Source organism: Condylura cristata, unplaced genomic scaffold, assembly GCF_000260355.1.
Source record: "Condylura cristata isolate star-nosed mole 26May11 unplaced genomic scaffold, ConCri1.0 scaffold00025, whole genome shotgun sequence".
In the NCBI taxonomy this organism is placed as follows: domain Eukaryota; kingdom Metazoa; phylum Chordata; class Mammalia; order Eulipotyphla; family Talpidae; genus Condylura; species Condylura cristata.
In genome coordinates this window covers 4,930,877-4,990,467 of record NW_004567126.1, presented here as the reverse complement: position 1 = coordinate 4,990,467, position 59,591 = coordinate 4,930,877, and the positions used below count along the sequence as shown (strand labels likewise).

Here is a 59,591-nt window from a genome sequence, read left to right as displayed (position 1 = left end):
TGCTTCTTCTTGGTACTGATGGGATTTGGAGTTCCAGCATCGAGTGGGGGCGGAGTCCGTGAAACCTGTATCTGTTACAATATTAGTCTTAAACTTTGTGCACCTATGTACCTGTTTTTTAACCTATGTACCTGTTTTTTAACCTTGCTTGATTTTAGAATGTTATAATCTCAAGTAAAGGTCAAAACGACCCCAGACTAGTCTTAGAAAAAAGGTGATTGTGATCTCAACCCCTTTCATATGCTAATGTCATCTCCCTGCCTGCTTGAAATGTATAAAATAAACCTCTACTGAAGGCAGAGCAGGAAGATTTGCACCCAACTCTGACTCCCAACTCCCGTGTCTTCCTCACACCCTTTCCTCTCCCCCTCTTGGAATCTCCGCACACAGACACCTTCTCCTCTTAGGGTCCTGCCTGTGTTGCCTCCAGACACCTCAAAAGTTGGAGCTGGTCTCCGACATGCTGTGCTTTAACCCTCTGTGCCACCAGGGAGGACCTGCATATGGTTTTTATAGTAACACCAACTATACTTACTACATGTATTTATGTAGATGTCTATCACCCACTAAGAGATTGATAATCAGCTCTTTGAGGACAAGGACTATTGTATTCATCTTTATACACTTAGTAAGTACAACTTTAGTAAGTACAGCTTTGCATACATAAAACCATAAATGGAAATGAATATATAAACCAGTGAAAACTTTGCTTCTTCACTAAAATTCAAAATCAAAGAAAAGATGACTGGGCAATTTAGCTATACTTGTCCATTATCTTTAAAAATTCTATTTTAATGGGTTTAAAATACTTAGATATTAGACCTGAAATCACAAAACACAGAAGAAAACAGTTGAAATATTTGATAACACAAGCTTCTGTGATATCTGCAGCTGTGTGTCCCCAAAACAACAAAGAAAATAACTGCGAGTATTAAACAACTGGTACTACATCAAACTAAAAAGCTTCTGAACAATAAAAGAAACTATAAAGTGAAAAGACATCCTACCGAATGGGAGACCATATCCATGCACCATACATCTGATAAAGGATTGAAACATATAACTCAATAAAAAGAAAATAAATAACCCAATCAAAAAAATGGGCAGAAGAACTAAACAGGCACTTATTCAAAAAGACATATAGAGGGCCAAATAGGCACATGAAAGTTGTTCATCATCACTGTCATCAGGGAAATATAAATCAAGACCACAATGAGATACCACCTCGTACCTGTGAGGATAGCTAGAAACAAGATGAGAAACAAGTGTTGAGGATGTGGAAAAAAGGAAACACTCTTACACTGCAAGTAAGAATACAGATTAGGTCAGCCCTTATGGATAGCAGTGTGGAGGTTCCTTGAAGATTAAAAATAGATCAACCAAATGACCCAAAAATTAAAAAAAAAAATTGAAAGGAGATTTGCACTCCCATGTTAATTGCAGCACTATTTACAATAGCCAATTTATGGAAACAACCAAAATAGACAAGTGAATAAAGAACATATATACACAATGGAATATTATATACACAATGGAACATATGTACACAATGGAGCATTAGGGTCATGTCATTTGTAACAAAATGGAAGGAGCTGGAAGGGAAAATGCTAAGTGAAAGAAGCCAGAAGGAGAAAGATAAAGACTGAATTGTGTCACTTATACGTGGAATATAGAGAAATCAAATTCAAAAGCCAACCCTTGAAGGCTGACTATGGAGTCAATGGGGATGGGGGTGGGTGGGAATGAGCTAGGGAAAGTGTAAGAACAAAGAAGGAGGAAGCACAATGGACTATGTTGGAGGACTATGGGTGATTTGTGGTAGGTGCACAACAGATGTGATATCTAATGGAAGCTCCTAAAAAAAAAATGATTTTTTTCAATGAGATAGAACTTTAAAACCCAAGTGCTCTTGACCTACATCAAAAATTCAAAAAAGCATGTGCTGATGAGGGTTCAACAAAATGGAATACAAACATGAATGAGGATTTACTTAGCTCATGGAAATATAAATTCATGCAATCTCTCAGGAAAACATTTTAGACGAGTCTTAAAAATCTAAAAATAGAAATACCATATGACCTAGCAATACCTCTCCTAGGTATTTACTCACAGAATAGGAAAATACTAATTTAAAAGATTAATGACACCATATGTCCATAGCAACATTATTCATGATAGCCAAGATATGGAATCAACCTAATGTTTATTGATGAACTGGTAAAATGTGGCAGAAAAACACAATGGAATACTATTTAGGTGCGACAAACCACAAAATGAAAAGCAAGATGAAATCTTATCTTTTGTGACAACATGGATGAAACTTGAAGCAATTATGCTAGAGAAATAAGTCAGAAGGAGGAAAACAAATACCAGATGGTTTCTTTCATATGTGGAATATAAATAACCAAAGCAAATGAACTAACAAATCACAACAAAAATAACTCTTCTGTGAAAAAATGGTGGTTACAGAGGAGATTGGGAAGGGGGTCTGTGGGGAGAGTAGGAGACATCAACCTGACGAGGGGAATAGCACTGGAACTCTGGTGATAAGTGAGGCAAGTATTATGCACACACAGAGATGAAGATGAATTACTGTAATACAAATTTGCATTTGTACTAATTGCAAATTAATTGTGAATCAAGTAATTTTATTTTTAAAAAAAAAAGTACAAATTGAAAACTAGGCTTTCATTCTTTTAGGTATGAATGGTCTGAAACATTTCCCAAGGTCATTATGCTACACACTGAATGCCCTTGAAGTCTGAAGTGATGAGCATTGAATGCTCTTAGGAAAACTATTCCTAAGGGTTAGTTTTAATCTCTTAGGAAAACTAACTTTTTTCACAAACAACTGGTATGTCTTACAAGGAATAGTCCCTTATTCTAAGGGAATTTTCTATGAAAAATTTAGATTCCCAAACCAAGCCCTATGAGATTTGAAGCTCCAGGGTGAGAATCAGCAGTTGCAACTTTCCCAAGCTTCCCAGATGTTTCAAGTTTGACAGTCACTTTTCTATAGTTGGTGGATAATGATAGACAATGTTTCATCCTAGGAGTCCCAGATACTAGTACAGGCTGGGGTTACATTTCCCTTTCTTGACAAATCTAGGAACTTGATCTTTTTTCTCTGATGCAAATCTAACAGCCCAATTATTCATGACTTTCTGAACCCCCATTTTGTTACTGCAAAGCAAATTTTTGAGGTTTGCTTTGAAAGTCATTTATATTTGCTTGCTTATCTGATTAGACCCTAAACCCTGTCGATTATATCACACATGTACTCTACCTCAACCACTTCTGAAACCATTGATAGTTTCAGTGCATGTGTATATCATTAGGGAGTAATTAATATCAGTAAGTGAATCAATACAGATTTTGTGAATCAATATAGATTTTTTTCTTCGTACCTATAAGAAATATGTCAAAGTGATATTATTCTGGCATTTTCAGTAAGTTTATACCAACGTAGAAGGATATAATGGTCCTCACATATTTCCGATTCACCGAGAGAGTATTTTATTCTTTAGCAATGGAGCCCTAAAGCCCTTCAGATCAGAGAAAACATTATGTTACAATTTTGTTGTTGGTCTCTTGGAACTCTTCCGACTTTCTATGAAGTTTTCCTTTTTAGAATTAGATCCATTTAAACGATAGGAGGCATGTGGGTTTCTATTTATATCTGTCATGAGGCAAATGATGAAGCAACAGCTTTTTTAGGATTACTGCTACAATTTCGAGATAATCCATCTCCAATGGAGTCTGACAGAGAGGTTTCTTCAGAGTCTTTTCTTGTTACAGAAATGAGCTGTGCTTTAAAGACTGGGTTTTTTTGTCTACTTATTCATTAATTTCATTGGAGAACTGATATATAGTTTAATCCCACTTATAAATCCATCTACCTGTAGAACATGCGTCAGAAGGGACTTTAAAAGTCAAGCTTTTTTCCAAGGTCAGTGGTACTAAACAAGGACTTTAACCAGGTATACTTTTTTTAATAATGATGCTTTCTACTGTTCCATAAATTTAATTCAATTGATTGAAGAAGGCTTTATTAGATACCTACTTTATATGAAGAAAAATATTTTAAACAAAATGTGTTTAAGGAATGATTCTGAATTGTCTGCCAGAAATCCCTCCTTGAACATATTATTTCTCAATAAAGTTTTGTTAAAACAACATGTATCTAAAAGCAACAGTATAATCAAAAGAAGAAAAATTACTCTCTGTCCGTCATTATCCCATTCAATTATTGAACTCCATTTTGTCAGACACAACTAATACAAAGGATTTGTGGATCAGTAAGAAATGGTTCCTACTCCTGAAGAATTTTACCATCTAGAAAGGAGATGTAGTTACCAACCAATAAATAACAATATACACATTTATGACCAGGCAAGGAAATGCTGAAACAATGGCACAAAATTTAACCTGACGAAAGTCAATAAAATAATGTTCATGATGGATTTTGAAGTAGACCTGGTCACCTTAGTAAGGTTTGAGAGAAATTAATGGGTCCCTGTCAGTGTTATGCTTGCGGTTCCCTGGTGCTATGTTAGAGAAGTTTCTGGCGTTATGTTAGAGATGTCAAGGCACTGAAAAATCAATGGTCTGTCATTTTCTCCCCTATGCAAACTCAAGGCATATAGCTACAGTCCTCTTGCAAGTCAGAATAGCAAGTCAATTCAGATTGCAGAATGCCTGTCACCTGCAAGGGTGGCTTGCTCCAGCTGGGAGATAAAACTTTGAAGGAATCATATCAAGAACTGAAGAGAGAACTCGAGGATACTCTTTAGAAGAAACTCCGCAAAGATGTTTTAAGGGGGTGTGCTCAGCAGAAATGACTTCCTGCTATAATGTGCCCACAGTTTATGAGGCTTTTGTGAGTCTGGGTTTTGATTCACCTTATCGGTGTCTTCCCAGAGAAGAAGTGGTTGGGCCAGGACCAATTCTGGTTCATTGTGTCATGGAAGTGGAAACACTCTCCTTGTTCCTTGCCATGACTAAAAAAAAAAGGCTATTTCTGATCCAGTTTCTCAGGACAGCAATAAAAATAATAATAAAAATCATCCCTTCTCCATCACCCTACTCTACCAGAATATCAAATCACAGCACAGTTCCTTCTCCCCAAAATGCCAACCTTTGCCTCTGATACACAGCAGCAAGGGACACTATAACTGACCAAGAACACTGCCCAAATAGTTTACTGGTTACCGTCTGAGTTCTTCCCACATAATTGCAAAGCTACTCAGATTCAGAGAGCAACAATAAAGGATTTTATTTATCAAATCAGGGAAAACACAGTAACTGCAGCCAAAAAATGGCTGTTTACCTCACCCAAAGCAGAGCCCAGTGCTGTAAAGTCCTAAACACAAACACGCCCAAGGTGGCGTCTTCCTGCCACTGAGGATCTGGAGCATGTGGCAGCAGACTGTAGGCCAGGATCCAATTTATGAAGAAAGGGGGTGTGCCAGGCTCTAACAGTAGCAAAACTGGGAACAGTTTGTCACTCAGCTATTTACACGCCTCCAAAATTTTCCTCTCTGAGGTTGGCTGGGGGAAGCCTCCATATTGTTCATAGATTCACAGCAGTCTTCTGGAAGATCAATATGGTGGGGGAAGAAATCCCTGGTCTCCCTAATTGCTGAAGATCTGAAAACACTAAAATTCTGAAAGCTTAATTCTGAGCACTGAATCCTGGTTGCTGCTTCTGCAGAAATCAGAAATCTCCACCCTCACTAATACTTTGTTGGCATTTTGCTGGGCTATCCATCCTCACCAGCACCCCAACCAGGGGTGTCACCTATCACAGTCTTTGGCTTCAGCCACTGGTTAGACTTCCTGCAGTTTACTCAATCGTTTCCATGAACACTCAACCCCCAATACTGTAAGTATCTGCATGGAGTTAAACACTGCTGATTGGTCCAATAAAATGAATGTTGAGAGTCTGCCACAGATTGAGGTCTTTGGTGACCTTGTAGGGTGGAACACTCTGATCTGAGTGAGTTCCAGAGATAGTGAATAAAGGAAAATGAAGATAATGCATATCTCAAGTTTTTGCAGAAAAAAATGAGGAGAAAAATGGGACAGACTGAGGGAGAGGGATGGGATCAAGAGGTTTTCTTTTAAAGATTTATTTATTCGTACAGAATTGGGGTTCAGGCCAGCGATGCGGAGGGTGAGAGGATTCACCAGAGACAGAGTGGGGTGTAGAACAGGCAGAGCGATGAAGTACACTGTTGAGGGGAGCAGCGGGCGGGTCAGGAGAGGTCTGCCTCGCCATATGGATCTCCTTGGGGGCGGGGATCGAGCTCATGCAGAAGTGGCTTAAGCTTCTTTGTGCTGTGCTTTAACCTGCTGCGCCACCAGGGAGGGCCCTCAAGAGGATTTTTAATTGGAAAAGCAATAACATATTTATATATTTTAAAATAATACCATCAAGATGGGAAAATTGACATTAACATGCTAAATCATAGGAGAATATTTTCTGTTAAGCTTGAGGTAGGGCAAGAGTAAACATGTTTCAGAGCACATGGGCCATATTTATAAAGTAACCAGAAAATCTGACTTACTCCATATAACTTAAGTGTTAAATAAAAGGGTTGCCCTAAAAAAAAAAAAAAAAAGTTTTTTGAAATAACTGAACCCATCACAAACCCCACTAAACTCTTTTCTGGGTACTTTAAAAATATGGACTGTGTGCTCTGAAATATGTTTGTTCTTGCCCTACCTCAAGCTTAACAGAAAATATTCTCCTATGATTTGACTCCTTAAAGAGAAAAAGAAGAGAAAAAAATCATTTGCTATAAATCAACTATGTCTTATGATGGAAAATCTTTATGATTATATTTTGGACATAATGCACTACATTTGTTTCTGACTGACTAAATTAAGCTTTGAAATGTTCAAGTACTTTCAATTTTCATTCACATACTAAAAACAGTATAAAACATAAGTGATTGAGATATACCATAAATTAATTAAGAACATAAAAGTTTTATTTTCCTGTAAAATGTGAGATAACTGCTTGGAAGCATTTTCTATTAGATAGACTGACAACAAATTTCTTTCAACTTGTAATTTAGCCAACTGTTTTTGAAAAGTACTATTTTTAATGTTAATTCTAAACACAAATGTAATTAAAGTTAGAGAGATTTGACATTTCTTCTCTTTAGTAAATCAATCATGTCCAAATTTGAAAAAAAAAATGGCATTTGCAAAAAGCCAACTAAGAAATAACATATTTTATATTTGAACTATGTTTTTTGTAAAAGCAAACACAGTGAGGCTATTATTTCCTTGACCAAAAAAAAAATCACAAGGCATTTTATTTGGAATCAGAAACCCTTTTGCACATGATAATTATCATTTAAGAATAGTTCTGCTAGGCTCTCCCTGGTGGCAAAACAGGTTAAAGCACCGCATTATGAAGCTCTCTGAAGCCACTGCAGTACAGTTTGAACCCCCACCAGGGAGCTGACCCACATGGCATGACAGACCTCTCCTGACCCGCCCATTGCTCCCCTCAGGTTTCTTTTTGAGGAGATGTTTTCTTTTTTTTTAAGGTTTATTTATTTATAACTGGGGTAAGGCCAGAGATGCAGGGGTGGTGAGAGGATTCATCAGAGACAGAGCGGGTAGCAGACCAGGCCGACTGACTAAGTACACTGTTGAGGGGAGCAGCAGGCGAGTCAGGAGAGGTCTGCTGCGCGCCATGTGGATCATTTCCGGGGCTGGGGATCGAACTCATGCGAAAGTGGCTTAAGCTTTTTAGTGCAGTGCTTTAACCCATTGTGCCAGCAGGGAGGGTTCAGATTTTGCTTTTTTCAGAAATATGCCCATGGTGGTTTGCTTGGTCTGTCACAGATTTGCCTGCAAGCAGATAAATGTACTACCAACAATCCTCTCTATTAAGGAGCTTGTTAATGCCTACAAGAGTTTCTGGCCAACCTTTCATTGTGAATTTTATTTGGGGTTGTTTTTCTTCTCCTTGTCTTTTGCCTCTTCTTCAACTGTTCTTATTCCAACAACTCTGCACACTAGTCAATATCTCAGGATCCACCTCTAAGAACTCTTTGCTTAACAAAAACTGTTGTCTGTCAATTGGAAGTGGCTAGTGTCAGACCTCACCTGGGGAACTCCAGGCATTTTCAGGGTTGTACCTAGAGGGAAACAGGGAGGCAGTGACAGCGTTCTCGTGCTCCAGCATAGGAGCCATCTTTGCATCCCACCTCCGCATACAATGTACGGCAATTATTCAACGGCCACTTGATCAACTTCAATAATCTCGGAATAGTGGTTTGGATAAGGCAAATGAAACGTAGACTTCAAGAGCTGTAATCTACAGTATTTCCAACTACAAATCAGAATGAAAAGCATTGACAATTGTTCACCCCTCAATGTAATGACCACATAAACCATAGCCAGTAGAATTAAAATTTTCAATGCAAACATGAAATACATTTTAAAACAAAACTCATTGTACAACATAAAACCTATGGAGAAGAATTTTGATTTCTACTTTAAAGGCACCCTCCCCCCTGCAAAGAGAACAATAGTCCCCTAACTATAAATAACTGGCTTTCAAATCTTACTATGGTTTTTCACCAACAGAACTCCGGCTTGTCATCAAGAACATATGTTAACTTCTTTTAACAAAAGCAGTGACCTTTTTCTCTGTGTTTTAGAATAAAATTACAACCACTGCCTTGATATTATGAATTCATTGCATTATTCTGACACCTTAATAAGGAAACAAACTTTCTTAATATTCTCAATTGCTAAATTTTGCAAAGGGGAAAATAACTTGGATGACGATCAAGGACAAAGGAAATCACAGCAGAAAATATATACAAAGATATAAGATTTAAATTCAACCTGTGATATTAATTATTCAGATTCTGAACTTACCACCATTTCAGAAATGTAACACACCTGCGTCAAAGTACGCAGGAAGTGGCAGAAGCCCTCATCGGAATTAAATTAAAATCTGCATGGTACCGCTTACTAGTATTGTGATCACAGAAAAAAATCATCTAAGTCTTTCCAAGTTTGTACATTCTTGAAGTGAGCGTAATCATAATTCCTTTGTAGGAAATTATGGTGTCCAAATGTGTAACTGAGGTGTGAATGCAATGCCTGGAACTTGAGTGTAGAAGCAGAGGGGAGAGGCAGAAAAATACTAAGACACAGTCTTAAATTGCAATGAAGGAAAGATACTAGCTCTGTTTGAATAAATATTAGGAAGGACAGAAGAAGTGAGGGGGGAGGTAATAGAGATGGGAAGCTGTTATGGGATGAACTGTGCCCCCAAATTCACAGTCGAAGTCCTACCTCCCCATGTGACAGTAATTTGATACCTGGTCTTTAAAGAGGTCACGAAGTTAAACCAGCTCATTAGGGTGAGCCCCTGCTATAACCTGTGTCCTTAGTAGAGGAGACTAGAACAGAGACATGGGCAGGGGGAAGACCTTGCAACACACAGGGACGGTCCAGGAGAGAAACCTCGGGAGAAATCCAGCCTGACGACACATTGATTTTGGACCTCCAGCTGACAGAATTGTGAGAAAATAAGTTTTTGTTGTTTCAGCCACTGAGACTGTGGAAGTTTGTAATAGCACCCTTAATCAAATAATCCAAATTTCAGTTTTTATTCATTCGCCAAGTGGTTTTGAGACTTTGCATGAGGTAGGCTCTGTTCTGAGACTCTGAGGGGACTTGTGCCCCAGGGAGTTTACTGACTGACTCAGGGAACAAAAGCAGGTGGCAGGCTAGATGACAGCAAGCTCAGGAGAATAAAGTGGAGAAGGGAGACTGGAAAAGCTGGGGAGGAAGGGCAGGTTTCAGGTTCAGATGCAGTGGCCAGGAAAGCTATGCACAGGAGGGAACATCTGAGTCAAGTGTCCCGTTGGCTAGGATTGTCCAATAATCACTCTTTGGTTTTTAAGACCATTTTTTAGGGGAAAATGGTGAAGAAGCCAACATGAGGCTCTTCTTGGATGATGGGAGTGGGTGTGTGGAAGTGGGGAGAAGAAACTCCGAAAGGCCTAGTGAAGTGTGCCTGACAGGTCAGGCAGCATTAAGGGACCCAGTGTGGCTGCTGCAGAAGGAACAAGAAAGTATGGTAGAAGTCAGGGAGGGGACGTGGTCACACTATTAGGCCCACTGGTCATTACATGGGCTCTGGTGGCCTCGGTAAAATGGCTGATAAGTTGGGGAATAAACTGAAAGGGAGTGAGGGGAGAAACAGGGAGTCCAGCTAGTGGCCCATGTGGTCATCATCCAGGTGAAAGACTGTAGACCTTGGGAGTGTGCAATGGGTGTGCTGACAGGAAGTCATCTCTGCTGTGGCTCTAAGGCAGAGATGTAGATTTTCATGACTAATGTGTGTGAAGTTTGTGTAATAAAGAAGTATCTGTGGGGTGTGAGTATGAGGACATCATTCCAAGGACCCAAGGTCTGTAGTGGGCAGGAGAGATACACACACTGAGGCAAAGGAAGACACAGCAGAGAGATGAACAGTCCCAGAAGCAGGGAGATTTGGGAGAACCAGTGGATTGCAAATTTAGACCTCAGCTCCAGATCTATGATGCGTGAGTTGCTAGTACATATCAAAGTACACGTGCTTAATAGGCAACTAGAATTATCAGACTGGAAAGAGAACTGGATGGAAGATGAAAATTTGTGGGGTCACTAGTATATTGGTGTACTTGAAACCTCAGTCTTGATGAGATCACCACAGGACTAAGATCAATACAAGAGATGTGGTACAAGAAACAAGATTCAGGAAGCTGGACAGTCTGGTAAGGCCAGAGGAGAACCAAGCACTTTTCCCTGCCCTAGAAGCCAGGTGAAAAAAGAATTTAACCGAGTGGTGCAACGGGTTAGGACACAGCACTGCAAGCTGGTGGCAGCGGCTTCAGTGCGAGTTCAATCTCCCACCCTGAAGTGACCCACATGGTGTGGCAGACCTCCGCAGTGTACTTCGTCAGTCGGCCTGTTCTGCTCCCCTCTCTGACTCTGGTGAATCCTCTCACCACCCCTGCTCCTCCTCTGACCTTACTCCTGTTCTGTATGCATAAATAAAATCTTAAAAAAAATTTACAGGAACAACAGCGGTCTGTAAAGTGGTGCCAGCGAACAATACGAGGTTTGAGACCTGACTACTAGCTCATTCATAAATCAGACACGAACCATTTCTACAGGCCCCAGGAAGACAAAGACCTATTCAGAGTTAGATTTGGGAGAGAGAGGGGGGTTGTGACTCAAGAGATTACACTACCATAATGTAGAAGAGAAATCAGGGGGTAGCAGGTGGAGATTCATTTATTGACAAGGTAAGAAACAACTGCAAGTTGACAGGTGAAGCAAAAGCTCCTCTTCAGCAAAGGGGAGGACTGCTAGTGCCAGTTATTTGATTACTGAGGGGATGAAGGTGGTTCCCAAGGGTCAGAGCTGGGAACAGGGGTCACCCTGGGAATAGGAGGGAAGATCCACTGTATGATGTTGCCAAGTCTAGGAAGTTTTCTGAGAGCTTTCATTTTTTTAATGAAATAGAATTCCGAGCATGTCTAGTGGGAGCATCCGGGCTTTCAGAGGATAGTTCTGAGCTAGACATTTGAGAGTAGAAGGCTGTGACTTGGTGTGGTGCAGGGCAGTGCAATCATCATCCACCTCAAGTGAGAGCAAGCCACCTTTCCCTTTGGCCTGCCTCAGTCACTGCTTTGCTTGTCTTACCTGGAAGCCAAATGTGGCTCTGAAACCTTTATGAAGCTTAAGTGTCACAAGGTGAAGAAGCAATGACGGTTAACTTACATGAAAAAAATTGTTTCCGACAATTTTTTAGTAAGCTACTAGAGCATACCAGACACACATGGAACCTCAAGGCCTCTTTCTACACCGACAAGTAGGAAAAGGAGAGAACACACCTGTACACACAGCGTCTGGGGAAGGTCTTGGAGGGGCATCTGGACACGCGGGGAGCACAGCCTTTGGTGCAACCTTTGTAGAAAAGCTGTTCACGCAAGCCCAGGCAGAGACCACCCGAGGACACCACACCACCACCGCTGGCAACGCCACGCCCACCCAGGCTGTTTGTGCCTCTCAGCTTTCGTCTAAAAGGGAAAATCCTCAACCAGTTAGTGGAAACAGGTGCTCATGTAAAAACGAAAGCGAAGTATCTTTTGTAAAAGCTAAGATGCACGTGAGCTTTCCAAAAGTGGGGCACACGAGCACTTCTGTTTGGGGGAGGCTGGCTACTGACCTATTCTTTCCCAGTCAGTTAAGAGTTGGATGATGTGGGTCTGAGGGTTACTGGCACTTGCCCCCTTCCCCCACTTAGGAGCAAATGGGTCAGAGGATGGTGCTGGAAGCATTTTCCCTGGGCAGATGGAGTTAAGACTGTTTCCCTCCAAGGGGGGGCTACTGCTACTGTGCCTCAAATTTTCTGACATTTCACCCCTGCTTTCAATGTCTTTTTCTGTGTGTACACCCTGGAAACTCAGACAACTCACCATCACAGCAGCAATAGCCACTTGATCCTTTCTCCTGCTCCAGTCACTGACAGAAAATGTGAAATCACCACTACCCACCTGTTCCCCCAACAAAGAAGTTATCTGTATATCCACCAGTGTGGGCAGTCCAATCCCAGGTTATCATTAGCTTACTGGGGCAACATGTGATACAAATCACGGTATTACTCAGGACTGCATTCAGGAGCAGAGGATCTGCCTAAAGGCAGAGGGCAGACTGTGGGGGTGAGGCAGAATGCAATATCCAAAAGGGGAAGCAGTGGGCAAGATCAGAGATGTTTCTAGGTGGTAAGAAGTGGCTTCTGAACATGAGATCCACATCTGGATGAGTGGTGTCACACACATCTTGTGTGGCACACGGGTTGACAGCTTTCCAAACCGCTCAACAATCAGGTGAAAGTGAATACCACATCTCTCCGTTTCCACCAGGTCTTCTCCCAAAGGTTTTTCCCATTAGCAAAACCTGACAAAGGAGCATGGATTCTGGTAAATTCACTACATGGAAGTCAGTTTTCCTGGAGTCATGAGCAGGTGAAAGGGCAGAGTGATCTGGAAGAAATGACTAGCTGGCTTGCAATGCTGGCAAGTACTATAGGGGTGCTAGCAAGAAGTCACCCAGGACACTGCCTTATGCTCTCCAACTCTGCCTGGGTACTCAGTAAATGATACTTTCCTTCCTCATATTGGCTCCTTTCCCATTTCCCCCTAAAAAATGGTTCTAAAACTAAAGAGCCCTTACTGTACACTTCTGGGCAGGGAACATTTCCCTGAACTTTCTGAACTTCTATCTTAAAACATGGAAAAAAGTTTGTATTCTACTTTCTATGTCTGGCTTGCTTTGCTGGGTTACAAGATTCTTTCCCATAATGTAGATTAAAAGGGCTGCCTCTAGCCAGCCAAAATATTTGGGTACACAGTACTAAACTAGCAAAAACAAGCTAAGTTAAAAGTGTTTCTTCACTTTTAATGGAGTGGAGTGGGGAATGGGATCAAAAAACAGTGGGGGGAGGGAAATGCATCGGACTATGGTGATGGCACATGGATGATTTGGTGATGGGAAGCCCACGGAGCTTACAATTGAGATGGGAAAAGGCACAAAATGATGTAAAAATAAACTTTTTTTTTTAAAGTGTTTTTTCAGGGCCCTTCCTGGTGGCGCAGCAGGTTAAAGCACAGCATTGAGTAGCTAAAGCCACTTCAGCATGAGGTCGATTCCTCCCCAGGAGGAGACCCACGTGGTCACATGGTGCAGCAGACCTCTCCTGACCCACCACTGCTCCCCTCAGCTGTGTACTTTGTTGATCTGCCTGTTCTGCTCCCCACTCTGTCTCTCATGAAGTCTCTTACCAACCCTGCACCTCTGACCTGTACCCCACTTCTGTATGAATAAATAAATTTTAAAAAAAAGTGTTTATTCAGAGATAAGGAATAGGAAGAGGTCAAGGCAGTGGCACAGTTCACTTAGAAAAAAATATGTAGGTCTGGTGGACTCAAACTATGCATAAGTGTAACATTAAAAAAAATAAACAGGGCCCTCCCTGGTGGCACAGCGGGTTAAAGCACAGCACTGAGAATCTAAAGCCGCTTCCACATGAGTTCGATTCCCACCTGCCCCAGAGGTGACCACATGGCGCAGCAAACCTCTCCTGACCGGCCTGCTACTCCCCTCAGCAGTGTACTTCGTCCATCTGCCTGTTCTGTTCCCCGCTCTGTCTCTGGTGAAGCCTCTCACCACCCCTGAACCTCTGGCCTGTACCCCAGTTCTGTATGCACAGATAAATAAATCTTAAAAAAATAAAAAAATAAATAACCACATTCTATTACAATGCTTGGCCCATCAAAATTCTGTAATGTTAATCATTTTTTTATTATAATGACAAGACAAATGACTTTTTTAATCACCATTACATTCATGCTAGAGATAACAATGCTTTCTCTACCATATCCTCTACTTAATTTTAAAAACAGGTTATTTACTATGCTTGGAATATTTGGGCATGCTGAATAAAATTAAAAAATTATAAAACATTCCAATTTTTAACTAAGCAAGGTTTCTAATTTTATACAATTTACACACAACTGCAACTTTTTAGTAATAGAAACAATGAGATTATTTCACTTCTTGGTATTTAACAATAACAAGACAAACTTCCCAGGACATGCACTACAACCATGATAGAGATTCTGTCATCAATATGATGGTCTTGGCATCTTATATATTATGTTCCCACTTTAAATTAAGTTCTATTTACTAAAATAGAAACAGGCAGACAATGAAAAGGTTATAAACAATGTACACAGACAGCCAATTAACAACACTGACAGACTGATCTCAGGTGTAATGAAAAGAATTCCAAATTTAAAAAAGAAAATCATTTTTTACTTATCCTGGCAAAGATTAAATAAACAAAAACATCCACGGTTGTTCAGGAAGTATGCATTTTGGGAGAGTGATTTGGCAATACTCAACCAAGTTCTGTTTAAGCTCTCTGAGGCCAGTCAGTCCACTTCTACAGACTTGCCAACAGACTAATTATTCATGTACCTAAGATATTTACCATACTGCTGCTTCTAGTAAAAACTGCAGACATTGAAAGTGGCTATTGCAGGGAAATAATGAGAAAATGGTGGCCCAAGGCAGGCCTGGGCTTTGCAGCCTCATCTCAGCTTCCTCTTTATCAGGAGCCTGTCAGGGACCAGCTCTCTCAGCAGGTTCTAGCTAAGTTCCTAATTCTTTACTACAAGGCTTCTTGCTGAATAACAAACTGCCTAAAAGGCACTTGTGCTATAAAAATAGGAAAACCCATGAAAAATAAGAAGGAAATTAATTTGAAGGACATAATGAAACACAACCTTTTTGGTAAAGTTTCTTCCTTCAGTGTGTCAATGAGCTTTCTGTTCGCCTTGTGAACACCTTCTACACTGCGGTATGACAGATAGGGAGGCTGTTAACAGAAATTGTATTCACCCTTCTATGTAACTTATGTCTCTGGCTGCATTTAACTGAACTACGTTTAAATGGTCCATCACATGCCCATGTGCCAAATACCAAATTCTGTCTATACCATGTTCTTCACTATCAAGTAACAAAAAAAAGGTTACCATTTTTAAAAAACCTAAAACTCATCAGGAATCACACAGCCAAACCTTTCCAGGGGGAAACAGAGACTAATAAATTCGTCTGCCTCCAACTTCTAATACACATTTGGTAAAGATGGCGCTAGAGAACAAGCTTTATCTAAGTTCACTAAAGAAATGATCACCACTGCTCTTAAAGACTGTTGTCAGTTTCTAGTCACCTCTTGGTACTTGCCACAAGTGGGCAAATTTTTGGTTTTGACAGCAGGAGGAATCATAGTGCTTACTGCACTATTTGCAAATTGATCTAATCTAATCCATTATTTTAAAACCTTCCCGTCTACTCATCATTGTGCATACCAAACTTGCAACCCAACTGTCAGTTATCTTGAACAGCAAAAACTGCTCCACAGCCCATTAGCCATGCAGTGGAAATATGTGACAAAGACCTGAACGGTAAAATCTACCGGACATGTTCTCAGTGACCTGGTCTAGGGATGTCTACCCAAAGGCTCTTGGGGAAAATCTTCCTCGCTGATCAAACTGAGATACATGGGAAAATGGCCCTTTCTGCCTTTCAGATTCAAGGTTGTAAAGATGTAAGGTGAAGTTACAGTAGCAGCTCTTATGAACACAAGGAAGACAATAAGGCAAGACAAACTGAGGCAAAAGTGTGCTTATGTTGTTATGTGAGATATTAAGTGTCCTTGAATACTTAAGTCCTTTACATGAGGACACTGCTACGTCTGGTCAAAGCATCCTAACTGTACTAATTCATACACACAGAACATTTTAGTCACTAAAAGTTTTAACACAGAAATATATGTAAGAACAGTAGATGTGCAGTTAGAAGAAAAAAATTACAAAACAGTTATGTTCTCATAAAAAAAAAAGCTTATTAATATGGATTCACTTATAAGAAAATGTCTGTTTTTAGGAATAATTATTTCTGAAAGATAGAAATGTATTTTCTTTTTTGTATTTGCATTGCCAATGTTTTCCTACAATAAGCGGTTATCACTTTAGTGCTCTGTTGTCCTTTCTATTGCTTCTGTTAATCCAACATGATTGGGGAGGAGAAAGGTAAATATGCATTCCATTAAGTTACCTTGAATTGGGAGTTTGTTTTTTAGTAGGAAAAGTTTTTGTTTGAACTGTTTCGTGAAATAAAATTTGATACTACTAGGAATTTGGTTTTTAATGACTATGGAAAATTATAAACATTTTTCATTTCCCTTTCTTACTTAGGGAATCCTATCATGACTTTGTACCATTTCGTATTGGAATTTCTTCTGTGAAACAAAAACAGTCCCAAAATGAAGGATCTTCAGGGGTCATAGGAACAGCAGATGATATTAAATCATTGAAGGTGAGAACAGTAAACTGCCTCTGTGCTGGTTTAGAATCATCATGAGATGGTACCTGGAAGGGAAAAGAACAGGTGAGCTCTCTGTGTTCAGCTCGGTAATCTTATCTATTTTGTAAGTAGGAAAGTAAAACTGCGCTATATCTTAGTAATGTTTAGTTACAACACAGGATTTCTAGATTACTACTGTCTATATTCCTCATAGTCATACTCCTCCTCACCAATATTACAAATATAAAAAAAGGAATTTATATATGATTCTCAACATTTTGTACACTGAAGTAACTTAGAATACATTTTAAAATATGGATTTACTGAGCTATTATCTAAAATTCGAATTCTGTAGATGAGTTAAAAGGGACCCATAACTTGAATGAACAGGTGGGTTATTCTGATGGGTGGGGGAAGGGTGCCATTGGGCAAATTCCCACAGACACAGAAATGTGTAACTTCTTTAGAAACAGCTCTTTATACTAAATTTAAACTGCATCTTGAATGTACTCTGAATAGTGTACTTGTCTGCAAGTCAACCCAGCAGAAATCTTAACATTCTACTTGTGTAGTTAAGACAATCACTGGTATTCTGTAGTGCAAGACCATGGGTCGGTACCATTATTACATGACATATGCCTTGAAACTATGTTCATAGTTATCTCAATTTTACAGATGGGAAACTGAGGCACAGGAGGGCTGACCAATTTGTGCAAGTTCTCAGCATAGGTTAAATGGCAGAACCGAGCCTGGAATCCAGGTCTTCTGCATACTACTCTCATCCTTCTCTCACTACACCAGAGCTGCCCAAACATGCATTCTCTCCAATGTGCTAAAAAGGAAGTACCACATGAACAAATGTTAAAAAAAAAATTAATAAAGTTCTAAGGAAACACAGGTACCAGCAGAGAATAAGTCTCTAATTGAGACTTGGGAACACAAAGACAGAACACTGGGTCAGGACATCTTCAGGTAACTGGAGCTAAGAAATATGCCAGCCTTTTTTAAGTTAAGATAACCTATGAAGCATTTTCATCCTTGGCTACTCTACCAAAGGCATGGTCGGGACCTGAGCAATTTTTCTAGAATAATGCGAATATATCGATTACACTTCATTCTCTCACTTGAATTCCCTACGAGGGATATGCGTATTGCTTTGGCAATTACCATGTTTCCCTTATATATTTTTGCAGAATTACAATTATATGTAGACTGAGAGTCCTTTACTCTAAGGTTTAAAAAAAAATTCTCCACTAACAACTATAGAAGAGAGAACAGATTGTGATTGGAAGAACTGAGGCTGATATTATGCCACAATCAAAGAAAGGTCTGTCACATATTTGAAGCCACAACTCAGGGAATAATTTAGGCAGGTACTTTCCATGAAAGAGACAACAGGCCCAATCTTGAAGATAATTCCATTACTAACCACACTTCAACTTGTGCCTTTATATTCAACATACCCCCCGATACGTAATTGGGATATAAACCACTGTAAAGACTAAGATAGTAATTAACTCAAAATTTCTGCTGAAGATGGTAAAATGCTATCCAAGTTTTTTTTTTCTTTGTACTTGTCTTTGCATTTCTTTTTTTATATTTCAGTGTTTCTGAATGTGAAGAAAGTGATGTGCTCTTTAAAATTTGTGATTCCAGTTGATTGTAAGGATTTGATAAACAATCACTTCAAACCTGTCACCTTAAAACAAGCATCAAAAAATCCTCTAGTTTGGCATAAATCAAATGATTGCTTCTATCAATAATGAACAACTCAACACCGATTCATAGTTTTTAGGAAAAAAGCCAAAGAAATCTTAGAACTCTTACATCCTCATGGGTAGATCCATCTGGTTTCCTAAGAGCTACTGCAACAAAATGATGCTCATCTATTTTACTTTCCTGAAAAATAAAAGGTAAATAAATTTTAAGGTAAATATAGAATAGATAAATAAAAACATGCAAAGCATCTTGGTTTACGATTTTTTAATCAATTTATACATGTGCGCACACACACATTTACAGTCTCGTATCTCCCCCAAACCATTTAAGAAGTCACAGACGGTTGGACCTTTATTTCTGAAATATTTCAGTGTATTTCTTAACAGGAATATCTCTCATCGTTCTTAGTAACTTTGGTAAACCTAAGATGGAAATAATACTTATTTTCTTGGGTACCAGCAGCCCTTCTAGTCCACAGCCGGAATTAAAGTCTTTCTATACGGCCTGCACCCTGTTTCTGGAGTTCCATGGGATTTTTCTTAATCCTGCTAGCAGGAATAAGCCACCCCTACCCCTTTCTTCCTCTTCAGTTTAGCACTCAGTTCTCACACTATGAAGTTTTTGAAAATATTCCTGAGTATGAGTTGTTCATTTGCTCACTGGTCACATCATAATTAATAAAAGCAATAGGCTCTAACATGTCTGCTCTACCAGAGACTGTCCAGGCCCCAACCTAGGCAACAGTGTTTACGTAAGAAAAAGCCTGGCCACGGGGTCAAGCTGTACAGCTGTGACTCTGCTGTTCCAGGAGGCAGCATCAACAACTAGTAAGGGGAAGAAGAGGGGCAGACCTTGAGCTGTACCAGAAGGTCTTTCAGCTGAAGTTAGCAGTAGAAAGGAAGCAGGAGAGGTCTGACCCTTCTTCTTACCTTGTCTTCAGTTACTAAAAGAGCTAAACCCCATGTGAGAAAATAAATGGCAACCAATTCTCGCTGTTTCCTTTTTTTTTTCTTTTTTAAAAGATTTATTTATTTATTCATATAGAACTGGAGTACAGGCCAGAGATGCGGAGGGTGAGAGGATTCACCAGAGACAGAGCTGGGAGCAGAACAGGCAGATCAACGACACTGCTGAGGGGAGCAGCGGGCGGGTCAGGAGAGGTCTGCCGCTATATGTGGATCTCCTCCGGGGCATGCGGGAATCAACTCATGCGGAAGTGGCTTAAGCTTCTTAGTGCTGTGCTTTAACCCGGGAGGGCCCTCTCCCTGTTTCCCTTTAAACAAATTTGACGACTCATTTTTTTCCCTCTTGATTTTAATTAACTAGACTCGACTTTGAAGAGGAATGAATAATGAAGATCAGGCACAGTTATTTCCCTAGCATCTGATTCTTTTGATCATTGTATATATATAAGCACCTAACCACAACTATACCACCCTGAACGTACTTGACTGCATCAAAAAGCACCAGAAAAAAATAGGATACAAGAGTGGAGGAAAATATAGGTCCCACAGAGGACAATCATACTATCTTCTCTATGTTCCTCTACCCAAATGTTGTTCATGCCATGGCATCTGCCACTGTTCTTCTTCTTTGCTGGGTTAAGTTCTCTTTATATGTCACTTTTTTCCAAGTAATCCAATAGTCTGTACACCTTTTTTCCCCTCAACCTCTCACTGCTATTGGCTGCATCTCTTTTATTAAGTTTATCACATACTCTCTCTTTTAACAACGTTTTAGGGACATATCCATGCCTTCTGATAGGTTGTCTCTGGGACTAGAGACCCCAAATGGAAAATATTTCCTCAAATGGAAAATATTTTGTTCATTTCTTGATACCTCACTTTATTTCCATGGAGTAGATCTTGAACACATCTCATGAACGACACTTATGGTGACTCTCAAATGTCTATTTTCCTCTGAACCCAAATGCTGTGTCCTGTTTGGTCCAAATAAATGTTTACTGATAGAGTTGCTTCCCCCTTCCTACCCAAGTTCAAACCTGACTCAGGGTCGCTAGCCCACTAGGAAAAGGGACTGACGCCATCTCCCGCCAGACGCTGTGATGCCTCAAATTCCAGCACAGGTGAACTTGGTGTGTGACAGACTGGAGAGGAGTGAAGGAAAGGCAGTGGAGAGTCCTCCTGATGGCCCTGGTTGTACCCTGAATTCACTGTGCCACTTCAGCCCCTCCTCAGTGGCAGGCCTAACAGCGGCTTCCTTACATGGGAGGTGGTACCAGGAGAGGCCTGACAGAAACCTCCAAGCCATGGTTACTGACCACAGTGGGGTACCGCTGTCTTGACATGTGTCACTCTCACCTCAGTCTATTAAGATATCCACACTTAAACATATGTTAAGTTCTTTCTCATTTCTGCAACTAATAACTTGTGCAACATACAGCAGGATGAGCAAAGCATTCAGCAAAGAATTTAATTCTTCCATAGATGCCTCTAATATGCTGAAGGAGCTCCTTTACAGCTCTTGGACATGCTCTCGGGCAAACCCCACAGCTCTGCTATCACTTTCAGCTGAAAAAAAAAAACCCTATTTCAATCTAGAACAAATGCATATTCTTCTTCTTTCTGCCCCCTCCCCCCACTCCCGCTTCCTTTCTAGTCTGGCCTCTTTAAAGCAGGCAGTGCAGGAAGGGGATTGGGGAAAAAGGAAAAAGCAATGACCAGTGGTGTGACAATTCCTGAGTCATATAGCAAGTGTCCAAATGGTGGTTCACCTCATAGGAGAGAGATTCTGCAGAATTTTCAGGGCACCACTCCCTTCTGTCCTGCACTGTTCTCTGAAGCTGAGCAGTACATTTCACGACTTGGCTAATATCTGTTCTCCAATGAATACACCATAGAAAGCCCACTACGTCTGTTTTCTGGAGTACCTTTCCAGTACACCAAGCCCAGTGCTGCCATAATGCCATAGCATCTACGTGGGCCATAGGAACCCAGACATCTTTACCAGCCAAAAAGATGAAGAACAGCAAGCACAGCTGCAGACTACCCCCACCAACCCTGCATGCCAGGCCATGGTTCTGCCTTCCAACCCTCGTTCAGAAGCAGGTGCCTGTATGACCATCTCTAGACTGCTGGAACTATGAAGCAGGCGGTCCTAGCCCTCAGTGCTCTCTATTCCACTTGGGCAGCCACAGACACAGCCTCCACGTGGGTCATCTCGGCAAGCCGCTGGCCTGCCTGCTCCTAACTGCGCTTGGCCAACTTAACTTACTAAGCACTGCATAGCTTCACAAAGGCCTTTATGTCAAAGGGAGAAATTCTACTTAACACCCCGTATGTTGACTTTGGGAGTAACAAAAAGATCTTTTAGAAATATTAGTGTAAATGGTTGTGTACGCAGTGGCTACTGGGGTCCTTCCTTACAGAGATCAAATACTATGAAATAAAACCTGGCCCCTTTCACTTTGTGCTTTTGTGAACTGACATCTTTCAAGTATGAGCTGCCAATACCTAATTGCTCAGAGCACCTGACTTCACTCACAGAGCACCAGGATCACAGATTCCATTATGGCCACTTTCAAAGACTACCTTCCCCTATTAACTTCACATACATGCACAAAAAAAGGAAATTCTTAGGTACAATTTTGATAAATTTCCTACCTCAAATGCCCATTCCTTTTCTTCTTCTCCATCCAAGAACAAACGTGTTTCTTTATAAACTTGCCCTATGTCCAGGTTTAATGGAGATATATCAAATTCGAGACGCTGTAACTCAAACCCAAGCCCAACGCCAACAGCTTTTATGAAGCTTTCTTTCAGTGCCTAAGACAGAGAGACAATGTCTTTTAGAGCATCTAATAGATAAAGTTTCTCTGAAAGTCTGTACGGTCAATACATCTCGATTTTTAGCTTGATACTGTATTATAAGTAATAGACAAACCAGCTCTGTGATCTTACAGGAAATAATTTAAGCTCTGGGCCCCCCATTTCCTCATGAAAGCCTTAAAGCAGTGTCTACTAGCATATAATCAAACTCTGTGGTTGCTCATTAAGGCCTCTTTAGATGCATTCTTTAAGATAGTAAGATTATTTATAGTGATATATAAAATGTTTCATTTTAGCTTAAAGAGCATATTTTTAACTTTTTAAAACAAATGTGTTTACTATAATAAATGCATAAAGTCATTAAGTTTCCAAGCACTTACTAAGCACTGTAACAAGGACTTTTACACCAATTTTTAGCAAAGATAACCATAGGCTTTTATTCACAAAATTAGAAAGAAATCATACCCAATTCCTATAGAACATATCCAGCTGAGTCCATTCATCCTTAAAGCTTCTGATTGTTTCCCATTCTTTATTGGTAAATTTTCTTTTCATAATATGAAAGAATTCAGAAATTGAACCACGACCTGTCAAGTGAGAAAATAATAGAATTAAAAATAGTTGTTCTATTACCAAATTTGTTATAGGTAGGATTAAGAAGAAAACCATAGGCCAGCCTACTTTTGAATACAGTCATAGTAAACCTAACCAAAATTCAGCAAGTCAAGTTGGTAATTAAAAGAATTACACACGATGACAGGTAAGGGTTGGCCTAGAAAATGAAGGTTACTATAGTAGGACTCAGTGAATCCCACTAATAATTAGGGAGGAAAACCTCATGGCTAAATTAATAGACACCCCTCCACCAAAATCTGACAAAAGTTAGCAACTACACTTACTTTAAAATTTCAAATATTTGGATGGGGGGGGGGGAGCTTCCTACATATGATATAATCTCAAAAGATCAATAGTAAACACTCTTAAGCAGAGCCACACTCCTGGAGTTGAAGTTTTTACTCTATTATACAACAGAGGGAAAAGGAAATGATTTCTTCTAAGTTTGTGGGAGTTGGTAGGAAACTGAGGGCTGTTCTTATAAGTTATTACCATGATTGAAAATGTACACTTATTCCTTTCAAAATAAATGTTTTCGGTTATGTTTTCAAGTAACTTCTCCAAATAAAAACAGATTTTAATTTCTAGCCTTGTAGTGATAATGCCATTGAAATAAACTCATTTTTTAAAAGTCTGAAACACTATATATCTAGATCCACTGCTCCTAATAGAACCAAAAATAGTACACAGGATTCTAATAAAGATAAATAAAAGATAGAACTCAAAGGATTTGATTTCTCAGAATTAAGGATTAAAATACTAATTAAAATATACAACATATCTTTCATATTGTATTTTTCCAAAATATTATGTATTTCTCTTTACTATTATGGCAGTAACTTTCTATCAGCATTCATGTACTTACTGCACAATTATGTAGAATATGAAAAAAATATTCCACAAATGTGTTCAATGATCAAAAAAAAAAAAAGCCCAAATCCCAACTCCAAAATCTAACACACCAACTAGCTGATGGTAATTCTCAAGTGACAGCTCCCTCTACATTCTCTATGGGCTTTGCTTATAGGGAGAAGATCTGGAAAGAAATGTCGAGCCCAGCTCCTTAATGCTTTATTGTCATTTAATCACTAACTCACTCTATGAGGATAACAATCAGAAATCCTATTATGATTCCTTGAGAAATACCCTAAAGCCAGAAAGTCTGGGATATCATGAGAGCAAAACAGACATGGTCCTTGTTTCTCTTCAGAGTTCAGTTTCCCTATAGTAATCAAGTACCTGTCCCATAGTATCACAAAGATAGAAAATTCTAAGGCTGTTCTCTCAGAATGAGCTTTATGATTCTCCCTACATCCCTATTTCACAACAGTCAAGATACCTCCTTCATTCAACCAGAAAATATTTCTGATAACCCTACAATGTCTGGGCCTTCAGATAAAAACAAAGTTCCTCATCCACTTTCAAGTTTATCAGACTTAATTTACTTCACCTATATACTCTTTTGTCCTGAACTCTCCAAATACTTAATTTCAATCCAATTTATGAAATGAATGGTTGTCAAATGCTTGTATCTAACCTTATTAATATTATAAAGCTATTATTTCCAAAAAGTAGTCTGGTGACTAATGAAGTAATTTCACATAACTGCACTAACATATTAATATTCAAGTGTGATCTTACGAGACCCAGGACAGGGGATTCTTACCTTTCTGCCCCTTTCACAGTCTGGCATTTACTTCCCAAAACCTTTCTGAAGTACCCTAATAAAACTACCTCTATAAATTCCAAGCATCACTAGCACATACCAATTTAACAAATAACATCCTATGGACACCTTAAGAAAGTAAAGAAAGTAAAGAAAGCAAGCTTGCAAGAGTGAGGAAAGCTCAACTGAAGATTCTGGGAAGCACAAAGTCTACACCATCATGAACTGTTTCCTCTTTCAACAGATACTGGCACAAGCAGTGCACAGACAGAGGACATTTGTAACAAAGGAGATATGGAAGACAGCTTTATATATTTTGAGTGGAAATGTAGATTTAGTGAATATGCACAACAACCACAATTTTTTTTAATGCCTATATGCATCTATACAATTTTGTTTGTTGGTTTCTTTAAGTTTTAATTTCATAACCTTCAAAAAGCCCTCTAATTCTTTTTTAAAGATTTTTGCATACAGAACTGGGGTACAGGGCAGAGGTATGGGGGGGCATTGAGAGGATCCACCAGTGGGGAGCAGAACAGGTAGAACTGATGAAGTTCACTGCTGAAGGGAGCAGTGGGCAGACCAGGAGAGGTCTGCAGCCAAGTGGATCACCTCCGGGCGGAGATAGAACTCATGCTAAAGTGGCTTTAGCTTCTTAGTGCTGTGTTTAACCCACTGCACCACCAGGGAGAGCCCAAGCCCTCTGATTTTTAACTAGACATGATGCAGTCAAGAAAATAAATTAACTATACCTGTTAATAAAAACTGATTAAAATAAAAATCAATCTAGCAAACACTGATGATCACGTAAGTCATTATGTACAGCTAAGACTTATCTGATATGAGTGCTTTCATACACTTTCCAGAGCATCTTATCTAGTCCACAAAATTAAAGCTATGACAGCAACAAAAGACGATTTTGAAAGTCTACCAAGGAACAACAGCACCACACTGTGGCACTGTGGTGGAACTATGCAGTGTGTAAAGAATTTAATCTTGGACATAGGAAAAAAAGAAAAATCAGTAGGAAATACCAGTACAGTAAACTCAAACTCTGAACACACACAGATTAGACATTTAAGTCAGAAAATCATCCTTACAATATTATCATATTTACGTCTTTTACAAGCTTCAATTTAATCATCCTGTTGCACAGGTAATAATTTGTATGTATCTATAAATAAGAAAATGATCCACAAACATAGAATTACTAACTAACTAGTTTAGAAAAACCAGAACCCTCATCTTTCATCAGAGAAAGCAGTGTTAAATATTAACTAGGTGTCCTGTAAACTCAAATACTCATCAAATACAAAGTTGATTAAAAGGTAATCTACCACCAAAAGGTAGTCAATACCCTTAGCTGACACTCCCACCAGTACAGGATCTTAAAGTGCACCTATGTCAATCTCTAAAGCCAGGTCAGCAATGCAGACCTGCAAGAATATCCTTAGAGAAAATGGACCAGTTATGTGAGGGGGTAGCTAAGCAATTATGATCTGTGTGCCTCAAGTAACTTAGCTTTGGGTAGTAAGACAGTAGAAATAACCAAGTTTCATTTTCTAAGTAGTAGGTTACATATAGTATTGCTCCCAGGGGAAGTGACAGTATTCTAAAATTTGAGTCATTAGTATGTACATAAAAATGCTTGTTTATAAGTTCACTTGCTTGAAAATGTATCCAGACACAAACTCATAAAACAAAAATATCTGACCTAATAACAGGTTTCACAAAAAACATGCACATGTTCAGTATTGTTCCTGACAAGGATTTCTTGAAGTCATCATCAAAAGGAATAGAACAGAAAAAAACAGGTAACTGAAAACTGACAACCTGGGCTTGGAAGCCTCTACCTAGGCAGTACTGAATTTCAGTAGATGTTGATCTAGTTATGTAAATGTGCAGGTTATTAATACACACACATATATTTTCATGGAAGGCCTACACGCCAAGTGTTAACTGGCTACTGGTGCTCCATGAAAAGGTAAAGATCCCAAGGCCAGCATAGAGGTGGAGGGCAGAAGGTGAGGGTCCTGGGGGTAAGGCAAAGCTAGATCTTGAGAGAAATGTAATCTGCTCTGCTGGACTTTTGACTTTGCTTGGGACCCATAACTCCTTTGTCTCCCCTCCCGCTTCTCCCTTTTGAAGCCTAATGTGTTCCACCATTGTATTTTAGAAGTGGGTGTCTATTTTTGAGTTTCACAAGTTCATCCATAGAAGAAGAACTTTGTCTCAGGATGGAAAATACCCATATCTGACTTAGATGATTCGTATTATGAGATCTGGAACTTTATGAGTTGTTGATATTTAGAAGATTCTGGATTAACCTACAGTGAAAAGCCAGAAAAGATTAAAGCTTGGATGCTAGGATGGGGTGAATTTATTTTGTATGTGGGAATATTTAAATTTTAGAGGGTCTTAAGATGTATTACACTGGATTGAGTAGTGTTTCCCAAAATGTATGTACAGCCATAAACTCAATGTAATTTTTTTATAATAATATAGTAGTTTCTTCCTACATCATTTTGTGTCACAATGTAATCTTGTCTGAAATAGATATAATCAAGGTAAGAGTGGTCATACTGAACTAGGGTGAGTCCTTATGCAGAGACATAGGTTCTTTAGAGAACACTGGACACACTTGAGAGGATTCTGGAAAAAAGGTCATGTGAAGATAAAGGCAGAAACACTAAGCCTTGGATTTCCAAGAATCCAGGAAGAGGTAAAGATTCTTCCTAGAGCCTCAAGAGGGGTATGGCTTTGGCAACACCTTGACTAGCCCTCAGAACCGTACTTTTCATAAGCTGAGTTTGGTGACTGAAGCATACAATCAAACACATCCCTTTAGAAATTACACAGTTTGCAGTACATATCCACCTGGAGTCAAATGTTAACATCCTGGTTCCAATAATTTTCCACCATGCTATTTATTTAACACTTCTCTGGCACTTTTTTAAGGTGCAAAATAGGGACAAAGTTGGGTAGATCCTCTGTGACAGTTTCTTAAGGTATAACACAGGGACAGAATTGGGTAGATTATGTAATAGATATGTAGTGTCTGGAATGATTACATATCTAAAGTGCTGTTCTACATCGTCTTCAGTGAATTGTTTTATCAAAGCCTTTGTCCATACATCAAATCTTAAAGTGGTTTTCCTATCAATACTTACAAACATTTCACATATTGACCCTTGTCATATTTGTTAAATATATCCCCTGGTCTGTGAGAGAGATTTATGAAATTGATTACATCCGTTGACTTTGTGGTTTCTTCTTTCTCTTCTATGCTTCAAAAAACAGACGTCTAAAGTCTGACCAAATACACAATTGTACTGTATTAGTATTTGTTCTCAGAACTTAAAACTAATGAATTTTGTTGCACAGTGTGAAAAATGATCTAATGCCTTTCTGATTTCACTGAGGAAAGAAAATGGTTGTGTCAGTCTTTCTCCTTGTTAACTGCGTGAATGACATACAATATAGCGTCTCCCAAATAGATTATGCTTAACAATCACCTGAGGAAATTTAATACAGCACCTCTGGTTGTACTCTCAGGAAATCAGTTCAATAGGCCTGGAATGGTTTCATGAAATGTATTAAAATTTTTAATAAGCACTTTGGCTGATTTTAAAATTTTAACCACCATACACAACCACCACCACATCAGCGCTAACAGCGCTAACATTTATTCAGCGCTAAAATTATATTATAATTGATATAATTTTAGAACAAAATTTAGGAGATACTATAATCTGTGGAGTTGGAACAAATATTTTACCAACTCATTTTCTTCAAACATGAAGAATTCATAATTTATCACAGAAAAGACATTTAAGTAACAAAATTCCTGTGGCAGAAAATATGTAATCAAATTCAAAGAATAAATAATAGAATGGGAAACAAAATTTTAACATTTGGCCTATAAAACGTGGATATCCATAATATATGTTTAGCTTTAATATATTAAAAATAATAAACAGTTTATAGAACATATTAGCCATAAGTTATTACCCTAGGGATTAGAGCCATGCACCCTTTAATAAGTAAGCTAATCTTTACCCAGACGTCTAGAATATTATGTATTAACACTGGGGTCTCTCTCTTAAGCTCTCCTAGTTGTCTTCTTTGTTGCTATCAACATACTCTTATTTATAATGTCGAACATATATTTTAAAAATTGCAAGCAAAGTTCCCATACTGTATTTTTAAAAGCTCTTCTTTGACATCAGTTCCTTCTTTAAATGCACACGATCCAGTTCCACAGAATTTTTCATAGAATTTGGACTTGCAAATGCTTAAATAGAAAATCAATAAATGGGAGGCCATGTATAGTGGAGAGTGGTACCTAAATAGAGGGCTTGGGAGTGTGAGTTTCAATCTGTGATCATCTACTTTTTGCTAAGTCACCTTGCACAGATGCCTTTATTCTATAAATTATTATCACAGCTTTAGTGGATGAAGGTAACACATTTACAACATGTACAGGACACCACAGTAAATGTTGCTCAATAAGGACAAGTTCTACATAGTGACCCAGGCCAAGTCCTCTCGACTGGAAAAGACCATTCTGTAACTGAAATGGGAAAAACTTTTGTCAATAAAGACCTAATTTTCAAAATTCAGAGTATGAGGTAAAGATTGCTTTTTTTTTTTAAGCTATTTGCAGGATTGAATTATCTAAGCTGTAACAACACACAAAAGTGCTGGACCTAAGCACATTCTGCAAAATTCTGTTCAGATGAATCTACATTGGCCCAAACAGAAATGAAAGTACAATCACCTACGGCAGCAACTAAGCTGAAAGCTGAACCTGGAGGATGGACATGAAGGAGGAAAGCAGCACAGGGGAGAAATGGAGGGATGAGGAAGAAGAACTATTTCTTTTCACAACTTAGTGATAAAAACAGTTTATATGCCAACTGGAATCTGATATGAATACTGTTACAGCATGATGGTGTTCCCACTTTTTGATTTTTCAACAAATTTAAGGAATATTATAAGTGAACCTGAGAACTCTTATTTGTACACTCAGTATTTACATGTGTGGGATGCTGTACTAAGTACTAGGTAACTGTGGAAAAAAACAAGGGCAGTTCTTGAATTCCTCTAATGAGAACAATAATCAAATAACAAAATTATAGCTGCAAATGAGAAAGTGGTCAGGGAGCCTTTCCTGAGGAAGTAAGTATGGGTTATTTGTCAACCTTCAGGTCTTCAGTACTTATAGGCAGAGGGATCAACTTTTCTGCAGTTACTGTTGGGGTATCTGCTACATTGAAGAAATTCAAGATGAGTGAAAAGAAAATAGCAAAGAGAGCATCTAGAAATCCAAATGGAGAGGTCATGTGAAGGAGATTGTATTGTCTTATGAACCAACCTTGGAGATGCGAGGGAAAGTTTTGTACATTGGTGGAATGCTATACAGAGACACCTCAAAAAATTAAAAGCAAAAATACTGTATGATATACTTATTCATATCTGGGCGTGAAAAATGTAGAACCATTTACAACAGCCAAGACTTAGAAACAACCTAAGTGACCATTAACAGATGATTGGATAAGGAAGATGGATATAATGAAATACCATTCAGTTATTTAAAAAAAAAAAAGATGAAATCCTGCTAGAGAGATTTATGCTTATTGACATAAGGCAAACACCATATGACCTCACTCATGTGGCACACAGAGAAACTAATCAAATGGATGAACTAAAAAGAAGAAGAAACTTTAAGCCTTTAAGATCAATTAGTGGTATGAGAACGAAAAGAGTCAAGGCCTGGGTGAATTTGTTAAAAGAGGTCCAATGGCCCTCCCTGGTGGCGCAGCGGGTTAAAGCACTGCACTGAGAAGCTAAAGCCACTTCCACATGAGTTCGATCCCCGCCTGCCCCGGAGGTGACCACATGGCGCGGCAGACCTCTCCTGACCCGCCCACTACTCCCCTCAGCAGTGTACTTCGTCGATCTGCCTGTTCTGCTCCCCACTCTGTCTTTGGTGAATCCTCTCACCGCCCTGCATCTCTGGCCTGTACCAGTTCTGTATGCACAAATAAATAAATCTTAAAAAAAAAAAAAAAAAGAGGTCCAATGTATGGAAGGATAGAATTGGATTTTAGTGGTGAACTAAATGAAGTATATATACAAGCTGATCATTAATGAGGCACTCTTAAAACTTGTTATAATAATGCAAATACAAATCAATAGTAAAAAAAAAAAATTAAGTGTTAAGGAAACTTATGTCTGTTTTTCAAGACCACTCCACTGTGCACAGAGAATGTGCTCAGTGGATAGACAAAAGTGCAAAGGGCGACTCCATGAGGCAGCTAATAGAGTAAATGACAGAGCTGCTGTACACTCCTTTATGTTTACTATGCAAATGCTCTAGAGAACAGTTTATCGATACAGTGATTAAATCTCAAAATTTTTTGCCTTGGCAATTACTATCCAGCAACATTTATAATAAAAATGCACACCTAAACATTTGAAACCATGGGAAAAAATACTTTGGTCTTTTCCCAAGTGTTAAGTATTTCTTTATTATCTAACCTTATCACACCTTGTTTTGTAAATATGAGAATCAAACAAAGCATTTCATAATACCCTCCATTTTACACTATAATGGCAAAGAAAACTTAATGGTAGATAAAATCGAATCAGAAACTGAAGACGTCAACAGAACTTCCCAGCCGGACACAGAAAGTTACAATAAAGACCTGGAAGCACTGCTCCCCCCAGGGCAGGTGAGTGACTGCTGCAGAGCACTGCCAGGGCTTGTCCAGGGGCTCGGCTAGGAATACCTCTCCTCTGGAATACCTCTCCTCTGGATTCACTGAAGGAGCACACTGAGTGCCAGCTACCGACCAGGTTTTTCTCCATTAAGCAGAGCATAATGTTAAGTACAATAATCTCAACTGTGGGTGTCCAATCAGAAAGAAGAAACCTGGAGCTTTCCAGATCCACTGATATCTCCTTATATATTCTCTCCCCTGCTGCCACAGCTGCTAAGGGAAATAACCTACACCCAGTAGAAATGACTAAGATGACATGAAGGAAAATTCCCCAAGTTCTGTAAACAGAAAGTTCTGTAAACAAATACCAATCAATGGTGGCCCCCAAATCTGAGACCATTTTGAACACTGACAACCTACTGATATTAGCAATTAGTACAAAATACAGCTACTTCCTTTGCAGCACTAATGGTAAACCCAAAGTTTTACCCTTCACTATTTAACACGACTCAGGAACCAGCCAGCATAATTTCCTGATTCTGACAAGCAGAGCAAATCCAATGAGTGGCCAACAAATAATAAGCCAAAGTCAACTTCCCATTGTCACCAAAAAATGATACTGTGTCCATTCACATTAGGAGTTCACAGAGCAACAATACCAGTGACAGTTGGAAACAATCTTCCGCATAAATCAATAGCTTGCTGACAATGAAACAGCCAAACACAGAAAAGGCCTAGATAGTCAAATAAGAACAACCAAAAATGTGGGAGGGGATTAAAAAGTCTAATAAAGTTTGTAATCAATAGGAAGTGGAATCTTCAATTTTTACACATTTTTTTTACTTTCGGATCATCTAGTAAAACTTGCAGTCAGTAATGACCTGCTTAGCAGTATACTGTTTGTAAGTGAACAATGTCCACCAAGCCAACTAGTCAACTGTGCCACAGCCCTGCTCCCCAGGCAGGTAAGAACCTGACAGGCCAAGCACTACCGCGTAATTAGCACGTTAATTAGCCAACGTGTGTTTGAAGGAGCTGCGTTCTCAACAACCTGCGCTGCTGGAAGATCAACAAGAAGCCAGGAGAACACACAGGTGCACCCCTGCTCATTGAGCCCTCCGCAGCAGTGGCCCCCCAACTTATACCTTCTCTGGAGCTGCTAACAAGCAGTTCCTCTCCTGAAGAAAATGCACAGGTACACATTCATAAAAAATGAAGAAAATAATTACAGTACTTCCAAAACCAAATGTCTTGTTGCTTGTTCAGGAACTTGAGGTCAAAGAAGCTCTGCTGTTACCAGCAGGTCCCTTTCTAAGCAGTACGAATAGAGTTGTAATAGAAAGGTTTATGAGCAGGACAGAAAAAGTAGATAAAGGGAAAAAGCAAAATAAAGATACCAATGGCAAAAGAGCCAATTCTGAAACAGAGTGTCTACTAAATGAACAAATATTTCCCATGCACCATTATTATGAATTAAAAAGCATGCTAAAAGATTAAGAGAGACTAAACTCAGATGTAGCTAACAGTTTTATGTTCTTGTGTGGCTTACAAAGGCCAGAGGAAAATGTTACTGGAATGAAGGTTATATATTTTAATAGTATCTATAACAAAAGAGCCTAGCTTAAGTTGAAGGTTTCTCTCAACTGAGATTGGGGAGAAAGCTACCTGTAAGCTATTTGGGAAGAAATGGGGGTGAGGGATAAAGAAAATATAAGGCTTCCAGACTAGGAACACAAAAACAAAAGATCAGGCAGTGAAAGACACATGGTAAGAGGAAGCTGTACCTTAAAACTTGAAGGTGCTGGTTCTTGTTAATAGCTTTCTTCTTAGTCTAATATTTTTCTTTTGATAAAAATATTATATAAAAAGTATATTGACTATAGGTGTTTGGGAAATGTACATGATGATGGAAAATGATGGAGTTGTTGGAGAGAGGGAGCAAGAGGGGAGAGACGAAAGGGGGGGAAGAGAAACACAGAGGTAGAATAAAATTGCTCAGGTATATTTACCCTTGCAGCAAATGTTATGTTTCTACTGCCACTAGTTACAAATTTGTAAAGTAAAATATAAGCTTAACTTTTAAATATTTTCATAATTGCTTATTCTTCAATTTTACGTATATGAACATGCTAGAAAGAGCTATATTTATATAGAACACAAATACATGTTTTCTCTACCAAGGAACTATACCTTCCCACAGAGATTAGCTTTTTAAAACAAATCGAGAATTTACTGATGAACTTTGGGGAGTATTTATGTGAAACAAACTTTACAATATAATTATTATAGACTTTATAGACTTTGAACAGAATGCAAATAAAAATGGACTCTTCAATTAGACCTAACATTCATTATTTAAATACAAAATAAGCTGAGCTACTGAAACTGTTCATAAAATCTAAGAATTTGAAGTTTTAAAGTTAAGTCTTCCTTCACAAGCCTAGGTATAATTCAAAACAGTATTACATTCACTGTACCACTAGGCAAAGCTTTGTAAGAACTTTCAGTTACAATCTATTCTTTATGTAAAGTCTGTTAATATTCAAGGAAACACCCACTTTTTGAATATATGCTCTCAGAATATGTAAGTATATCTCTGACATATACCATTACACAGACACATATATATCTCAGATATATACCATTCAGCATATTTTTCCTAAACTTGAATATCCATAATACATCTCCTAGCATGAGATTACACAGTAGATAACAGTTGAGGTAAGACAGCTTCTGCACCACAAAAAAGCAGCATTACCTGGGAAACTAGTCTTCATTATGTCAATTCCAACTTGCAGCTCAGGTTCAGCAGCAAGTACAGCATAGTCCCCTTGATGAGAGATGTTGAAGTTGAAATTGGGATACGGGTTCAAGGAGTCTTTTGCAAGAACTGGTTTTCCTTTAGCAGTTCTTTGTAAACGAATATTATTCCAAGGAATATTCAATTTCTCTGCAACTAATTTCCTTATCATCAGACGGCCAGCCTGTTAAGTAAATAAAACATTTGTCTGTAGTGATGTCTACTAGTCTTAGTTACATGCTTGTAACATAAAATGTCTGTTTTGTAGTTTCTAAAAGATTCCTTTCAAAGATGTTTAGAAAAGGTTAAGTATTGATAGCACCACGTTCAGATTTAAATAATAAAGAAGATAGATGAAAAAAGTCCCCCCTCAGCAATTCCCTCCCCTCAACAGGTAACTAATGTTAACATATAAGTATCCTACCCATTTTTCTTGAATTATACAAACATGCTCATTTGTATATCCAATTTCTATCTGTCTACATAAAAGATTCTAGTATATGCAGATATTCTAGTAAAAAATTTTAAACTTGTACTGGGGATTATACACTGTCTAACATAAAGATAAGTGTACTTTAAACTGTAGTATATTTCATAGCATCAAATTATCACCACCTGATGGAATATTCCCCTACTGTTGGACACTGTCAATTAGCTCTCGTTCTGCTATTACAAATATCCTTCAGTGAACTATTGCAACTACATCTTTGTGCATTCCTGCATTATTTCTAGATCCTGTATACTGTATCCGCACTTTCAACAATTAGTAGTGCATGATTTACCTAGCTTCACAAAGGCCCCATCCACTGTCTCCACCTCATTAAGAAATTACTAGTCACACTAAAAACTCAAGAGTAGAACAAAGCATGTATTTTGCAAAATCATTCTTCTCCACAATTCTAATGCATGACTTCGAACACCTGCCAGACTTTGAATCCCACCATTTCCTACTTATTACAAAAAAGTGGTCTCTGTCCCTTCAAAAATTAATACATTTAACCCACAGTTTTTCCAAGAAAAGCACATTTTTAAGAAATGACTCTCAGAAGCGTAGTCATTAGAGCTATTTTCAAGTGCACTCTACAGCAGAAGTAAATCTGAATACAATTTTCTATTTGATGCTTATAAATGTAACTAAAATAAACACTTAAACGCCTTTTCCAGAGCCATGCATCTAAGCAGGTTTGTCGGGACTGCACCCTCTTGGGCTTCAGTTTCAGTGGTAGGAGGCAGCTGGCCCAGGCCTCTTCGACTTCCAGCTGTGCAAGGCCACACTCATTATTTTCTAGAAGCCACCATGTGCAAGGCGCCCTAAGAAAGTGCCGTGACATTTATCAGGCAGCCTAAGCATGTGCTCTGGGCCCACACAAAGAAAACCATAAAATGTGCTAACACTTCACAATAAAAATATATAAACACTCCAGACTGGGGGGAAACCCGCTGCGCGGACCTTCCCCGCACGCAGCTCGCGGTAGAAGCGGGGTCTCCCAGCTAGCACGTCGGGGGAGGGGCCCCTTCCAGCAGCGCCCGAGGCCTCCTAGGCGACCACAAAGACCGCGGCGACCAGGCCGTGCACACACCGAGGGTTCGGCGGCGCCGGCCACTGGCCGCCCCACGGGCCGCCCGCTACAGCGAGGGTGTTGACGCGGGGGCTGCAAGGTCTCTACCGTCGAGCCCACCTCCCCCAGCGGCGGCTCCTCCGACTCGAAATACCCAAGACCTGTAGTACCATGGCTGCCTTAGCGTCTCGGGCAAAGACGAACTGGCCGATGCGCTCCTTCTCCTCGGGCTGGATCGATCGCACCGCCAGCAGCCACTCGGCGCGGCTCGGCAGCCAAGTACCGCAGGAAAAGGCCCAGCGCACGCCCTCCATGGCTGGCACCAAGCAGGATCGCTTGGCTGGGAAAACCATACACTAAGAGACCTCGCCGCCACCTCGAGCCTGATGGCGCGGACGCTGGCGTGGCCCCACCCCCTTCTTCAGGACGTCGGCGCGGAGGGGCGGGGCGTCGCGGGGCGGTGAGATCACGTGACGCGGCGGGTCCTCGTTTCCCCGCCCTCCAACCCCGCCTTATGGTCTAGGAGCCAGGAACTGGGGGCGGAGACCCGCCTCTGCGTCTGCGGCACCGCGTGACGTCACGTGGGCGGGGCTCAGGAGACGCGGAGGGTGGGACCAAAGCCAGAAGCCGAGTTGTTTCGCTGCTCACCTTGGAGACGCGCTGACGGGACAGCCGTACAAGCCAATCGCGTTCTGGCGTCCGGAGGCAGGGACTCTGGGGTGGAGACTTCGGAGACTGCAGTTGCAGGTGGGTGAGCTCTGGGGTCTGCGGGAGGAATGGGGTGGTAGCGCCGTATTTCTAAGGATCGCGGTCGGTCCCTACAGCAGAGGAGGGGATTTCCTCGTCTTCGCCCACCTTTGCCGCCCGGGCGGGAGAGGATTCCGCGGTCAGAAGGGACTGTCGGGCGACCCTGGAGTCACGCTCCGCGGCAACCCTAACTTGTCACCCTCACTCCCCTCCGAGGCTGTTTGGCCTAAGCCCCCTCATCAGGACACTACCCTTTGCTGTCGCCTGAAACAACTTTGAAAGCCCCCTAAGACACTGCCCGCGGATAGCGTCCCGGTCCTGCTGAAGCCGAGGTTGTCAGAGAGCTGGGCTGTTACTGACCCTTTGTTGCGGCCATCAAATAGCCCAGGTGCTGTTTTGCTTGTGCCACGACTGGGCCGGAGCCTTAGGGAGAAAATATTTCTAATGTTGAGGCACTGATGGTAGCAGAGGACCTCGCTTAAGCAGCCCTGCTCAGTTATTTCCTTAGACTTCATGAAGGACGCTATTGGTATCTCTATCCACGTTCGATTCTGTAGACTACCGGTTACTTTTCTATGAAAGCCCTCATGATCAGCCCCGTTTGCATTCTGGTCCCCAAGAGAAAAAGTTGGTCTCTGCAGGTGAATGCAATTGCCTAACTTTATATTTAACTCAGTTGATACATCAAACAATTCGTTTTACACCCTTTGAGGATGTGTGTGTGTTCAAACCCAGTTGGTCTCTGCAGATGAATGTAATTGCCTAACTTTGTGTGGGATTAAATGTCAAAGTGTAATTCGGCAAAACCCCTTCTTTGGCTACCTGGGAATGTCAACTGGAAGCCAACAGTGGTCCTGCAGATTTTTCCACCGCCCCCCACCCACGCCCCCTAATTTATAAAGGACTCCATTCTGTTTTTATCTACACGTGTTTTCATAGTTTATATCATAAGCCCCTCTTGTCCTTTTCAAATAGATGGGATTTTGAACACACACACAAACCCTCTAAAGGATGTAAAATGAATTTCTTGATATATCAACTGAGTTAATATTAAAAGACCTGTATCAGGTGCCACATTGAAGGTCTGCCACCTGCCCAGAGCTTACTATCTGGCCAAGCAGATAAAATGTACATAAAAAGCTATAATAAGAGAAAATGTAGAAGTATGCAAGGTATAAGGTATTTGCTGATTTATTAGTAGTAATATTGCCTATGATGAGCATTCAGTTCTCCATTTTAAACCTGTGTGCCTAAGCATTATATAATACCATTTATAGTCATACCTTCTTTAATTGATTTTTATATTTAGTTAATTTTGTTTCTAAAGCACTTTTGTGCAAATTATCTCATATATTCTGTGCAGTAATTACTATTACCGATGGAGAAACTGAATTTGTGGAATTATTTAAATTCAGGACTAGAAATTCATAGCTCATTCTTTTATCATTGAACTAAGCTCTGTTGTAGTTTATGTACAGGCAGATAGTGCAGTAACTTCATTACCTGTATTTGTTCTCTCTGCCTATAATACTCTCTCCTCCCACCATTTTTCTTTATCATACAGGTCTCAGCTCAAATATCAATGTGTCTGTAGAACCATCCTAAAAAGCTCACCCCCTCTACATCCTGCCTTCTGTTGCAAACCTAGTACCATGGATACTCTTTACAGATTTGTTCAATTTAAGCTTCTTCCCTGTATACTTTTTAAAATCATGCCTGTCATTCAGCTTAAACCTTGCCTTTTTTTTTTTAAGGACCATCCAGAATACTTAAAAAATACTGTCTGTATAACTTATTTGACAGTTACTCTAGAATACCCCTAAGGTGTCTATCATTCTGAATTATTTATATGCATGTTATCTTGAAAATCAGAATATGAAGTACTTCTTTTCATGTATGTATACCTTGCCTTTTACAAATTGATATCACTAAATGTTTTTAATGAACTTTTCCAACATATTTTACTCTTCAAAAACTGGTATTTATAGTCAACTTTCTGTCATCCTTTTCTTGACGAAATACAAAGTGTACAGCTAATAACTTGCTTAATTGTATTCAGTAAACCCTAGCACTTTATGATGATGTTTTTTATGGTATTGGCTGGGGACACAAAGGCTGAAGTTTGTAATAGTCATCTGTGCAAGTTTGTAATAGTCTTCTTGTCAGACCCTGTTCTGTGGCTTTGTGGTAGAGTTCTGAGAGGCTTGTGTTATGTTTCCAGTTCTGCCACATGTTACTGTGGGGCTTCAGGTAGATCACTAAGCTCTCCAGGTAGCAGTTTCAATGTGATCTTTTATAAATTTCTGTTTTCTTTTTAAAGTAATATTCAGTAGCTTTTAATTCTACCAGTTACTCAAAAACCTCTTGATTTTCTTTTTCCATCATTTCCTCTATCTTATTTATACCAGACTAATTGGTTCTACTTCCACAATAGAGCTAAAGTCCACCTTTAGCTCTCTCTGTCTCTACTGTTACTGTAAAGGTAAGCCAACATCTGTTCTCACTTCAGATACTGATTAGTTTTCTAGCCTCCATAAGAAAGGGGAACAGCAGCTTCCTGTGTCTGCTCTCCTTACTACAAGCCCATCTGCCAGAACCCATCTGTCTTTAGAGCTAAGTCTGAAGTAGAAGCCTATGTCCTTAATCACTGTGCTGTATAACCTTCCAGTGATCGTCTGAGGAGGAGGGGCTGACACAAAAGGAAATCCGAAAGTGTTTTGGCACCAAAAAGAAGAGGGGATGATTTAATGTGAGTGTTCCTGAAAGGTTTAGTAAGATGAAGAGAGAGAACTTATCATTTGACTGCACGGTGGTAAGATGATGAGAGATCGTGAGACAGGCAGGAACCCTGTTAGCACCTTTAGGTAAGGGAGAGAACTTGATTGTATGGGTTTCGAGGATAAACTGGAGAAGGTACTACACACTATACATTAAAGTTTTCCTGGGTTAGGGAGTAGACGTGGGATAGTAGCTAGAGGGGAATTAAAGGCCAAACAGTGGATTTTTGTTTAATGTTCGCTTAAAGATGAGAGATACTAAAAATGTGTATGGGGGGGAGGGGAGGACAGTGTCCTGGAAAGTGCCCTAAATTGTTGATGTAGGAGAAGGGGTAGTTTCTTGGTCTGGGTTTGTTTTTCTTATGCATGTATGTGTGTTCATCAACACTACAGTTTACTCCAAAGTAGGGGACCCTCTCTGTACTGTTTTGTCTGTATGTTCTGAATCTAGAACAGTGCCTGCCACAATTAATAGCTGCTCGGGAACTTTGTAATAATTGTTGAATCAGTGGATGTGTAAGCTTCACTTTTCTTATCTTCTTTGAATTCATTCTTGACATATAACCAAGAAACCATATTTTTAAAATAAAGGATCATGTCACTGTCCAGTTTCAAGTCCTCAGTAGTTGTTGTACTTAAAATAAAATTCCAACTCCTGTGCCTTTAGGGTCCCACGTGAGGGAACAATGGCGCAGGCCCTGTCTGCCCAAACCTCTTGCCCCCTTAACAGACTCCTACAGTGCTGGCCTTCTTTCATTTCCTGAAGCCTAACAATACTTTCCCACTTTAGTTTTTATAAATGATTTCTCCTACCCCTCCCTTATCTTCCTATCATTCAGATGTCAACTTAAAATGATACCTTCCCAAAAAGGTTCTTTTAAGACTGTGTCTGAGAACAAGGGCACTGGCCAGACCACAGGAGCTTTTATTTCAGCACCATGTTATTACAGTGTGACCTTGGAAAAATGAGCAAAATTCTCATGTTTCCTGCCTATAAAATGAGGATAATAGCAGTACTTACACAGTTTTAAAGTTGGAGACAGTTTTATAAAGCACGTAGTAAGAGCCTGGTACTTGGCAGTAAGCACAGTGTATTCATGGTCACCTTTAATATCTGAAGGTGAATATGTCCCCATGCTTCATTTTTATATCCATTTTCTACTTATTTCTTCATAATATTTATAGCAATTTAAAATTTGTCTATCTTCTCACCAGATACAAAACAACATGAAGACAGGAATCACTGTTGCCTTTCATCTCTGTGCTATCTCTTGCGCCTAATTCAGTATCTGGCATACAGCGATAGAGAGGATACTATAATATAAAATAGAAGAGGCCAGGCATTAATTTTGAAACATCAGTGACCAAACTAACATCACTGGAAGAACTGATGAAAACAAATCCCTGATTAGTCAGAGCAACATTTGAGTTTAATATTCTATTTTTATAAAGTGGCTTATGCTCTCTGGTTATTACTTTATATCAAAGGCTTGGTTTGTAGGCTTGATTCTTTTACTTTATTAATTCAGTTATTTAAATCAAAGTTTAATGAAAGACATTACAAGAGTTCTTGAAAGTGATTCAATTTTTTGAGCAAGAAGATGTTTCACAGAGGCTGAGAGACAATCTTACAAAATACATTATGTATTTTGTAAGATTATGTGCTACTAAGAAAGGAAAAAATGCTATTTTAACTGTAATAAGTCTGACAGCTTGAATGCTTTATACTTATGGAAAGCTCTTTTGAAAAATCATAAATCACACTTGTATACCTATTAAAATAATTAAGAAAAATTAATTTACTGAGGTGCTCTTAAAATTTATTTACATTCAGAGTCTAATTCTTTTAATGCACTTTGAACTTAGCACCTCAGTGTTCATGTTTTTCCCCTTAATGTCATAATTTTATTAAGAGTTTTAGTGAAATGTCACTTCTTAAATAACTGTCCATTTTTATCTCCAGGTATTTCTTCCAAATGCTCACTCTCATTTTTAAAATTATGAGACACAGGTAATGACAAATATGGCATGATTGTCACCTGGCCAAAAGCTGTGATAACATATCTAATACTAGATATGTTAAGTGTAGGAAAGAAATGTGTCTTGACTTAGAGAAATATGATGCTAAATTTGCAAAATATTTGCAAGAACAATAATTGTTATTTAGCAAGAATTAAGAACTGTTTGCTAGTAATATCACTGGCTAAATATGTATTGTTTTTAACCATTAACATTTGTATGCCATTTAACAATATTAAGTTAACATTTCTTTATCAGGTAAGCATCACAACAACCCAATGTCCTAGTTCTGTGTGTTTTGTTAGAGGAAGACAGAGCCTTAGAGACACTTCAGTAAGCGTCACTCTGTGTGATGGGCCATTTGGACACCTGCTCTGTATCTAAATCTCAAGTTCCTGGTTATTTGCAAAATCCGCTAGTACAAGTAGAGATGTGCTCAAACCAAAACTAGGGAAATTTTCAGCTTCTTTGTTATTCTGTATAGAATATACATGGAAGACGATCAGACTATCTTTTGACAACTTTGTAAAAGTGAACAGCTATGTACACTCCTAATATATTTGAGAATAATTATTTAAGGATATGTGAAATACCTCTGTCTTTTTCCCAACTTTCTCATTGCAGTGTTTCTTTCTAATTGCAATGTAAAAGAAATGTTGACATTTCTTTTTCTAGTCTAGATATGTCTTTCATCAGATTGTGCTATATTTTCCTAGACTGTAGCTTATCTTTTCATTCTTGCAACAGGGTTTTTATAGTGGGAAAGTTTTTTATTTTGACAGAATTCAATCTATCGATTTTTCTCTTCATGAATTGAACATCATAGCTTACAAATTATTGACCTTGGCCTTAGCTATATATTCTGGTCCACTGATTTGTGTGTTGGTCTTATTACTATAGTTATATAATAGTGGAATGTGAAGTCAGAAGACTTACTCTTCACACTTTGTTAATTTTATCTGTAACTATGAAAAATTCTGAGATTTTGACAGGAATTGTGTTAAACCTGTTTATTAGTAGGGGGGAAATTGATATCTTACTATGTTTCCAATTCTTAAATAATTCATGTCTCTATATCAAGTTCTTTGATTTTTCTTGTCAGCATTTGTAGTTTTATTGTTCAAATCTTATATATGTTTTTGTTATATTTATACCTTTTTATTAGTAAGTGATATACTTTAAATTCTTGTTTCTGTGTATTCGTTGCTAGTTATAAAAATACAGTGATTTTTATATGTTGATCTTACACTCTGCAACATCACTGAATTCACTTATTCTGTGAATCTTACTGTTAGAGTTCTTGGGATTTTCTACATAAATAATCTTGTCATCTGTGAATAGGCTTTTTTCTTTTCCAAAGTACATCCCTTTTTATTGAACCTTCTTGCCTATTGTAATGGCTAGAGCTTTTGGCACTATGCTGATTAGCTCTTGTAAGAATGTATATCCTTGATGTTTTCCTCATCAAGAGCAAAAAACATTCAGTCTATTACCATGTAGAATAAATACCATAGGTGTTTTTGTAGATATTTTCATCAAGTTGAGTTGAGTTCTTCTTATGAATAAGTGTTGGATTTTTAAACACCTACTATATCAGTTGATATGACTATATGCCTTTATATCTTAGTTTACTAATCTGGGGGATTACACTGATTGGTATTTGAATATTGAACCTCCTCGAATTCCTGGACAAACCCATCTGGTCATAGTGCATAATTTTTTACATATTGCTGAATTATTTCTCTAATTTTTTTTTAAAGATTTTATTTATTTATTCACACAGAACTAGGGTACAGGCCAGAGATGCGGAGGGTGAGAGGATTCACCAGAGACAGAGTTGGGAGCAGAACAGGCAGATCGACGAAGTACACTGCTGAGGGGAGCAGCGGGTGGGTCAGGAGAGGTCTGCAGCGCCATGTGGTCACCTCCGGGGCAGGCGGGGATCGAACTCATGCGGAAGTGGCTTTAGCTTCTTAGTGCTGTGCTTTAACCCGCTGAGCCACCAGGGAGGGCCTATTTCTCTAATTTTTGTGTACAGGATTACAATTCTTCATATGTGTATCAACTATCCAGTGGACATTTTCATGATCATGAAAATGTTCTCCATTGTTCTGTAATGTACAATAGCCACTCGACCATATGTATTAGTCTGTGGTCTCCAGAAAAACAGAACCAATTAGAGATTGCTGGCTAGCTTGATTAATTGATTGGTTGATGTATTAGAGAGAATTGGCTTATATGACGTGGAGGCTAAGAAGACTTAATCTGTGGTTAGAGTAAGCTGCAGTGCTGATAATATAGCTCTACTCTGAGTCCTAGCCCAAAGGCAGGATGACCTGATGTCCCAACTCAAAGACAGACATGGTCCTTTCCTATTCAGTCTTTTTTCTTTTTAGACCTTCAATGGATTGCATATCCCACTCTAATTAAGAAAGACAACCTATTTTATGAATTCAAATGTGAATCTCATCCAAAACATCCTCACAGACATACCCAGAAATAATATTTAGTCAAATGTCTGGGCACCCTGTGAAATTGACAAGTAAACTTACACATCATGCTGTATGTGGTTAAAGCATAGTGAGACAACCAAGAAACTAAATTGGTAATTCTAAGTAATTTAAGTAACTACACATAGCCTGTAGTACTGTACTGGGCAACACAGCACTTAATTGCCTTTCGCCTATAATAGCATTTTGATTGATGCAATAGAAGTACTTCTCCAGAGTCTAGCTTCCACCTGGGCCCCTGGAACACTCACTTTGGGAAAATCAGGCTGCTCGCAAAGTCTCACTACCCCAAGGTTACCATACTATGAACAAGGGTAAGCTAGCCAGATGGGCAAGGGCATGAGGACTCAAAGAGTTCCATTTGTTCTAACCATTCCTTTTGAAGCCTCAGAAATGTGAAAGAAGAAACTATATGGGCATTGTAAGTCAGATAACTTCAGCCACAGCTGCCATCTGATTCTAGCCATGTGAAAGCCCTGAACAAGAACCTACATCTAAGTCAACAGAACCATAAGAAATTATGATCTGCTGTGTTTAGTGACAATTAGGGGATTTGCAAAGTAATAGATGATCAGATAACCAGAACAGAAATTAACTAAGGACCAAGGTTCCCCAATTACCTGACTCCGCTAGTCTGCAGTCTTCTTTCCTACTTGTACCTTCACCTCCTTGCTTTTGATGGCCCAACTTTTATCCTTGGAACTGCATTTGCATTTCCAAGGATATGCAAATCATCATGATCTGAATTTCAACTCTCTGGATTTCTGACCTCCTGTTTAAAAAGCCTTTCTTAATAAAAGGTGTATGCTCTTTTCAATCCTGCTTTCAAGCTAGCTGGATCCACTTGCTTGTCTTTTTTTCCCTTACAAAAAGCCTTAACTAATTAATACAAGCTAACACTCTAATATTTTTCAATTGAATCTCTTTTAAAAGTCAGGAGGCATATACCTATGCTTTATGATCAACATTTGACAAATGCTTTGCTACCAAAATAAAATGGAAGGGGGGCCTCCTTGGTGGTGCAGGGGATAAAGTCTCAGGCTGTAAGCTATCAGCAGCCACTGCCACCTGAGCCAATCCCTGTCTCACCACTACTTCCCCTCAGCAGTGTACTTCAGTAGATCTGCTGGTTCTGCTCCCCACTGTTTCTGTTGAATTCTCTCATCAACCCCCCCCCCCATACCTCTGCCTAGACTCCAGTTTTTGTATGCTTAAGTAAATAAAATAAATTTTTAAAGAAAAAGAAAATGGTAGGAGGGGATAAGGGTATGCTGGATATATAACACATAAACATAAACACTGCTGCTGTAACAGTTAAGAAAGAATAGTAAACCTATATAAGCTATTTATACAGCTTACTGATTTTGTTGCTTAATATAATGATATGGCCTTAAATATCATCTTTCAATAATATACCTTATATTTAACAAGTATTAGTAGTCATGAAAATTGATTTGGAAAAAGGTTTACTATCATGATTGTAATTAGTGAGCATTTTTTGTGTAATTAACACTTAAGAGGGCAAATTTTGGAGTCTGCCAATTTCATTGATTCTGCTACATCAATGATATATTTTTCATTGCAGTTCTAAGAACAGATGGAATTTGCTATGGATAATTCATTTGATTTTAATCAACGAAGCTCATGTAATGGAATTCCATCTGAGAAGAAAAACAACTTCCTTGTGTCAGAAGATCATGGACAGAAAATCCTAAGTATACTACAGAATTTTAGAGAACAAAATGTCTTTTATGATTTTGAAATAATCATGAAAGATGAAACAATACCATGTCATCGTTGTGTATTAGCAGCATGTAGTGACTTTTTCAGGTACTTTATATATTTATGCCTCAGATTTTATTATTTGCATAATTACTTTTTATAACTCCTCAATTTCCTCTCTGCAGGAGCATGTACAATGATAATTTTTAATTCTTATAAAACTGATAAATTAGTGATTTTTGAGTATGAAAATTTAATACTTCTATTTGGAAGGCTCAGGGCTCCCCAGGATACTATTTCTCAAAGCTCTGTGAACTTTATCAATCCTTTGAAATATTCTGAAAAAAAATTGTTTTAATCAGGGTCAGTTTTGCTTGGGGGATCCCTGCATGGTATCATTTAGAAAAAGAGGAAAGGACAGGTTGAGCAAAGTTCAAAGACAGTGAAGAGTCTGAGACTAAAATAAATTCCAATCTTCTATCCATAGATTATCACGGGAGAGAAACTTTAACTCAGATTTTAAAATTTCGCCTCTCTTTAGCAAGATATCCCTAAAATGGAGGGCAGTGATTCCAGAAGCACTTCTAGAGAGCACCCAACTTGTTCTCATCCTCAGCAACTTTATATAAAAAATTGGTTTCCCAAGTAGATAATCCTGCAGGAACAGGCCTCATTACAACACTGATCACAGTGGGTTTTGGAATCTGCCAGTTAAGATCAGACACCTGCCTTAGAACTGTGGTAAACCCATTAACATGATGCCATCCTGGAAGGCCTCTCTGTGAGACTCAGCCTTTCCGTGACATGCTGGTCCTCAGTCCTCCTAGTCACACTGCAGTAAGCTTCCTGCTTAACTGCAGTATTTTGCAGTGCTCAGTTTGGGAAGCGATTTTTATTTTAAATAAGCAGGGTTTAAGGCTACAATGAATAAACTTGATATAAAGAGTAAAGTTTAAGCTGAACAGAGGCAAGTTAATTTATACTAGTTTTACTTCTTTGTCTAGCACTTTTTTTCTGCCAATATAGAATTAGACTTTACCCTTATTGCCTCTGGATTGGAACCAGACTTCATTTAACAAAAGTTGTCTGATACTCGCCAAATAGAGGTGCCTGCAGGGTTTCCAGCTTTGCATTGGGGAGCAGTGGCTCAGGGCTGCATTAGTTATCTGTAGGCATGAGAGGCCACACAGTCTTGAATGGTTTGCCTAACGACTAGGTAACCTAAGTTACTCTTAGGATTCCACTGGAGGGAGCCCTCACTGCCACTCAGTTTCCACTAGTTTCTCCCCACTTCCCTTCCAATCAGTTTCTTCTATGTAAATCTTTTCTGCTCCCTTACCCTTTAGATCACTTCTGCATCACAGAAAGCTGAATACTACACTGGTTAAGGGCTTGGTCCCTTAGTGCCCATACACTAAATCCAAACCCCAGCTCCACTACTCACTAGACATGTGGCCTTAGGCAACTTACTTCACCTTTTCTGGTCTCAAGTTTCTTAGTTAGAATAATAATAATAATCAGAATAAGGTACCAAAAATGGAGCCTAACTCATAAAGTCAACATGCTTTTGAACTATTGTATATGTAATGATTAGGACTGTGTCTACATCATTTGATTAGTGTCAGCTGCTTTTTGCCCATTGTACTTGCTCAGCAGACTCCTAGCTCTTTATGGATCTGTTTTAAATTTTTTAAATTACTTTTAAGACAATCAATTGAAATTTTTCTACCTGTTTTGGAGTTCTATAATGATCTGTATTTATTATATATAGTAAAATGTGTTTTTATTATATATTCCTGGCAGAAACACAGTTCACATAAGAATATGTATAAATGGAGATAAAAATTAAGTCACATTTTTGTACCACAGGGCCACACAATCATAATATTTTGATCTAATTCCCTGGAGTATGGGGAGGAAAAGCATAGAACAGAAGTCGCAAGAGATCACATAATACATGATAAATGCATTTTACAATGTTTTGGGAAAATGAAAATTACAATTGAGATGCAAAGTCTTTGGAAAAAGACCGAACAGGAATCACACTTTGTGTAACATTATATGGCCAGTTTATGGTAACTTAAATAACCGGATACTTTAAAGATGAGTAGGATGAAGTATATGGTCTTAGATGTATCTTCTCACAGAAAATGTGGAAACTGATGGTAAATTAAAAATACATAGACTGCGATAGAAAACACTTGTTTTACTAAAATAATAGTAATAGCTGGTGCTTTTACATCAACTCCTTAGCTCAGTGTTATGGGTACTGCCAGTAGATCCCACTTTCAGGTGAAGAATTTGAAAGACTGCAGTTAAATCTCTCCCAGCTCACACAGCTAACAAACGACTAGTTACTCAGCTGGCAGAGAGGTTCTAGAGGCCATGTTCTTAATAGGACTCTCAACTGACTCTCTATGTCTAATAACATAATTGTTAACACAGGTTACTATTTCTACATTGGTATACATTATTAAAATACCCCACCCATGAGACACCCCACCCATGAAGTACCCCACCCAGAGTGTGATGTGTATAATGTTGGTAATATATTTTTTTTTTATGTGGGCCTAGTGTGAAGGCATTCTTACATACTGAGGGCCTGCTGCCTGGCTAGGGCCCCTTGTATTTTTCTGTTGGATGCTAGTGCCTCTTTAATAACTTGAATTATCCTCCAGGGTAGGTTCAAATCACTAAGTTGTTTCCTTGCAGAGTTCTTGGCACCCATAGGTACTGCTCACAAGTGTAGGTGCATAATATGAACTACAAACCAGTATTAAAACCAAAACCAGCCATTTGGCCTTCAGTCCTAATGAATAATCAGTGGGCAGTCTAGCTTCTTTGTTGAAGCTCTTTCCACTTAATCTCCACTTGCTTGTTCCACTGACAGCCACTATAGTGGATTTGTTTAAAGCATAAAAATGGAAGTGTAAAAGCTCTGGCTGTGAACTTAATCTAAGGATAGGTGGCAATATTGTTTTTGCCAAAATCAACAATAAAATATATTTTAGTCCCCTGCCCAAACATTTCTAAATAATTTATACTTTTGTTAAGTTGGGCATCCAAACTTCCCAGTTCCTAAGATTATACAACTTTACCATGTTGAGCTGAGTTAGAAGTTAGTATGAAGAACCTTTAGATGATTTAATTATTTAAGTCAGGGGCCCCATCTCCATATATCAGTGACCATTTTCCTGAAAACTTACTTTTAGCCTTTCTTTTGTGTCTTAGTGTAGTCCGTGATTACTACAGATAAGGGATCAAATTTCTTTTTTCCTAAAATTCTGTAGAATGTATGGTTTCAGACCTGTATTGAAGTTTCTCTTACCTGGTGGATTTTGCTACATGCAAATCCATTGGCGACATGTTTCACTACTGCCAAATTAAAACTGTTTGAAAGACTTTCAACTCCTAAACCCAAAAGTACATTCATGATTTTAATTATCAGCTGCACAGTTGATACTGATTATCACATAAATAAATTTTATCATTAGAGAGATTTTACCCTGTTTATGAATAATTTATAAGTACAGCAAATCAGTATACAAAATTTGAATCTTTTTACAGTCTTTGGATTAATTGCTATAGCTCAGTTTTAATGTTTATAAGCTCACACTGTTAGCATTATATATTACTTCAAATAAATAATTTGGCATGTAACTGTTCTATGTAATGAAATGATTTGTGAGGATGCTTTTAAAATATATGTTGTAAGTACTTTTAAAAATCGACTTTAAGTATAAAGGAGGATACCTCTTTAAAGCAAAATTGAAAAAAAAAACCAAACTATAGAATAAAATGTTCCCAGTCACTTGTTCTTCTGTGTTCTCTATTTTCACAGGGCTATGTTTGAAGTAAACATGAAAGAAAGAGATGGTGGAAGTGTTACCATTACTAACTTGTCCTCCAAAGCAGTAAAGGCATTTCTTGATTATGCCTACACTGGAAAAGCAAAGATAACTGATGATAATGTGGAAATGTTCTTCCAGTTGTCATCATTTCTTCAAGTTTCCTTCCTATCCAAAGCTTGCAGTGACTTTCTAATAAAAAGTATTAATCTTGTCAATTGTTTACAGTTATTATCACTCTCAGATAGCTATGGCTCTCCCCAGTTGTTTGATCATGCATTATACTTTGTACAACATCACTTTTCCTTATTATTTAAGTCTAGTGATTTCTTAGAGATGAACTTTGGAGTACTGCAAAAATGTCTGGAATCAGATGAATTAAATGTTCCTGAAGAAGAAACTGTACTAAAAGTTGTCCTTAGTTGGACTAAACATAACTTAGAATCAAGACAAAAGCATCTGCCTCATTTGATTCAAAAAGTAAGGCTGCATCAGTTACCTGAGGAGACACTTCAAGACTGTCTGCTCAGTGAAGAGGGTTTACTCAAAAGCACAGGCTGCTTTGACACCATCATGGACGCGGTCCAGTGTGTGCAAGGTTCGGGTGGACTATTCCCTGATGCTCGACCCTCCACGACTGAAAAATACATATTTATTCACAAAACTGAGGATAATGGGGAGAATCAATATACCTTTTGCTATAATATTAAGAGTGATTCGTGGAAGATACTGCCACAGTCACACCTGATTGACTTGCCAGGATCCAGTCTGTCTAGTTATGGAGAGAAAATGTTCTTGACAGGTGGCTGCAAAGGGGCGTGTTGTAGAACCGTGAGGCTGCACATTGCGGAGTTGTATCACGACGCCACTGATCAAACCTGGTGCTACTGCCCGGTCAAAAATGATTTCTCCTTGGTGTCAACGATGAAGACACCAAGAACCATGCATACGTCAGTTATGGCTCTCAACAGACTCTTTGTCATAGGTGGAAAGACGAGAGGGTCTCAGGACATTAAAAGCCTCTTAGACGTTGAATCTTACAACCCTCTTTCCAAAGAATGGGTGTCTGTTAGCCCTTTACCCAGAGGCATTTACTACCCTGAAGCAAGCGCATGCCAAAATGTAATTTACGTCCTTGGCTCAGAGGTAGAGATTACAGATGCCTTCAACCCATCTCTTGACTGCTTTTTTAAATACAATGCGACCACTGATCAGTGGTCTGAACTAGTAGCAGAGTTTGGACAGTTTTTTCATGCAACGCTAATTAAGGCAGTCCCGGTAAACTGCACATTGTATATTTGTGACCTTTCCACCTATAAGGTTTATAGTTTTTGTCCAGATACTTGTGTTTGGAAGGGTGAAGGTTCCTTTGAATGTGCAGGCTTTAATGCAGGTGCAGTTGGAATTGAGGATAAAATTTATATACTAGGTGGTGATTATGCGCCAGATGAAATCACAGATGAAGTGCAGGTCTACCACAGCAGCAGATCTGAGTGGGAAGAAGTTTCACCTATGCCAAGAGCCTTAACTGAATTTTACTGCCAGGTAATTCAGTTTAATAAATACAGGGACCCATGGTTTTCTAATCATTTCTAAAAGTAGGGCTTACACATTCTAAAAATATTCCAGTCTTAGAAACCTATAGAAAGTTTGTTAATCATAATTGTTGGTCAGAAGGCCTCTGCATCTTAAAATGTCTCTCTGCTAGAGAATTACTATCAGTGCAGTATGCCACTTATGAAGTAGGAGTTCCAAGAAACTTAAAATGCAAAGTCCATTTTAAGGAAAATCATATTGCAAAATCTTGGAGAATAAGAATTCTTGGTATTTTCCTATGTAAGCAAAACTCACATACTTTGCTGTTTTGAGTTTTAAAGTACTTTATCCATGAAAGACAAGTCAAAACAAATCAAAGTTAACAAATAGGGGAAATTTCTTCAGTAAAAATGAGCTATACTCTATTATATGAAGTGAAAATAAATTAGAGTTGAGAATTCTACTTTGTTACTATAGGTATAAGAATTACTGAATTCTTTCTGATCTTTGTTTTCTTTTAAACCCTTCTTTCACCATTTATTTGATCGTTTTTTTCTAAAATGTGATCTATTTCCCTGAACTAAATTACACTAATCATAATCCAGCTAAGATTCAGCTTTTCATTAAGTGTACAGGTATCAAGTTGCAAAGCCATAAAGCCACTGACAATTGCCAACATGCTGATTCTACTAGTTCTCGGTGTTGGTTTATTTCAGTATCTAGGAGAATCATATTTTTCTTTATATGGTCTAGCTCAAGCTCAGTAAATTAACACTCTTGATTTCATTAGTAGTTCTAAGCTACATCTGACCTAAGTTTGTCTTAACATGCAACCTGTTGAGTGAAATTCTTATATTCTGGAGTGGTACCCTAAAATACCTTTCTGTCATTACCTGCTTCCAATATAGTTGAGGATGTATAGAAAGATGCCCCCTAGATAGGTGGGTCATTAATACCACATTTCTCAAGCTTTTAAATGTTCACATTTCAGTTTCAGTAAGAAACTAGTACCCTATCAGTGTTCTGTGATGAGATATACCAACTGTAAAGAACCATGTTAGTTTACTACGTTAGTGAATTATTCACAGCAAATTCTTTTCTAAATGTAAAAATGTGACTGCGCTTTTGTTGTGGATAGTGGTTTTTGCAGCCTGCATCTCTTCAGGTGTTTCATCACCTTTACCCTAAATTGATAGAATATTAATCATTATCCTTCTCAACTAAGATTATCCTGCCTTGCAAGAGGGTATGTTTCCTTAATCAGTTTTAAAGATATAAACATTATAGGTTTTAAGACTCCTGGTTTACATCTCAGGTAATTTATTGGACATCTCTGGAATGAAATGTATGTAGTTTCCCACACTCTGTGCAGTAAATGTTAGTCTGTTGTATATATTCTTTAAAAGTGTTTTTACACGGATATTACCTGACTAGCATATTGATTTATATCATCATAAATTTCAAACATTTTTCAAAATATTAATAGAATATAGTATTAGAATACATTATCATGCAACTCCCAAATCAAAGTCTTCCCTAATCAGATGATAGTTAGTTACAATCAGTGGCCTTCCTTTCCAGCTACCTTACCTTAGTTGACTTTTCCCTTTTCTCTGTGTGTGAGTGTAAGAGAGAGACTTTGAAAAAAATTACTTGAAAAAAGGCCATAATAGAGTGACCTACATTGAGATTTATGGACTTTTAAGCATAAGTATGTTAAAAGTAATTATTGTTTGAATCACTGACTCTAGAAATTGTTAATTTCTTCCAGAAAGAAACTAAAGTAAAATAGTATCACTTTCCTCAACTTATTTCATTATTGTAACAACTTGATTCCACCACTTTCCTCATTGTCCATTGATTTGTGGTAGAATTTCTAGGAATATCCTTGTTTTCAAGGCCTGCCTAACTCCCTATACATTTGATCTAGTAGAGCTTCTAATTCACAAGATTTCCTGTCTTCATTTTATAATTGCTACATGTTACTTCTTAATATTTTTATTTATTGCCATCCTTTTCATCCCCATCTGAGTACTCTTCATCAGTTAAAACTGTGAGAAAAGTGCAATCTAATCATGAAACAACAAACTTTTACTATTTCTTTTACTTGTCGCCATAGCAACTGGTGCTGGTGTGCACTAAATTGCATTAATAATTGATCTTGTTCTCATTTTGCATCATCATGTAAAGGTACTTTCATTTGATCTAATCTGCTTTATTGAAAAATGATTATGTTCAGAATTCTCAATGAATTCAACCATAAGCACACAGTCCAGAAGTAGAGGTTATATTTTTCTGACCTTGCCAATCACTGTGATTGCATTATCCGTGGACCATTATGGGCTCACTGTCTGCTCTGGATGTCCGTCATGCCAGCCTCAGTGATGTGTCGTCTATGCTCAGTACTCCCAGGAAGAGCTGCATTTCCTGACTGTCAGGTTAGGTAAGAGGCTATAACATGCCTATCTTTATGGCTTGGTTCCTTGGTCTTTTTTCTTTCTTTCTTTTCTTTAAAGTCTGCTTTCCTTTCATTCCATTATCCTTCATCTAGTGCTACAGGGTAAAAGGCAAAATAATTATGCTTATTATCCACATTGCTATAATTCTTGTGGATAAATCGTGTTTAACGTTTCTACATTTCTAAAGTCCTTATTATTTGTTGTGGTCCACTATATTTAGATTATACACACAAACACACAAAAGCTACTATTGTAATGTCTTCTAAAATTGAATGTAGATACATGATATTATTAAATGTAAAAATTTTAAATCTATCGTTTGTATAAGATCAATTCCTTGAGAGATCTTTGAATCTTATTTAAAAGGTAGAGCACTTTTTGTTCACTAATAGCCTGTGAAACTAAGCAAATTGAAAAGTATTTGCATAATTAAAATTAACTATATTCCCATGTCACCTTACCCTAGTACTGAGAGGAAAGGAAGTCTTTATTAGAGCAGTCTTTACTACATGCAACCCTTGAAAGCTAGAATATTATTTGAGAGCAACCACATGTGATTCCATTTTTCCCAGCCATCAAGAAATGTAACTGAATATGTGTTCAGCATATCTAGCTCAAGGTATATGACTAAAAGTGAGATTATTACAAATCGTTAGTTTACATTTTGATATTTGGAAGCAATAAATGTAATGATTAAGTATAGTTGAATACACTGTGAATTTTAGTTCATCCTCAGTTTAATTGAAACCATTGTTTGAAAACAATGTCTTCTTCAAAAATGTCTTCTTATGGGCAGCTTGAAAGGAGGTCTAAACACAAAGCCTAGAACTTATAGGGAATAAGATTTCTATTCAACATAAAAAATAACAACTCCACTTTATAAAGCCATATTTTATAAGACTAGTTAGATGTCAGAGACTGTGACATGGCACACAATTAGCCCAGTAACTTCCTTTACAGGGGCTTGTGACCAAAGATCTATACATTTTATTCACACATTTTGATTTTCATAATTGTTTGACATACGACTAATTGCTTTCTTTTCCATTTTATTTAGCATTTTAGGCATTCTGACTAAATTCATTTCCATGGTTCTGCATGGTCAAAACTTAATAGGACTTGAATATTAAGATGACATCATTTTAAGAGCACTTTTATTGGAAGGAATTTGGTCTTTTAATATCATTCATGGAAAAATCTATAAAAGGTGCTGACATTTATTGTGAGCTACTAAAAGGGATTTTTCCTTCTTTTGCCATAGATGCACATTTGTCTTATACAGAATAGAAACTGAAAGACTGGTACCTAAATTTTCTTCTGAATTATTGCTAATTTGCTTCAAATGTGACAATGAAGCTAAATATAGTAATTCAATTTCAATATGTGATTTGAAAGAAATCTTTGTCTTAAAAATTCAAATGAATTTATAAATTATATTTGATGACAATACGATGCCTGATCAAAACTAATACTTAAATAGGTAATTTAAATCACAAAGTGATACTATTACAGTCATATCAAAAGATAACTCTTCTAACTCATAGACTACATTCAAACTTGAAAATAACCTCAGAATCTATTATAGTTTCTGAACTGGTCAGAAGTCACCTCTGAATTCTAAAACACCTAAGACGGATAAATTTTTTTTTTTTTAATTTCAAATTCAGTGAACTCAGGGCTAAAGAACTTCCTACCTCTACTTTTAAACAGTTCCATTACAAATTTCTTCCTGATACTGAGCAGTTCTGCCTCCCTGTATAATTTCTAGCCAATGGCCCTCGGTTGCTATCTCCACAAGCATTTGAAACAGTAGCTCCTCTAAAATGAAGTCTCCATTTGTTTCTTGTTCAAATAGCTAGCATTTTAAAATCTATCATACAAAACAATCAGGTCATATGCCTTCTGCTTGTACAGTTGCCTCAGAAAATTGATCCCAACACTGTGGGCTTTGATGGATTCAGACTGACCAACAGGGCAGAATCTCTTGACAACCTTTAACCTGTTCTCTGGCTCTTACAAATCCAATTTGAACTAGAGCTTTGCTGTGTCTCTTTCCTCCTACCCCCATCAACGTAATCACAAACATTTTCTGGGAGAGCACTTCTAAAGTCAAATGTTTCAATCATTTACCACTTCATATGGCTTCAGAATTGCAAAAACACATTGAAAGACAACCCTCCCACAAGTAGACAAGGAACCAAAGCTAAGTCACATCACCACTGTGGTTAATGAAAAGATAACATGATCACCAATAAAAACAGGCCAGTCTTTGGATAATAATTTAAATATGGATATTCCTCTCTGCTGTTCAGGTAGGTAGGTAGAGCATGGCATTTCCTAAAACAACGGCATTGTTAAATAACTATGGGTCAGGTCGCTTTATTCAGGACATTCCTAGCTATACTGTCTTAACTAGCTCAACAAATTATGCCACTGATTCCCAGAGCAACAAGTTGCTGGAGTAACTCAGAGTATAGTTCTCTGAATATCATCTGTGCTATTTCTTTATGTATCTGTCTTATTTCATTGGAAGCCCTTAAGAATAAGAAGGTGGCCCTCCCTGGTGGCGAGGCAGGTTAGGACGCAGCACTGCAGCCTAGTGGCAGTCACTCCAGTGCAAGTTTGAAGCCCAGCCCCAGAGGTGACCCACATGGCACAGCACACCTCTCCTGTCTCACCCGCTGCTCCCCTCAGCAGTGTCAATCTTTGCTCCCTACTCTGTCTCTGGTGAATCCTCTTACCGTCCCTGCACCCCTGGACTGTACCTCAGTTCTTTATGCATAAATAAATAAACCTAAAAAAAAGAATAAGAAGGTATCTTCATTTTTGTACCTGTCATTAGTACAATACTGCACACATTAAGGTAACTAATAAAGTGATATTCTACTGACACTTAGGTGAAGCAAAATGTATTTACCTTCATACTGTTTCAGAATGGTCTGACAGAACTGCACATTTCCAACTTATTTTCATGTGCAAAGGAAATTATTTTGTTGTACAATAGGACAGTATTATATTTAATGTTAGGTGTTAATTTAGTTGATATTTTTATCATCTGAAAATGTAACTTATGCAAGTGGTAGCTTATATGACTTCAGATTTTGTTAGTGTTTGGAAAAGTTAATGAAGGATTTGAGGGAAGTGAAATTGCATTATACAGTGCATTGCCTATCTTTGGAAAATGTATACAGTTGATTATATACTTGTATATGGGTATAGTTATTCTTGAACGTGTAACTATAGATGCAAGTCATTTATCCAACTGATCGTTTTAGTGTTTAGGAAATATCTATTCGCAGTGAACTTGAATTTTATTATCTACTTTTGTGTTTGCATTCAAAGGTGATAGTGGGTCACAATGACATGCAATCTCATTTCTCCTACAAGGGTATATTAACTTTAGTGACCTTTTCTAACTTGCAGAAAAGATTCTGAAAGCTACTCAGTTGCATACACACATAATTTACTTCCTTTCCCTATTAGTGGGATGTAGACTTTTACAATATGCTATAAGAAATGAAATTAGCATTCCTGCAGGTCCATATTAATCATATTGACATTGTAATAGAATATTTCAATTCTATAAAATAATTGTTTATTAAAATGTGTCTCAAAAAATAACACATATTTTGTTTATATATATTGTTATTAGCAATAATAAAGGTGGATGATAAGGGTCTTGTTTTCTTGCCACCCTTTTCCACACAAGTTGGGTCTCAGAATTACTGAAAGTGTGGTGGTGCAGGACGGTGTGTGTGTGTGTGACCCCTAAGGTGTGAAGTACTGAGACAAGGAAAATGTTGGGGTCATGACTGGAAGACTGGTCAGCCTGGGCTAGAAGACTGGCCAGTACCCAGATCATGAAGTCCTTTCTTGTGTCAGCAAAGCTAAGCCTAAGAAATAGCAGGATTAGAAATGGAGTAGGGCAACCTTATGTTAGGGGAAAGGAAGTCCAAAATGAATTCTATAGATACAGGTTTTGTGGACTCCACCCTCACCCCAGACACTGGAACTATGAATTCTACAGACACAGGTTTTGTGGACTGTCCTCTGCCCGCCCCCTCAGACACTGGAACTACAAATCCCATCATCACCAAAGAGAGGAGTGCTGGCACCTGAGGGTAGAGTTAAGTATCCATTGTTTGGATATAAAACCAGACATGAGGGTTTTGGGGGTTTCTTGGCCTCCTAGCTTCTGGCTTTGCTCCTGGCTTTTTGCCAGCTTTCAGTGTGCTATTGGGGCTCCAGGCCTATGGAACTGGTAGGATGCATTAACCCACTTATCTCTCTTTCTTGCCCTGAGTTATTCATTCCCCTTTCTCTTATAAAGAAACCCATTATTTACCTTTTTAAAAACAGATTTTATTTATGCATACAGAACTGGGGTACAAGCCAGAGGTGCAGGGACAGTAAGAGGCTTCACCAGAGACAGAGTGGGAAGCAGAATAGGTAGATCAATGAAGTACTCTGCTGTGGGGGGCAGCGGGCGGGTCAGAAGAGGTCTGCCACACCATGTGGATCACCTCCAGGGCTGGGGATCGAACTCACTCTGAAGTGGCTGTGGCTTGCTTGAAGTCTTGATGTGCTGCATCCTAACCCATTGTGCCATCAGGACAGCCATTACTTACTTACCTTTCCTTTTTTTTTTTTTTAATTTATTTATTTGTACATACAGAACTGGGGTACAGGCCAGAGGCTCAGGGGTGGGGAGAGGTTTCACCAGAGACAGAGTGGGGAGAAGAACAGGCAGATTGACCAAGTACACTGCTGAGGGGAGCAGTGGGCAGGTCAGGAGAGGTCTGCCATGCCATGTGGTCACTTCTGGGGTAGGCGGGACTCGAACTCATGCAGAAGTGGCTTTAGCTTCTCAGTGCTGTGCTGTAACCCGCTGCGCCACAAGGGAGGGCCCATTACTTACCTTTTTAAATGTGCCTGCAGTTGAAGTCCCTTTAAGTGTACAGGTAAGGACCCACAGTCAGGTCAGGCAAACCAATTCACATCAGTTGCCCTGTGACACTTAATCACACAAAACCTTGGCAGGGAATGTGTGCCACAATAATGCTAAGTACTATGAAACTGAATCATTCTCTTGTAACTAACAAAAACGGGGGCAATTTTTCTCAACAAAAGTGAGTCATATTGGTTACTCACGGGGCTTGCACTTGTGCTTTGTGTCCCCTGGTCCTGCTTCTCTTAACTCTGTCTTGTTTCTGTCAGTTCTCCCGACTCCCACTCTTCAGCCCTATTCACTGTTCACCAGCTGGTTCCAGCAAATGGCAGTGGTGCCCAAACAGGGACCCGGATGAGGGAGGCTCCTCCTGAGTGGAGGTTGAGATCCTGGCTGAGCACCAAAGGTAAGCCTTTTCTGGACCCAGGGGAAGTTTTGGTACTCACAGTGTTACAGCATAACCCCAAAGTGGAGTGAGTTGCTTCATAGTGGGTCTTCATCTGTGTAATTAAAGGGACTTATAATAAGACTAAACTGCAGGCACACACAAAAAGTTAATAATGGGTTTATTTACAAAAGAAGGGATATGAATAATTCAGGGATAAGAAGTTGGTCAATGCACCGAATAGCATGCTGAAAGCACGTGAAAAGCCCAAGGGTCAAGACATGAGCCAAGAGGCCAAGAGACCCCAAAGCCCACATGTCTGGTTTTATACCCAAACATGGCTGCTTAACTCCACTCTCAGGTTGCAGCAATCCTCCCTTTGGTGATGATGAGATTTATAATCCCCATGCCTGTGGTGGGGGTGGAGTCCACAAAACCTGTATCTGCAAAGTTCGTTCAGGAATTCCTTTCCCCTAACAGTTGAGTAACACTGGGACAAGGTGCAATGTTTTAACAGCCTGATAAGAGGCTCACAGACCTGGAGTCTGTGACATTTTCAGTGGAACCTTTCTTGCCTTTTCTTCCAAATCAGCCTGGCACTAGACCCCATGGCACATAGACCCAGAGTGCAACAAAGTGGTAAAAAAACAGTTTTTCAGTTGTGATTTTCCTTTCTCTCTTACAAACATGGGTAATAGTTTAAGTAAAAATAAGAAATGGGGCCCTCCCTGGTGGCGCAGCGGGTTAAAGCACAGCACTGAGAAGCTAAAGCCACTTCCGCATGAGTTCGATTCCCGCCTGACCCG

At 38.8% G+C, this 59,591-nt stretch overlaps 2 protein-coding genes across 2 annotated transcripts; one reads left to right on the top strand and one right to left on the bottom strand.

Moving 5' to 3' along the window:
* Window positions 1-16,607: 16,607 nt before the first annotated feature.
* AASDHPPT (aminoadipate-semialdehyde dehydrogenase-phosphopantetheinyl transferase) lies at window positions 16,608-36,287 on the bottom strand. The gene is made up of 6 exons (XM_004689067.1): window positions 36,005-36,287; window positions 34,234-34,459; window positions 22,935-23,056; window positions 22,305-22,466; window positions 18,790-18,861; window positions 16,608-17,027 (listed from the first exon to the last, which is right to left on the bottom strand). Exons 1-6 carry the CDS (start codon window positions 36,185-36,187, stop codon window positions 16,863-16,865), a joined length of 930 nt encoding a protein of 309 aa, XP_004689124.1. The 5' UTR covers window positions 36,188-36,287; the 3' UTR covers window positions 16,608-16,862.
* A 232-nt stretch (window positions 36,288-36,519) lies between these two features.
* Window positions 36,520-54,216, top strand: KBTBD3 (kelch repeat and BTB (POZ) domain containing 3). Its single transcript, XM_004689066.2, has 3 exons — window positions 36,520-36,581; window positions 45,473-45,717; window positions 49,451-54,216. The coding sequence occupies exons 2-3, from the start codon at window positions 45,485-45,487 to the stop codon at window positions 51,051-51,053; spliced, it is 1,836 nt and encodes a 611-aa protein (XP_004689123.1). The 5' UTR covers window positions 36,520-36,581; window positions 45,473-45,484; the 3' UTR covers window positions 51,054-54,216.
* The last annotated feature ends 5,375 nt before the right edge of the window (window positions 54,217-59,591 follow it).

Excerpts from the sequence above, each read along its gene's own strand:
- AASDHPPT (XM_004689067.1), bottom strand. The coding sequence starts at position 36,187 with ATGGTTTTCCCAGCCAAGCGATCCTGCTTGGTGCCAGCCATGGAGGGC. Across the intron at positions 34,460-36,004 it reads GAGACGCTAAGGCAGCCATG|GCTGGCCGTCTGATGATAAG; the intron begins GTACTACAGGTC and ends TTTACTTAACAG. Across the intron at positions 18,862-22,304 it reads AAAAGGAATGGGCATTTGAG|GAAAGTAAAATAGATGAGCA; the intron begins GTAGGAAATTTA and ends TTTATTTTTCAG.
- KBTBD3 (XM_004689066.2), top strand. The coding sequence starts at position 45,485 with ATGGAATTTGCTATGGATAATTCATTTGATTTTAATCAACGAAGCTCA. Across the intron at positions 45,718-49,450 it reads GCATGTAGTGACTTTTTCAG|GGCTATGTTTGAAGTAAACA; the intron begins GTACTTTATATA and ends CTATTTTCACAG.